Source organism: Cynocephalus volans, chromosome X (assembly GCF_027409185.1).
Source record: "Cynocephalus volans isolate mCynVol1 chromosome X, mCynVol1.pri, whole genome shotgun sequence".
NCBI lineage: Eukaryota > Metazoa > Chordata > Mammalia > Dermoptera > Cynocephalidae > Cynocephalus > Cynocephalus volans.
Window position 1 is genome coordinate 126,403,461 of NC_084478.1, and position 72,089 is coordinate 126,475,549.

The 72,089-nt window shown below is 37.2% G+C and overlaps 1 protein-coding gene and 2 pseudogenes across 1 annotated transcript; all 3 read left to right on the forward strand.

Annotated features, from left to right (window-relative positions):
* Nucleotides 1-37,107: 37,107 nt before the first annotated feature.
* On the forward strand, nt 37,108-42,399 carry LOC134368347 (RING finger protein 145-like; annotated as a pseudogene).
* Nucleotides 42,400-45,233: 2,834 nt separating this feature from the next.
* Nucleotides 45,234-45,818, forward strand: LOC134367570 (RNA polymerase II subunit A C-terminal domain phosphatase SSU72-like). The gene has a single exon (XM_063084315.1). The coding sequence runs from the start codon at nt 45,234-45,236 to the stop codon at nt 45,816-45,818; it is 585 nt and encodes a 194-aa protein (XP_062940385.1).
* Nucleotides 45,819-71,970: 26,152 nt separating this feature from the next.
* LOC134368348 (transcriptional repressor p66-alpha-like) overlaps nt 71,971-72,089 on the forward strand; it is a 1,861-nt pseudogene continuing 1,742 nt past the window's right edge.

Below are 72,089 nucleotides of genomic sequence, written 5' to 3' on the forward strand. Positions count from 1 at the left end.
GACCTTAAAGAGGTGATTAGATTGTGAGGACTGTATGAGAATTAATCTGTTGATGGGCAGTCATCGGTGTAGTTCTGCTGGCTTTAAAAGGAGAGCACATGAGAAGCTCCCTCTCTCTCTGTTCAAGCCATCCACCAGTTCACCGTGTAACACCCTGCATCACTGAAGTCATGACCAAAGAATGCCCTCACCAGAAGTGTTCCCTGCACTTTGCACTTCCCAGCTTCTGAAACTATAAGCAATAAACGTAGTTTCTTTGCAAATTACAGACTAATACAGAGGGAAAACAATTCAAATGACATTGGGTTTTTTCCAACAGAAATCACAAAGTCCAAAAGGAAAAATGCACATCTCTCAAGTACTAAAAGGAAAGAAGAATCAACACACAATCTTATATATAGTAAAAATAACCTTCAGGATGAATGGGAAATCAAGACATTTTCTGATGAAGGAAAAGGAAGTTCCCTGAACAGAAAAATAAAAATTATGAAAGGGTTAATGGGGAATTGTATCATCAAGAAGGAAAAAAGGATATAGTAAGCAAAAATGTGGTGAATACAATAGACTTTCTCACTCCCCTTTACTTTTCTAAGTCATGTTTGACAGTTAAGCAAAAATTATCACATTGATGCGGCTTTAAATGTATAAATAAGAAATATTTAGGACAATGAAGACATAAATTGGGAAGGGTAAAAAGACATGAATGCAGGTAAACTGGTACAATGTCAACAACAGTAGACTGTGATATTTTATATATACATACATGCATACATAGTATGTATATTATATATATATATGTTATATGTATACTTATACCATATATGTAATACATAAAGCAGTCCATAAAACTATACAGTTGTCTACACTCCCATTCTTACAACAAGAATATGCTGGACAAACTGAAAAATTAACTACTTTTCTTACACCCATCAGAGAACTGAGACTTTAGGGCAAACCACCAACCCAAAATGTGGAGAGACAGGTGCATACAAAGAGCCACAGGAAAGATCGGTTTACCTGGAGCAAAGGCTGCTGGAGCCATAAACTGATAAGTATATCTAAGTGGTAACTCTGATGAATTTCTGAAGTTTGAGTGTGAGGTACTATGAGAGTAATAAGCTACCTGGGGCTACAGGCTTTAGAGGAAAGTCCGTGGGCCTTACTTACAGATACCCCAATAGGTTGTCAAAATGAAGATCTGAGAAAGATCTCCTTGTGGATCTGGCCGGGGGAGGCAAAGAGGAACCATTGTGAAATAAACACCCAAGATTTTCCACCTTCACCTTTGACATTGTGTACCCCATTCTGGCTACAAGAGAGGCTAACTGCACCCGAGACACTGATAGCCAAAGCTGAGGAAGAAAGCAACCTCCACAAGAGCTCAGTTGTTCCTGGGCGGAGTAGATGTGCAGATGACCCAAACCTTCAGTGAAATCTCTGACAAAACCACAATTCAACCACTTGTGGAATCTTGAGTTTCCTGAATTCCGTGAGGGCCCTGTCAAGAGTGAGGGCACTACACTTGATCTTAGCCAAAAAAGGGCATAAAGAAATATAACGATTTGTAAGAATGAATATGCTAATAATAAATTTAAAAATTTTAAATAAAATAAAGCAAAATATAATATAATCCAACTCGTAAATGGAAAAAAATAAAAAGAGAGAGAGAGGACAGCTGAGGGGAAGTAGGTGGAGCAGAGGTCGGGGCACACATTGATCTGGGCCAGCAACTATCCATGGGCAGATGTGATAATCAAGATGGCGTTCTTCCTTCCTGCAGTGCCTTCTCAGCCCATCACCTGGAGCTCCAGTTTGGGTGACCCCGTTCTCATTCCGAGACTGACTGCTAACCTGAAGCCTTTCCAGCTAGGAACTCCAAATCCCATTTTAATGGTGAAGGGTCTTCATTAAGACTTCCATGACATATCCTGCCCAGACTGGTGGTAGCTGATGTGCTGGTGAAGAAGCCCATGCACTGCTGTCCCTGGAGGCCCCCTCCCATTGTGGAATTATCTCAGGGTCATCCCATGATACCTATCCTCTCTACCTTTAGAGTACCTCTGACCTCAGGAGAGACCCCTTCCTTTGTTCCGTTAAGTACTCCAAGTCCCAGTAGTGGGGATCCCCAGAGAGGGTTTCCCAGAAAACCGCAGGATCTGCAGGACACCTTGAAATGAGCACAAAATGAAGGAAGCAAAAACCCTGAAACCCTTCCTCCCATCAAGAGCTCACATCCTGGTGAGGACGGAGGTAGGACCCTGCTCCTGTCACATGTGGATAACCTGGCACTGCCTCCAGGTGGGTAAAGTCCTCCTGGGCCTGTTCAGAGTGTCAGCCCAACATCCCTTGTCACGAGTCTCTGAATCGTGCTGTCAGGCCATACTTCTTGAAGCTCCAGGGCTCCAGATTTCAGCAGGATATGCTGTGGGAGGTGGAATGAACAGATCATCAATCCAGGTAGCTTTTTCCCAAGCCACCTCTACATTCCCGATAGTGCTCTTTGAAAAGAAAGGCCCATGAAGGTGGCAAGGCAATCTACGTTGGAGATAAGGGCAGAAGGAGCTGCCACTTCCTCTCTTGTTCCCCCATTCGTGTCATGTGCATGCTTTTTTTTACTGACCTGACCAGCGTCCCCAGCTTCCTTCAGTCCTTTCCCGTCCAGCATTATCAATGCCCTACTTGACCCATGCTGCTAGCTCTCTAGATGACAGAAATATATGAAGGTTCATTTTGCTATTCTACATAATTTCATGTATGGCGGACAATATTTACAACAATTTGAAAACTAGGTTTTTAATTCCTCTGCAATTAGCTTTTGTATAGCGTCAGGAGGGTTCCAGTTGCATTTTCTATCCTATTTAGAGACACAGTTGTTTCACTGTGATTTATTAAAATGAGTGTCTTTTCCCCATTGCTCTGCAGTTGCACCTTTTTTTCATAAATCAAGGGTCCATTCAGTACTCTGTTTAGTTCTTTTGGTCTACTTATCAATCACTGTACCCATACCACAGACTTTATTACTATAACATTTTAATAATTCTTACTCCCCTGCTAGGGAGGCACCTCTTATCTTCTGTTACCTCAAGAGCCGATGCTTTGCCTATTGAATGTCAATTTAGCTGTTAGAATCATTGGGTCACGTTTCACATACACATGAACATAAACACACACACACATTCACCCACAAAGCCATTTGTACTTTTTAGTAAGATTGCAGTCAATCTGTAGATTAATTTAGGGATAGTTAACATGTTTACAATATTAAATCTTTATATCCATGATCATGTTATATTTTATATTCATGTAGGCATTCATTTATTTCTCTAAATGGTATTCTAATATTTTTTCTTCAAAGTTTTTAAACGTACCTTGGCTATATTTAATCTTAGATATTTGATATTTTGTATAATATTTTACAAGTTGCATTTTGCTTACTTCCATTTTTACTTCATAGTGTTTGTTGCTACGGAAAGAAAGTTTACTTTTTGTATATTGATGTTACACTTAGCAACCTTCATAAACACTTTTATTCATTGAATAGTTTAATTTCATTTCTTTCGGATTTTTTTCCCTCATAGTCTAATCATCTGTTAATCATGGACCTTTTTAAAAATTTTATGATCCCTGTCTCTTATTTCTCCTGATGCTTCCTGTTACTGCACTGCATAGTCATTATACCAAAATGTTGAATAGAAATGGTGATGGCAGGAATCCAATGCCCAATTTCAGAGTAAAAGCTTTCAACTTTTCCACATATATGTGTAAGGTTTCCAATAGGTTTTTCGTACATATTCTTCATCCAGTTGGCTCAATTTACTTCTTTTCCGTTTTTAATGAACTTCTTTTAGAGGAATTTTAGATTTACAGAAAAATTACACAGATAGTACAGATTGGGTGCAGGTGTCTCACTCAATCTCCCCTGTTACTATCTTCTTAGTATGGCACTATTGTCACAACTAATAAACCAATACTAATATAATGTTATTATCAAAAACACACACTTTATTCAGATTTCCCTTTATTTTTATCTAATATCCTTTTTCTGTTGCAGGATTCTACCCAGCATTTCACACCACATTTACGCATGATGCCTCCTTAGGCTCCTCTCTTGGCTGTGACAGTTTCTCAGGCATTCCTTGTTTGTGATGATCTTGACAGTTTTGAAGAGTGCCATACTAGTCAGGCATATTGTAGGATGACTCTCTTTTGGAACTTTTCTGATGATTCTGTCGTGATTACACTGGGATTACGAATTTTGGGATGGGAAGACCACAGAGGTAAAGTGCTATTCTCATGGCATGGTATAAAGGACATATGCTACCAACAGTGCCTTACCACTGTTGATGTTAATCTTGACCACCTCCCCCAGGTGGTGCTTTTCAGGCTTCCCTACTGTAAAGTTACCCTTTTCCCCCCATCCACACTGGAAGAACATCACTAATACACAGCCCACACTTGAGGAGTAGAGAATACCTGCATAAATGGTCAGCAATTCTTCTGCACAGGAGATTTGTCTACTCTTCTCCATTTCTTTATTTATTCAGTCATTTGATTATATCCTTATGTATTCATAGCACTACATTTTATACTTTGAGATAACATTTCTTTCACTACTAAAGTATGTTATTTTTATTGAATACATTTAAGATGAATTGAGATATGATTTTTCTCACTCAATATATTAATGTAGTTAGCCAGTCTTAGTACTATTTGCCCACAGACCCATCACTCATTCTTCTGCTCTGCTCTCTACTATGCAGAGATTGACCCCTGCAGGGTACAATTTCTAAGCTCACCAACATTTGGCTGCCATTTTGATTCAGCCAACTGGAGGAATCCGCAGGGCATAAAAGCAGGAGGACAGAGCAACCAGAGTTTTTCTCATTCTTCCTCTGCATCAGGTGGCTTCTCCTTCAATGACTACATATTTTCTTTGGCTCCATCACATATTTCCCTGAGCCACCATCGCGTTGGCCCACCATGACTTCAGATCCTGTCGAACTCAACACATATGCTCCAGTAACATCCTCTCCTCTCAGCCTAGAGGTGGGATTTACTACTGTATGTTGCTAATTACTGGGTTCTCCACTTATCCCATGTTTGACTTCTCCTACACTTGTCTAACCAGTCCCCTGCATTATATTCCCTCTGTATTAAATATTCAGAGGGGTTTCTATTTTACTGACAGTTACACATCGTCAATTATACTGATTGATCTTATAGTGTTAAACTTCTTTGCATTCCTGCATTAAACCCATCTGTGTCAACAGTATTTGAATATGATTAAGTCCCTTCTATAACTGATGACAATAATGAAACAAAACAAAACAAAATGCCCCTGGACCATGAGATCTCCTACAAATGACATTCTATCCCTCTCAACCTTTTCATAATCTTCTCAAAAATAATTTTACACCCCCTTATTTGGGGATATATTTGGAAAAAATTAATAGGATATGTAATAGAGTAATATATTCAACTTGTAAAGAGTTCAAGCAATACACATAAAGCTATTTAACACTGACTGTGTGATACAGCTCAAGTGATACTCAGACGGAAATGTATATCCTTAAATGTATTACAAAGTTAAAAAAGCATTTAAAACACCCAGGCAAGTCAAGAAACTAGGGAATAAATACAACATTAAATCTAAGTAGAAGGTAGGAAAAAATAAAGATAAATGCATAAGTAATAAAACAGTTATCAGAGATAACTAACAAAACCCAGTTCTTTGAAAATATTTATACAATAGACATTTTTTGCATAGATGATCAATTACTAAGAAAAAAAGCACAAACAAAGAATAGAAGTTAAAAAATATACATGAAATATAGATGCCGGAGAGGTGTTTCTAAGGCAACACTATAGATATGACTGTCCACCACTGGTCTTCCCTGCTGCAGCTCCAGACTTGGAGTCATTTTTCACAAGGGCTGCAGTTAGAAAAATTCGCAGATGTGATGGGGAGGACATCTCCCAGAAAGCATTTGGTCATGAAGCCAGTAGCCAAGATGAGGACCCTCATGAGTGACATCGGAGGGGTCCACTCCCCAAACCAAAGCAACCTCAAAGACTCCATCTCGTGCTGTCTGGTTAGCTCAGTTGATTACAGAGTGCTGTGATAACACCGAGATGAAGGGTTTGGTTCCCTTCTCCATCCAGCCACCAACATATATAAAGAATCCATCTCTGCCCGTGCTGTAAACCCTGCAAGGACCCAGACAGAGGTGTCAGGGTGACCAATTCCCCAATTTTCACCTATACAAGGATTAACTTACACAAGTCCAATTCTGCCCCAAGGAATCGGGGAAGTGTGGACCTCGATTTACTTGTATGACTCTTCTATCATCCGGGCTTGATTTGTTGATATTTATTTTTGTATCCCTATTGCATAGTACATTATTTAGTACATAGTAGATGCTTAATTAATATGTTATAAATAAAAAATGCAGGAACAAGTGAATGGAAAGTCAATTAGAGAATAGAAGAGGCAAAAATCCAAGTTGCTATAATTTCTTTTTCACATTAATCTCAAACGTATTTTAATAAGAGGCTTTTGTTTCATTTGTGTACCTATGGGAGGTAATTGAGGATTTATAAGGACTCATACCTCTGTTCATCTTTGTGTTACTTTATTATGAGTAAGTCAGACTGTACTTTAGATAATTGAAGTGCTGCGTGTCTAGATGCTAGTGGGTCCTGTTAGGATAATTAGACTGTGTTATGTCGCCGAGGATTTCTCTTTCATTGGCCAAACCTCTACTGTCTTACAAAGGTTGCCTATGCAAACTGAATCCTGGCTGTGACACCTTCAGGACTCCGTGTTATGCCTCTGGCCCTGCCTGTCTTGTCTCATCTTGCTCATACTTGCTGCTATTTACAACTGCTGCTTTAGTAGAATGAGCCAACCGGGTTCCCCAAGCAAGGCAAGAAAGTTTCTCAGGAGAGCAAAATAATTGTTAAATCACCGGCTTTGCAGATCAAAATGGCTTCTAACCTCACTCAAAGCCTCCTTTTGTGCCTGGGACAAATTTTAATAGTTGTACTTCTGCTGCCTTTGCTATAGGCTCCTACCATACCCCACCTCCAAAATCAACGCCTTCTCGCCAGTGGATAGACTGATTCAGTCCTCTCCTTTCCTTTTCCATGGATGGGTCAGGAGGTACAATCTGTTCCCTTCCTGCCTGTTCCTAGGCTGACATGCCCTGCCCAATTATGCCACAGCCCCTCCCTTCCCCCTGGATGAGAATGTGGTGCATGCCTAGGAAGGGAATTTTACCACTATTATGCAGCCAGTAAGGCCTATAATAAAGGGGCCCTACACCATTCCTCTGAGCTATCCCTTGCAACACAGATGAGCCTCACAGGCCTGCAATAGACACAAGCTACATGTTACACACTGACAAAAACTCAGTCTAGTGACTCAACTCTTTAAAACGTTCCAGCTTACCTTTTCTGCATTACCTTCGGTGTGGCCTACATAGTTATGTGTTCCTAACTGTAACCCACATGATTTTCAGAAGGTGTTTCTCTGTTAAAAAAAAAAAAAAAAAAACTTAGGCATCCTGCTGCCAAAATTATGATATCTACTATTTCCATAAATCCCATAAATGCTTTCGCCAGTACTGTTTAAAACTAGTGTATTCATCACCAGACTCCCCTTCACGATCTTTGGCTAGACCACACTGTGGTGATGTTCTTTTACTCTGGATTATTTAATGTGCTCAAGAGTCCAAGAGGTGCATCTGAGCAAAAATTTCTCATGGACATATCTCATATTAATACTTTAAGTGGTCTTTTTAAACAAATCACATTAATTACTCTAGTGACCATGAAATCTTTCTTTTTGCATTTTCATTTCTTTTCTTCCAAAACTTTTGATTTAATCTCTACTCAGATACTATACATCTCCACAAGTCTTCAAAATTTTCAAATATCACCAGTCTCTACACAAAGCCAATCAATTACATTGAAGACATATGGAAATTTTTTCACAAGTATCTGTAAATATTCTCTTAAGTGTTCCTGAAAATATTTAGATCTAGATAAATCAAACTGAAACATGCAGTCTATTAAGCTCAATACATTTCATGTTCAATTTAGGCCAGGAACAAATGACCAAGCTTGCTAAATGAGATTTTCTGTGGTTTGATCAAGCTAGAGAGTTTATATTTTATTACGAAATAAATTATAGTAGTAGGTCCCTTTTTAACAATCTGATCGACATGATAAATTTAAATCAACAGAAAAATGAGTTCTGAAAATTCCTCCTTTTATTATTTTTTTTTTTTTGGCAGCTGGCTGGTACAGGGATAGAACCCTGCAACTTGGTATTATCAGCACCATGCTCTAACCAACTAAGCCTACCAGCCAGCCACTTAAAAATCCTCTATTTTGTGCTTTCTCATCTAATAAAATCACATCTCCTCTTCAGGCATAAATAACTGAAGTTGTCTCCTATGTCATCTGGCCCCCAAGTTTACCTAAGAAGAGGTATATGCTTTTCAAAATCCCATTTCCTGGAACTTTGTCTGTACATTGCCTAGACTGTGTCAATGGAGGAAAGTCATAGGATAGGAATTGTCCTGAGCTGTTCCACATTAAGTACTGGGTCTTGCTCAGGATCTCATCAGCATCTTGCTGCCATTCTTCCTGGCAAATTAAGATAATGATATCATTACCCTTGGCCAGGTAAGGAAATTAAATTATTTGAAAACAATCAATGAGTAATTTAGTGATTCTTTATAAATGTTGGCCCTCAGGATTCAGTCGCATCATCAGAATCAATCTGGAACAGCATATATTTGCATGGGTCAAAAGAGAATGGCATAAAAATTAACCCTGGGTTCATTTTTGTGGTGCTAAACAACAAGCCTTGAAAAATTGCACAAAGCATTCGTCAAAAGAGAGATTTCTCTCCAGTCAACTGTTAAAACAAGCACTTGCAGAGAAGCACTGAGAGCATGTGCTACCTTCCTAATATCCCAGGAAGGAATCTGGAACTACACTTAGAAGGGTGAAGCCAGAGTAAAGAAAAGCAGGGCTGGGTCCTGAACTCAGCCACCAAATGTAGAAACAGGATATAATAATCCAAGAAAAAGGAAAGGGCATGGTCATCTTAGGAGCTCTGAATCTGGAGCAAATACTACTCTTTCCCTCCTGCACTATCCCACCATGCTCATTCAGGTTAAACTGAACAGATGAACATCACAGCCAATCTGTGGGACAGATGATGTCACCATCTACACCCTACAGAAATATGAAGAAGAACTACAAAACTCTGCTAAAAGAAATTAAAGAGGACCCCAAAAGATGGAAAGACATTCCTTGTTCATGTATTGGAAGAATTAACATTGTGAAAATGTCTGTATTACCCAAAGCAATCTACAGATTCAATGTAATCCCCAGCAAAATACCAATGACATTCTTCACAGAAATAGGAAAAAGCAATCCTAACATTCACATGGAACAATAAAGACCCTGAGTAGCCAAAGCAATACTGAACAAAAAGAAAGAAAAACAAACAAACAAACAAACAAAAAACAAAACAAGAGACGTTACACCACCTGACTTCAGACTATACTACAAAGCTATAGTAAACAAAAGAGCATGATACTGGCATAAAAACAGACACTCTGATCAATGGAACAGAATGGAGAACCCAGAAATCAGCCCAGGTACTTACAGCCAATTGACCTTTGACAGAAGCACCAAGAACAAACATTGGGGAAAGGACTGCCTCTTTGGTAAATGGTGCTGGGAAAACTGGATATCCATGTGTAGAAGAATGAAACTACACCCATATCTCTCATCATATGCCAAAATTAACTCAAAATGGATTAAATGCTTGAGTATAAGACCTGAAAACTATAAACTTTCTAAATGAAAACAAAGGGGAAACACTTTGAGATGTAGGTCTAGGCAAAGAATTTATAAATAAAACCCCCAAAGTAGAAGCAACAAAAGAAAATAAGCAAATGGGATTACGTCAAACTAAAAAGCTTCTGCAGAGCAAAAGAAAAAACAGAGAAAAAAGACAACCTACAGAACGGGAGAGAATATTTGCAATCTATACATCTGACAAGGGATAGATATTCGGAATATACAAGGAACTCAAACAACTTAACAGTAAAAAACCCCAAATAATCCAATTAAAAAATGGGCAAAGGAGCTAAATAGATATTTTTCAAAGAAAGATGTACAAATGGCCAAAAGGTACATGAAGAAATGCTCACCTTCACTAATCATCAGGGAAATGCAAATCAAAACCACACTGAGATATCATCATCTCACCCCAGTTAGACTCGTTATTATCAAAAAGATTGGTTATTATCAAAAATGCTGGTGAGGATGTGGGGAAAAGAGAACTCTTCTACACTGCTGGTGGGACTGTAAATTAGCACAGCCATTATGGAAAATACTATGGAGTTTTCTCAAACAACTACAAATAGAACTACCATACGATCCAGCAATCTCACTTCTGGGTTTGTACCCAAAGGAATGAAAATCATCACGTCAAAGGGATACCTACACTCCTATTTTATTGCAGCTATATTTAAAATAGCCAAGAGGTGGAACCAACCTAAATGCCCATCGATAGGTGACTGGATAAGACAATTGTGGTGTATGTGCATAATGGAATACTGCTCTGCCATAAAAAAAGAATGAAATTTTGCCATTTGCAGCAACACGGATGAGATTGGAGAAAATTATGTTAAGTGAAATAAGGCAGGCAGTAAAAGAGAAATACCATCTGTACTCACTCGTAAGTGGAAGCTAAGAAAGTATGAAAAAGAAAGAGAGAGAGAGAGAGAGAGAGAGAGAGACCCCACAATAAAACGCTCAATTTTCAAAAGGAGAGAACAGACCTATACTAGAGGTGGAAAGGGGGTGGGAGGGGGGGTTAAGGAGTCATTGGGTAAGGGACACAAAGAGTAATTATGATTTGTAATGATGAACATGCTAAGAATATAGATTTGATCATCACATGCTGTACCCAAATACGGACAGTCAACTCTGTAGCCCATAAATAGGTATAATCAAAAATAAATACATTTTAAGAAAAGAAATATGAAGAGGGACACTAATGACTGGTGGCCTCACAGACCTGGGGAGAGGCTTAGGTAACTGCATCTGTCACAGTTACTCCCAGCTGATCCAGACGCATCAGGTCCACAGGCCATGTTAAGTAGTGTTGCCCCAGAGTGTAATAAAACCACCATAATCATAAGAACCCCAGAGCTAGAAGGCCCTCAGAAACTAGCAATTCATTTCCAGCAGTCAGAACCAGACAAAAAATGGTGTGGGCCAACCTTGGAAGGTAGTGAACTGCCTATCGCTGATGGTATGTCAGCAGAAACTCAGTAACTACTTAGCAAGGATATTGTAGTGGGATTTCATATATGACAGAAGAAAAATTGGATGAGGTGATTTCAAGTCCAAGATTATGTTATCTCTATATCTGGAAATGGACAGAAACCTCATTTGATGGTGGCAACATTTCATCTTGAAGAATTTTTTCAATATCTGTTTGTCTTTACAGAAAGAATATCCCAATATCAAGAAAAGTTATCCTTGTTATTAAATCAAAGGTGACCCAGACTATAGTATAGTCTTACTAAGAGAACAGGAAGTTAAAATAATATGGTTCTGTCTCTTCAAAAGTCAAATTTTGTTCATTGAACTTTCAAAAGTACAGAACCACAACTGAGGTTACCAGATGTGGGAAAAGGGGAAGGAGGAGTAAGGGAGGAATCGATAAAGGGCCATGAAAAACAATTACATTGTATAATATTGAGTATACTAATTATTCTCATATGAGCATCACAAATTTCACACAGGCATTGATATGCAACTCTGTACCCCCCAGATATATACAATCAATTGTTTCAGTAAATAAATATATAAAGAAAAAGAAAATTTTTTTGAAGTAAAACTTTGAATCCAGGTCTCTTCAGGTCTGGTGCTTTGATTGTTTTCATCAGTTAAAACAGCTACAGTTTCCTGACTCATGTATAATACATTATCATCATAAAATTCAAATGGAAGTATGAATACAAAAGGAAATGAAAATCATCAGAAATATTTGTTTTATTTTAACCTTTACTTGTCCATATTTGTGGGGTACAGTATGTTGTTTCACCAGAAATTTCACATGGAAGACCAGCATTATTTTTATACTAATCATTTAAATACATTTTTATGTATATGTGCACATACATATGAAATTTTTACTCAAACTATATTATACATGACATTTTCACTTTGGACAACTCTTATAGTTTTGGAGGCTGGGAAATCCAAGGTCCAGGGAACGTATCTGGTGAGGGCCTTCTTCTTGGTGGCGACTCTCTACAATGATGCAGGGTGTCACACGGCGAGCATGGCCTGAGCAGGAGAACTAACCTTCTCACGTGCTCTCCTTATAGAGCCATCAGAACCATGCCCATTACTCCGTGAATGGAGCAACATCCATTCATGAGGGCACAGTCCTCACAGTCCCATCACCTCTCAAAGGCCCCACCTTTCAAATGCCATATTCGGATTTCCCACCCTCTTAACACTGTTACAATGGAGATCAAGTTCCCAATACATGAACTTTTGGAGGACACATTTGACCCATAGCAACAGCTTCTTTTTTCTCTCTCTTTTTAAAAAAATTTTTTAGAGGGAGTATCAATCAAATCATATATACCATCTCCATTCCTAACCACCACCACCAAAAAAAGAGAAAAATAGTTAATGACCTAATGTTCATTTTTTCATAAATTTCCCTCATAGGCAAATGAACATATACACATATACATGTGTATGTGTACAGAATGTTTTACAAAGATGGTATCGTGTTATATTTTATTCTCTGGTTTTTGGTACTCTTGGGACTTTATGTCAGAATTATGGCTAGGATAACTGCTATAGATCTAGAACATTCTTTTTATGGCTGCCTATATCTCATACGTATGAGTGTGCAATACTTTATTCCATAATTCTCCCAGTAAAAGAAATTGAGGTTATTTCCAACATTTCGCCATTACAAGTTACAAAATAGTTGGCATTCTTTTCTATCTACTATTAGTTACTAAAAGTTTTCTCTTTGATGCATTGTCTAAAGTAAGTTTATTAAGTCAAATTACATTTTTTATCAAATTGTTTTACTAAAAGGCTTTTAAAATAATTTTTGTACCAGCAATATATGAAAACACCTCTATCTCTCTCTTCCAGCAGTAAATTTTAACTCAATTTTAATATTTTCCAAACTGTAAGATTATAAGTATTATTCTTTATTTTACATTTCTTGGATAGGTAGGGTAGTTTAGCACCTTTGCATTGATTTATTGACCATTTGGGTTTCCTGTCCCAGTATTTGCTTATCCATATTCTTTTCTCTTTAATCTATTGTGTTTTCTTGTTTTTATCACTTTAAGGACTTACAGTAAATTATAGCTACTAATAATTTTTTCATAAATATCACAATATTTTTTATTTAATCAGTCCTCTAATTTTATTCCTAATATCTCTTCACAAGCAATAATTGTCTATTTTTTCAATTCAAATATTGCTATCCTCCCTATTATAGCTTCTGTATTTTTTGGAGGGAAAAATGTGACTAAGACTACTTTCCTAACAGATACATCTACTCCCAATTCCCAATTTTATCCAAAGATTGAAAACATGGCCTTAGTCACTGACACACACACACACACTCACACACACACACACTCACACACACACTAATTTGGAAATGATTTTCTGTGTTTGTACACCTTGAATGTGAGACAAGTTTCTGAAAGGAATCTTGAACAGAAGCCTGTATAGAAGAGAAGCTGTGGAGAGGAGTACTGAGGTCTCAAGTCCAAAACCGGGCTCCTCGGCCCTCACCAAACATGAACACAGAAGTGGGAAAATCCTGCAGCAGGCCAGAACCAAGGTGGGTAATGGAATTTCATAAGCTCAGAGAAAAGGCCTATCTCCAAACTCTGGGTTTAGATTACTTCCCAGTTTCAACCTCCCCTATCTCTCTCTATGTGACAGATGTGAAGAGGAGATGAAATATTACACAGTAACTTAAATTGTTTCAGTAAACTTTGCTTCCACTGAATCTTCTAGACTTCTTATATGTCTTGTAATAAATCTTGGGCACCACATGAGGCCCATGTTCCTATAGTCAACAAAGAAATATCTTCACTTCAGAAATATTTCCCCTTCTTCCTATCTACTGTGGCTTTATGTTACATTTATATCTTTTACATTCTCCCTCTCCCCAACACACGCACGTGCACGCGCACACACACACACACACACACACACACTCTCTCTCAGAAAATTGCCATTTTTTCCAATCTCCAACTTGTATTTTCATTCAACTTCCTCGAACAGGAAATAACCCAAATGTCACTTAACAATGCAATGAATAAATAAATTGTGACATAGTCAAACAATGGAATACTATACAAGAGTAAAAATGAATGAACTACAGCTGCACATTAAAAAAATGGATGAATGGGCTCACTTGGGAGAGTGTGGTGTTGATAACACCAAGGCCATGCGTTTGGATCCCTATATAGGGATGGCCAATCAGCTCACTTGGGAGAGCGTGGTGCTGACAACACCAAGTCAGAGGTTAAGATCCCCTTACCGGTCATCTTTAAAAAAACAATGGATGAAATTGATAAACTAATAATGACTGAAAGCCAGACATAATAACATGTATAAAATGTAAAGTTTAATTCACAGCACATTCAAAACTAGGCAAAATAAACAAAAACAAACAAACAAGAAAGAAGGAAAGAACGTCCATTTCCAGAAGTAGAAATAATACTAAGATAGGTTCCAACTTACCGGATCATTGAGATGGTGTTTAAAAAACTGATTAAATGCTAATTTAAAAAATGCCCAATGTTGTGAAAAACAAAACTATGTACTGAGAGTCTATGAAGAGAGTCTTGAAAAAAGAGGAAGGCTGACTGGTTAGCTCAGTTGACTAGAGCATGGTACCAAGATCCACAGTTCAATCCTTGTACCAGCCAGCTGCCAAAAAAATATATATATATTATATATACGAGAAGTCCCCAAAGTGGCCATTTGTAGGACAAAGGAAACTATGGAAAGTTAAAGAAAATGAGGGGAGTTAGAGATAGACTTCCAGAAGCCCCAGCTGACCTAACTTGAGGGAGCAAGAAAAGGAAAGCTACTATGAACAAGTACTTCTGACCTATTATTATGGATTGAATTTTGTCCCCCCCGAAGTTTAATGTGTTGGAGGCTTGGTCCCCACTGTGACAGTGTTAAGAGGATGGGAAATCATACTGTGGTAGTGGAAAGATGGGGCCTTAGAGAGGTGATTGGACTGTGAGGACTGAACCCTCATGAATGTATTGATCCATTCCTGGAATAATGGGAGTGTTCTGTTGGCTTTAAAAGGAGAGCACATGAAGAGTCCCTCTCTCTCTCTCTCTCTCTCTGCTCTACCATTTTCTGCCACATGAGATCCTTTCATTGCTGTAAAGCCACCATCGAAGAAGACCCTCACCAGATGTGTTCCCTGGACTCTGGACTTCCTACCCTCTGAAACTGTAAGCAATAAATTTTGTTTTCTTTATAAAATACCCGGTTGTGTGTATTTTGTTATAAGCAACAGATATTGACTAATACACCTAGGTATGACAAATTTAACTACTTGATATTGGTCCTCTCCTGCTTTGATTATGGGAAGGAAGTTAGAAAACAGGATGGCAATCATATACACTGACCAACAGAGTGTATCACTAATCAAGTTACTCCACGTACAATATCTCTTAGGGGAGGGCTGCAGCACAACACCAAAATTTAATAATTCAGGCAATTATGTATGTACAAGAACAGTTCTAACTTAGAGCAGAATTTCTGAAAGACATGGTAGTTTCAGCAGTTATAAACTCTTTCTATTGCCCACAGTGGTGGAAAGGAGGAAAGAGGTTGGAAACTAGCATTTATGGAGAACTTCCTATATTCTGGGCCTTCTACTTTGACATGGTGTTTAATCCTCCCAACAGTCACATAAGATAGGTAGTATTCCTATCACTTTTTTACATGTGAGAAAACTGTCTCAGAGACACAAAAATTAGTAAGTGGCAGAAACATGATTTGGACCCACAACTCTCTGATTCTAAAACCCATGATCCTTCCACCAGCCCAACATCTCTCACATTTAATATGCATATTAAAATCATTTGCAGCCCCACTCTCAGAGATTATAATTCAACTATTTAGGTATAGGGGAAGAGGGAAGGATATTGGCATACATATATTTTCAAAGCATGCAGAGAAACGTTCATGAAACAAATGTACAGTTGTGTGAATGTGTGGTCCATTCCTTTTTTTGCTGCATAGGGTTTTAATTCTATGGATCTGCCACAATATGTTTAACTGTTCACTACTGATGAACATTTGGTTAGTTTCCACTTTGAGGCAAATATAATTAAAGCTGCTAAGAACATTCTTATACATGTCTTTTGATGGACAGAGGCCCCATTTCTCAGCTTTGAATCATACATTATCAAAACAAACAAAAAAAAACCACCCTCAATGGGGATGAAAATTGGTTCTTGGAGAGGCAAAACAAACAAACAAACAAACAAACAAAAACCAAACATATATTGCAATGGTTTGTAGCCCTCCAAAAGGTCATAATACATAAATAGCATAAACACATATACAATATATCTTGAGTATTAAAATTTTATGAAGGAGTGGGCATGATAAGGAAAACAAAAATATCTAAAAGTGTTCCAGGTGCTGGGAGTAAGGAGAGAGGGAAAATTTTAAAAGGTGTTTTTTTACAGAAACATTACTAAAAAAAATTAAAGAAACATTACTGAGAAACACTGCTTTTTACCTAGGAGGGAAAGTGCAGTGTGTGTGTGTGTGTGTGTGTGTGTGTGTTCAACTTTCATTAAACCTGCCAAAGACTTTCAGAATGGTTATATTTTAAAAGCACCAGCTCTGCCCAGTAGCAGGCAATACAGCAATGCCAGGGGTTCTAGGCAGGAGCCAAGGGCAGCCACCTCCATCTGGAAGCAGGCAACTGAGCACACCAAAAACACTACTTCAGCATGGGTGGCCCACAACAGCCACCATAAGAGCCATGGCTGCTACAAAAGTGGCTCAATGCCACAGCAGTTGTGACAGCCACTGTGCAGGCAACCTGCCAGACACTCAACTGCATTGACACAAGGAGAGTCACCAGTGGACACTGGAAAAAGAAGAGGACGTATCTCTTCTCAAAGCCCACTCCAGAGTAAGAGAAGAAGCAACTGCTCTACCAGATGACCAGACACCAATGTAGAGATACTAGAAATATGAAAACCAAGAAAATATGACACCACAAAAAGAATACAGTAATTCTCAAATACTATTCCCTATAGAGTGAGAAACCCTTGAAATGACTGAGAAAGAATTTTGAGCAACAATCTTAATGAAATTCACTGAGAAATGAGAAGACTCAGTTAGAAAACATAATGAAATGAAAAAAAATCCAGGATATGGAGGAGGAAATTTACAAAGAGATTAATATCATAAATAAGAATGTAGGAGAACTCATGGAACTAAAAGATATACTCCATGAAATTAAAAACACAACCAATAGCTTAAGGCTAGAACAAGCAGAAGAAAGATTTGTGATCCTGAAGACATTCTTTTCAAAATAACCCAGGCAGACAAAAAAGAAAAAGAAAAATGAATTTAAAAAAATAAAGAAAATCTAAGAGCTATCAGACAACCTTAAGCACACAAACATTCGAATCATGGATGTTCCAGAAGGGGAGGAGAAAGGAAAAGGCACAAAAACCCTATTCAATGAAATAATAATGGTAAACTTTCCAGATATAGGGAGAGACACAGACCTTCAGTTCCAGGAGGCTCAAAGATCCCCAAACAGATTCAACCAAAAAAGATCCTCTCCAAGACACATTACAGTCAAACTGGCAAAGCTCAAAGACAAAGAGAGAATCTTAAAAGAAGCAAGAGAAAAGTGTCAAGTCACCTATAAGGGAGCCCCTATGAGACTAACAGCAGACTTCTCAACAGAAACTCTACAAGCCAGAGGAAAATGGGATGACATATTCAAAACACTAAAAGAAAATAAAACATGGCAGCCAAGAATACTATTCCCAAAAGGCCATCTTTCAGAAATGAGGAGAAAATAGTCTATTTTTCAGGACAAAAAAACGTGGGCGTTCACCACCACATGACCGGCCCTACAAGAAATCCTCAAAGAAGTCCTGCATCTGGAATCCAAAAAATAATAATCAGCACCACGAATACAAAAGAAAGAACAAAACCCATTGGTAGAACAAAAATGCAAAAGAGAAAAAGAAACTAAATCTTACCACCACAAAAATCCATAATGACAATGTAATAATGACCCCACTTTATTTCTGATTGTAGTAATTTCTGTCTTCACTCTTTTTTCTTAGTCTAGATAAAGGTTTGCAAATTTTGTTGATCTTTTTAAAGAATCAAATTTTGGCTTTGTTGATTTTCTCCAGTATTGTTTAATCCCCTATTTCATATATTTCTGTTGTAATCTTGTTATTTCCTATTTATATGTGCTTTTGGTTGAGTTTGCTCTTCTTTTTCTATTTTCTTAAGGTAGAAGTTAACATTTCTGATAGATTTCTCTTATTTTTAATATAGGTGTTTATAAGCATAAATTTTCCTCTAAGCGCTCCATGAGCCCTGTATCCTACAAATTTTGAAATGTTGTGCTTGGATTTTTATCTCAAAGTACTCTCGTTTCCCTGGGATTTTTCTTTCTAGCCATTGTGTATTTAGGAGAATGTTGTTTAATTTCCACACATTTGTGAATTTTCTAAATTTCCTTCTGTTATTGTGGTCAGAGAACACATTGTCTATTATCTTAGTCTTTTTAAATGTATTAAGACTTGTTTTGTGGGTAAAAAATTTTTTTAAATTGTGCTGAACAAAAAATGTCAGACCAAAAAAAAAAAAAAAAATCACCAAAGGTGATTCTAATGTATACCGGGTTAAGAACTATAGCACTCTACCATGCTGTTCACAGTAAGCAAAATAAGTAGTATTGTCAGTTCACGGGCTGACGATGTCTCCCTGCCTCCCATTTTCCTTGGTCACCACCACAACTCCTCACCAAACAGCCTGTCCTCCAGGCTTCAGAACTAATTTTGTCAAAAAAAAAAAAAAAAAAAACATGTAATGAGCTGTAGTTGATTTCATCAGCAAATTAACATCAGGTCATCCTAACTACAAATTCTAACTCTGACTCTGTGCCCCAGTTATTAACAGCTGCTCCAAGCCTTTTTGCTGTTTTTCACTGTCCACCCTTTGGAACATATATTGCTAAACCCAAGTTTCTTATGTCAACAGCCTGTCTTCAGTACACTTTGTTATCTGTCACTATCTGTTCTGAATATCACATTCCTACAAGTTTAACTAAGGAAAGAATGGGAGAAAACATTCTCCAAAAGTGATGATTTTCAACAATATTTTTAAGATAATATGTTGAAATGATTGTTTTTAAGTCTTGAGACAGAGAAAAGGGGGTCAAAATAGTCAATGAGCATTGCATTTTTTTCTTAACCTGCTCACTCCCCTATCAGCCAATACAATGCCCACTGCCATACAGATATACCCTGTGGTATCCTCTCCCTGATGTTAGAAACAAGGCGGGACTCTGTACTTTCTGCCTTCCGAGCTGGGCTTACTTTTATTAGCCAGAGCTGGGTCTCTTCTCCAGCATCTGCCCCATTCCAGACATCTTTGGTTCTAGCCTCCCCTTACTAATTAAATATTTATGAGTCCCAAGGTGCCTCATCAGTAAAAGGAACAAAGGCTCTCTCTCTACACCTTCCTGTGTCTCAGACTAGATTTTGTGTGGGAAGTGATATCCCCAAACTGAATTCTAATTTATATTCTTAATTTGAAAATTATAAATGTTTCTTTTTGACCTTCCTATGTTCTTTGCTTTCTAGACATGGCTACATTTAAATGACCAAATAATACTGTGTAATAGAGGCAAAATAATTTACAACTGTAAAACCCTTATTTTAAAAAAATTAGTCTTTGCTTTCCTGTTGATTTTTCAGGAGATTAGTAAATTCAGACGGATGTTGAACAGAAACAACATTTTTGGGCAGTAACCAGGAAAACTAAACTTTCTTTCACTGCTGGCTGCCTCCCCAAATCCAGCCTTAACCACCTACAGCAATAAGTGTGTGTGTGTGTGTGTGTGTGTGTGTGTGTGTGTGTGTGTGTGTGTGTGTGTGTGTGTCAGGGTGTGGGGAGGTGAAGGGACCTGTGTACCTTAGGTAGCCAGATAGTATTTCTACTGCTAAAAGCTTAGCAAAACTCTAGCTACAGCATAGTCATTTGGCATTTCTGATGACTAATCAACGTATGAAGGAACGTTAACTTTGTTAGCTTCATTATGTCCTCAGACACAGACTAATCCTCTCAACTGTACCCAGACTTCATACCCTCTGGACCAAGTAGAAGAAAAATAATTCCCTGGAAAGAAAATACTGGTTCAGAATAAGAACGATGGAAAAAAATCAGCCCACTTTAAAAAGTTGCACTCATTTTCAAGAGAGTAAAAGTGAATCATGATCTCCTTCTAGTGCCCAAAAAAGAGTAGCCACCAGACTATCTCGAGTTACTTTTTTTCCTTTTCAGCAGTCTGTCTTTAAATGCAAAAATGTTCATATTTATCGTTAGTAACTAAACACACACACACACACACACACACAGAATATGTATATCTCTCTTTGTCTCTATGACCAGACCATAATTGTGTGCTTGGAGCAGAATCAGAACACAGACAAATTATGGATGCTATAATTTGGATAACAGCTGAATATGCACTAATCATTTTAATATTGAGCATACAGTGCCCCATAAAACATTAAATCCTTGGGACTGGACAACTCCAAGTTTGATAATCTAGTGTTTAAAAGAAGAAGAAATTTGATTTTCTTTCAGTTGGACTAAATCTAATGAATTTACATTGAAGGATGAGCTTTTAGAAAATGCCGGGAATCAGATTATACTACACAGTTTTTGTTTCTCCAGTCTTCATTAAGTGCTTTCCGTTGCACAGTGGTTTCCTCTCTCTATCGTTTTCAAAGTTATAATTTTTTAATGTTCTATAGTGTTTGCCCTTAAGAATCATTCTTATGTTTATTTAACTTTTAAATTTCTTAGCTATTAATACTTATAATTTTTCTCTAATAGAACAAGACGTGCAGTATGTTTCTCAACTTAATTTGGTTTGCTGCCATTTCCATTATGTTAACATTGTCTAGAATTTTAGTTATGGGTTATGAATAATATACTTCCACTTTTTTCTTCTCTATAGTCCTGAAATAATTTTTAATTTTACTTTTAAGGCACCAATAACCTTACCAAAGAAATTTGGTCATCCTAACTTGCTATATTCCTAGCAACGTGTTTGGATTTCTCTTCATGATTGAATAGTTCTTCTGGTTGAGTTGTTCAGTGTTGGTTCTTGTGTAGCAAATCCCCTAAGGACTAATATTCTGTAAATATTTTTATTATTCCTTCACATTCGAGTAACAATTTGGCTAGATAAGAAATCTAGTTTCAAGGTTATTTTTCTTCATGATTTATATAAATATCGCTCTATTGCTTTCTCGTGTCCAGAATGCTATTGAAAAGTCTGATATCATTCTAATGCTGATTCCTTTTTTGTCGATCTTTCTTTCTTGCACATTTCTAGGCTGGTTAATTTTTTTTTTTTTTAATTAATAGACTTTGCATTTTAGAGCAGCTTTAAGATTACCTAAAAATTAACTGAAGAGTATGGAAAGTTCACATACGAGGGATCATCAAAAAATTCATGGAAAGATTTGTATTATCTTTTAATTCCATTTTTCCATGAACTTTTTGAAGTACCCTCATATATCCTGACCCCCGACCCCCAAACATGCACATACACAGGTTCCCCTATGGTTAATATCTTACAATAGTATCGCACATTTGTCACAATTATGGGGCAATCTTGACACATTATTATTAACTAAAGTTCACAACATATTAGGGTTCACTTCTTGTGCTATACATGCCATGGGTTTTGACAAGTGTGTCATGATATTATCCGCCATTACAGTATCATGCAGAGTAGTTGCCCTGCACTAAAAATGCCCTATGCTTCACCTGCTCATTCCTCCCTCCCTCCATTGCCATCATCATCACCATTCCCATGATCATCAGTATCAACACCATCATCATCCTCACCGTCACTGAGTCATCATCATCTTCATTATCCCATCATCCTTACCATGCCATCTTTTTAATCATCATCATTACCATCACCACAATTATCAACATCATCATCATCTTCATAATCAACGGGATCTTTATCATGATCACAATCATCATCTTTACTACCATCAGCAGCAGAAGATCACCATCATCATCCTCATCCTCACGATCATGATTATGATAATCATCATTCTCGTCATCTTCATTATGACCAGCAACAGACTCATCACCATCGCCCTCAGCATCATCTTCATCATCATTGTCAGCATCTGTTATGGAATAAATTGTGCACCTCCAAAACTCGTATGTTGAAGCCCTAACCCCAAAGCAACTGAATTTGGAGACAGGGCCTCTAAGGAGGTAATTAAGGTTAAATGGGGTCACATAAGTGGGGTCCTAAATGAATAGGCCTGGCATCCTTATAAAAAGAAGGGACTTCAGAGTGCACGTGCTCGCTCTCTTCTCTCTCTCTCTCTCTCTCTCTCTCTCTCTCTCTCTGTCTCTCTCTCTCTCAGGACGGGCAAAGAGAAAAGCCTTGTGAGGACACAGCATGAAGGTGCCATCTGCAAGCCAAGGAGAGAGATCTCACCAGAAACAACTTCCCTGGCACCTGGATCTTGAAATTCTAGCCTTCAGAACTGTGAGAAAATAAACTTCTGCTGTGTTAGCCACCCAATCTGTGGTATGTTGTTAAGGCAGGCTGAGCAGATAACTACATTACTGTATCATCTTTATCATCTAAACCGCCACCACTGTCGTTTTCATCATCAGCATCAGCATCATTTTCATTATCAGCAGCATCATAGTCACCACCATCATCACCCTCTGCATCATGTTTATTATAACCATCATTTTCATCATCACCGTTCTTATCACCATCATCTTCATTATCAAATTCATCATCTTCCTCAGCATCACTCTCAACATCGTTATTATGTACGCCATGACATTCATCACCGTCATGAGCTCCATCACCATTTTTATCTTCATCACAATCTTCGTCCCCGACATCATCACCCTTAGCATCATCTTCATATCACTGTCACCAGAATCATTGGAATTATGACCATATTCATTATTTTCATTATCATCATCATCTTTATTCTCACCATTAACACTATAGTCATTATCAGCACAATCACTATCATCTTCATTATCTCCATAATTATCATCATCATCATCATCATCAATATTATCATCATCATGATGATCACTTCGTCATCACCATTCTCTTCACCAGCACTATTTTTACAACTATCATCTTCATCGTCATCACCACCGTCGTTGTCATCATCATCACACCATCATCATCTATATCACCGTCACTATTCTTACCACCATTCTCATCAAGATTATCACCATAATCAACATCTTCATCATCTCACCATTAGCACCACCATCACCATCATCCTCGCTTTCATTTATAATCATTGTCATCACCACCTTTTTCATCATCATCACCATTCTCATCACCTTCATCATCATTTTCATTATCATCTACATGGATTTTGTGATCCCACTCATCATTATCTTCATTATTATCACCAGAATCATCACCAACCTCATCATCTTTATAAACACCCAATTCATCATTATCCTAATAATCTTCATCTTCATCACTATCAACATTATTTTAGCACACTATCCATCTTAATTATTATTACCAGTATCACTAAAATCATCATGTTCACTATCATTAGCTTCATAATAATTATCACCATCTTCATCAATATCAGCGGATTTTTAATTAAAAAAAATCCTCTTAGTCTTTACGACAGTCAGATAACATAAAGAACCTCACTTTCTCGTTACCAGAGGCAGAAAAAGGGACGGGGGGCGGGGGGCCAGGGAAAGGTTGGTAGCCTGGTACACGGTTACAGTTAGACAGGAACAATAAGTTCTGGTGCCCTAGGGGGACAATAGCTAATAATATTGTATATTTCAAGACAGCCAGAAAAGAGGATCTTGAATATTATAAGCACAAAGAAATGATGCTTAAGTGATAGATATGCTAACAGTTCTGATTGCATCATTATATATGCATGTATTGAACCAACGCAGTGTACCCCATAAGCGTGTACAGTGAAAAAAAAGTTTTTTTTAAGAAACTCACTTAAGCATCAAATTCTACTTTAAGTATCAAATTCTGATACTTAAACTTTTAAGCCACAAATACTGCATGTTGTTAAATCTGTACACAATACAAACAGAGTATAAATCTATCTAGGTGTTTTATTCAAAACATACTTTTACCTAATGATCACTCAGACTTCCTCTGAAGTCAATACTGACAGCACTTTATACCTATTAAAGATGTTATGCAACATCATAATTTAATATTTACATAATTATGTTAAGTTACAAGCTGCAACAGAGTTTTGTAAGCAACAATTTATAGCCAAAATTCTATAGATGTGGTAAGTAAACAAATGGCCGTTCCATACAGGAATTTCCATTATGCTTAGTTTACTGGTGCCTTAAAAAAAGGTCCCTTTACAGGCTGGATGTTCTAGAAATATTCAAACATTAAACAATTAAGTCTTGGCAAGTCTTTTTACACAACTGCTTGGTTTGGTTATTTAGTCACTTTAGTGATACAACGTATTTATACTCTAACCAGAAGTGAAATAAACACTACATGAAAAAATGCAACCCTACCAAATTCATCAGTAATACCTATTATGCAATTTTAGCACTAAGGACCATCATTCCTAGATTTCAAACATTTTATTTTCTTTCTGGGCACAGCTTACAGCATTGTACTATAGGAATCAAAAAGCATAACCAAAAAGAAAATTGAGGACCAGTCCATTCGTTATTTGAAATATAATCAAATCCATGAAACTATACAATTTCCACATTAAAAACAAGTTGGTACAAGAATGTGTCCAAGTAGTGCTGCATATATTACATCTCTACCCCAACTATTTTAATCATTTTGATTCAAGAGTTTCCAAGATGCAACAGCACTAGATGGGGCTGTTACTACCTAGGCAAGAAAAATATGCCACTCGCAAACACATGAATTGGGTGTCATAGTGGTAATTTTTAAAAACTCTTCAGATAAACCATATTTGTTAGAGGAAGTAAGTAGAAAAACTAATGTTTGATTTGCACTATCCCTACCAGGAACTGTGTCACATATTCATAGTTCAAATATTCTTGGTAAAATAACACGGAAGGATATATATACTGTAAATTTAACAGAACAGTTTTATGTACAGAAGCCTAAATATCTTAGGAAGTTAGATTACTGACAAAGAAAATCACTAAGTAAATTCTTCAAGGCCAGTATCTTAGGAGTTTTAAAAACCAGCCCTTAGTCTCATATGCATTCCACCTAGAAGAATGTTCAAGAACTCAATAGAATAAGAAATATTAACCACAATTTTACACTCAATTTCTTTTCTTTTCTTTTTTAGTGTTCTATGGGACCTCAGATTTTGAATCTAGAGTTTGCATACCTAGGAAAGAAAATTATAGTAAGAGTGAGATTAGAGAAGACTTACTTTGTTTTGAAGCCATGTGAAGGTTTATTCCTCTGTTTGTTACTTTTCATCACTGAAAAGTTCTTTGGAGACCAATAGAATAAAAGTTTTACAAGCCATATGTCGGTTCTCTTATTTTAAAAAGTTCCATATGATTTTAATGTGGCTAGTGCAGTCTCCCTAGCCCAGCCCTAATTTCATTAGAGTTGATAACTAAAAATTAAATAAGAAAGGGTAAACATAAATTCCCAATAAAAGAAAAAAAAAATGTCCGCATGATAAAATACATCCTTAGCAAAAAGTAAGGGTATAATATACTCTGCAGCATAATATTTTCTTTATTATATTTCTCAGCTATAGCTCTTCCACTCAGAAATTGGAGACCATCTTTTAATGAAGTTGTTATTCCTTCCTCTTTCCCAAGCTTACAGGTAGGTTAACTTGTACAAATTGTTATAAAATTAAATTTTCATTTGTACATAGTTAAGTGTTTATAAAGCACTCAAAATTGTAGATTACATGTACATGAATTCTGAAAATAAAATAACACTTTTAAGATAGTCTTTCTGTTGTAAAAATATTCTTCATACATGCGTATGACCAGAATAATCTTTTCTTGTTTGGGAAATTTCCTATGCAAAGTAAGTTAAGAAAAAAAAGTCAACAATATCAAGATTCATACTTCCCATGTTAAGATAACTGGGCACCACCTAGTGTTCAATTTCTGCAACTACTAACCTTACAAATCTAAAATTGCTATTGAAACTCGGGTTCTAAAAACTACATTTTAGAAATGCTTTGTAAAAAATATGTTTATAATGGCAAAATAAGAGTACAAAAAGAATGTACATGATGTCAAAATTAGTATAAAAATAGCCACATGCTACTTAAATGTGAAAATCAGACCTTTTTTTTTATTCCAAATGCAGATTTCTGCCTCCCTCAAATTGTATCAAATCTGAAGAGAAGATCTAGGTAACTGAAATATACAGAAAGACTGTACAGTCAACAGGCTAGTCAAAACTATGGCTTAATCATACAAGGCAAATGGTTTATTCAAAACATCTATTTACTTATTGGAAGGGATCAAAATAGCAAAGGCAACAATGCATATTTTCCTTTTTCTTTACACAGCCAAAGTGGTCTTCTACCCATAAGCTCCATTACATCAAAAGAACAAAGTGGGATTAATTCTTCATTTAAGATCATTCAGCATTACCAGTTTTTAAAGAAACATGAATATCTTAGAAACGAATCAGTCTGCTTTAACAAACTGCATTCATGCTACAGAAATTTGAACCTTCTTTAAGGGTTAAGGCCAAAATCCAAACTGTAGGACAATGTTCAGAAAAGTTAGAAATGTAAAATGTTGAGCTCAATTTAGATACCATTGATATCTTCATCAACATCTGCAGCGTCATCAAAATTAATTTTGTCATCATCTCCAGGACCAAATGTGTCACTTTCATTGATTTTAGCTTGGTCCAGAGGCTCACCATATGTCTTCAGGAGTGTAGCTTCATCTGCATTGTATTTAAAATTATATCAGCACTGTTATCCTGGCAGTCTCAGACACCAACCAACATAATAATGTTTGTGGTATTTATCCAAACATTTTTTCTCAGTTTCCCTCTGATGTGACATAACCTCTATATACCATAGAAACACATTGCTTCTGGGGGTGAGGTCATCGAGATGGCAGGATATACAGTCCTCAGCATTACTCCTCCCCCTCCTAACAGCTGATCAATTTACAGCTATTAAAAAGGAAACACTGCCATCCTAAGACCGCTGGGGCTCAGCAGAAGAGGAGAAGAGACCTGTAGAGTGTGTGAAGGCATGAGAAGCCATGATGAGAGGGAGTAGGGACTGTTCCAAGCCCTGGCTACTTCTGGGCCAGTGCAATGTGGGGTGGGGAGCAGCTGCAGCACACAAAGTAGCTGGTGGAAGATAGCCAAGCTGCAGCAGCGCCCTCTGCATGAAGCTTCTTGGAGTCTGTAGAGGAGAAGAGGGCTTTGGAACATACCATACGAGCTCCTAGGCCAGCAAGACCACTTGCAGGGTATCCCTGGACCTGTATAGCAGCAAGGGGCGCCACAGCCTACAGAGAAAGGAACCACCCAGAGCTCAGTGCATCATTGCAAGGGACTCATGCACAGTCTGCCCCACAGGAAGAGTCTCGAGTGCGGGGGAAGGCTGGCCTGCTGGGGGAACATTGGAGCACAGTGTTGGCAGCTGATCTACACGGGCACCACTCAGTGAATACCAGTAACGGTGATAAAACTGCAGGGGATGCAGATTGCAAGAAACACTTAGTCCTGGACCACAATTTCCACACACCCAATTATATCTATGGAGACCTCATAAAACCCAGAAGTGATTAAAAGACCACACTGAAAATCCAATCTGCACAATAAGCCTTCCCCATCAAAGAGAATCAGCATCGAAGCAACAATTCAGCTCAAGCACAGAGCTCAAGTTCAGGTCTCCACAGGAAGTGCCCCCAAATTTGGAGTTAGGCACAGGCCCCACCACAAAATGGAAAATACAACAGACCAGAGACAAAGCTCTGATATTAATGACTGAAGGTCTACCACCACCAAAGAACATTTATAAACCCTGGAAGAGGTAGAAGTCTCCTCAAATGCCCAGGTATCAATGTAAAGATGCAAAGATCGAGAAAGAACAGAGAAATATGACACCAACAAAGGAAACAAGCAAAGCACCAGCAAAGAACCCAAAAGAATAGTGGCTTTATAAAATGTCAGACAGAGAATTCAGAATAACCCTCTTAAAGATCTTCAGAGAGTCACAAGAAAATAGAGATAGAAAATTAAATATCTGGAAAACAATCCAGGAGCCGAATGAGAAAACTGACAAAGGAATAGAATGAATTAAAAAAACCCAGAAATTCTAGCAATAAAGAATACATTATCTGAACTGAAAAGTTAGAAAAAAAGATAGAAAGCTCCAACAGCAGACTTGATCAAACAGAAGACAGAATCAGTGAGCTCAAAGACAGAACATATGAAATTATCCAATCAGAGAAGCAAAAAAAGAAGAATAGGAAAAACTGAAATAGAAATACAAAAGTTATGGGACTCCCTCAGGCAAAATAACATCCACATAATTGGGATACCTGAAGGAGAGGAAAAAGGAAGAGACCTAGAAAGTATATTCAAGGAAATAATGACTGACAATTTTCCAAGCGTGGAGAAAGATGACAGCATCCAGGTACAGGAAGCTAAGAGGTCACCATTCAAATTCAAGCCAAAGAGGAAGACCCCAAGGCACATAATAATTAAATTATCAGAAACCAAAGACAAAGAAAGAATATTGAAAGCAACAAGAGAAAAGGAACACATAACATTCAGTGGAGCCTGAATACATCTGTCAGCAGATTTCTCAGTAGAAATTTTATAGGACAGAAAAGAATGGGATGATATATTCAAAGTTCTGAAGGAAAAGACTGTCAGCCAAGAATTCTACATCCAGCAAAACTAACCTTCATATATGAAGGAGAAATAAAGTCTTTCCCAGATAAACAAAAGCTAAGGGAATTCATAAACAAGAGATCTGCTTTACAAGAAATGCTAAAGAGAGTCGTTCAGTCTGAAAGAAGACAACACGAAGGAGCAGCAAGAAAACATTTGAAGGTACATAATTCATTAGTAAAGTAACTACAAGACAACCTCAGAATACTCCAGTGTGATAAGGGTGGTGAATAACCCACTTACATCCTCTGTATGAAGACTAAAGGACAAACCTAACAAGACAATAACAAATACAACAACCATATAAGAGATAGTCAATATTAAAAAATGTAACTTGAGAAAACAATGTCAAAAAGTGGGGAAAGAGTCCAAAGCAGAAAGTTGGCTTTGTTTTTTTTCTTCTTTCTTAGATATCAAAGTTAAGTTATTAGTCTAAAATAATCTGTTATAACTATAACAAGTTTTTGGTAAGCCTCATGACAACTGTAACACAAAAACTTTTGAGACAGACTAAAAATAAATAGCAAGAAATCAAAATATACTGCTAGAGAGAACCACTCAAACACAAGGGGAGACAGTAACACTGGAAAGAAAGAAAAAGAGATCTGCCAAACAACAGAAAGAAAAGTTAACAAAATGGCAGTAACGAGCCCCTATATATCAGTAATAATTCTGAATGTAAATGGATTAAATGCCCCAATTAAAAGACACAGAGTGGCTCGATAGATATAAAACAAGAATCAATAATATGCTGCCTATAAGAAACTTACTTTACCTACAAAGACACACATCAACTGAAAGTGAAGGGATGGAAAATGATATTTCATGTAAACAGAAACCAAAAAGAGCAGGAGTATCTATACTTATATCAGATAAAATAGACATCAAGCCAAGGAAAGTTAAAAAAAGATAAGAAAGGTAGTTATATTATGATAAAGGAATCAATTTAACAAGAGGATATAAGAATTATATATATATATGTATTTTTTTTTTTGACCGGTAAGAGGATCGCAACCCTCTGCACAGTGTGGTCTGCACCACTCTCAGCCAGTGAGCGCACCAGCCACCCCTATATAGGATCCGAACCTGCGGCCTCGGTGCTACCAGCACCACACTCTCCGGAGTGAGCCAAGGGGCCAGCCCAACAATTCTAAATATATATACCCAACTCCAGAGCACCTAGTTATATAAACCAATTACTATTAGACCTAATGGGAGAGATAGACTCCAACACAATAATAGTTGGGGAATTTAACACCCCACTTGTAGTAAAGGACAGAACATCCAGACAGAAAATTAACCAAGAAACAGCAGAACTAATCTCTACTCTAGGCCAATTGGGCCTCACTGACATTTATAAAACATTTCATCCAACAGCTGCAGAATACACATCCTTCTCAGCAGCACATGGAACATTCTCTAGAACAGACCACATGTTAGGTCACAAAACAAGCTTTAACAGATTTTTAAAAATTGAAATCATATCAACTACCTTGACCAACCATAATGAAATAAAACTAGAAATCAACTACAATAGAGACACTAGAAACCTTACAAAGACATGGAAAGTAAACAATACACTCCTAAACAATGAATAAGTCAAAGAAGAAATCTAAAAGGAAGTCTAAAACTTCCAGGAGACAAATGAAAATGAAAACACAACAAACCAGAACATATGGGATAAGTGAAAGCAGTGCTAAGAGGGAAGTTTGTACCAATAAATGACTGCATCAAAAAAGGAGAAGGACTTCAAATAAACAACCTAATGTTACAAATCAAGGAACTAGAAAAACAAGAAGAAGCCAAACATAAATCAGTAGAGAGAGACAAATAACAAAGATCAGAACAGAAATATATGAATTAGAGATTTAAAAAAGAATACAAAAGATGGATGAAACAAAGAGTTGGTTTTTCAAAAAGATAAAATCAATAAACCTTTAACTAGACTACTGAAGAAAAAAAAAGACTCAAATAAAATCATAAACAAAAAAGGAGACATTACAACTGATACCACAGAAATACAAAGGATCATAAGAGACTACTATGAGCAAACTATATGCAAATATATGAAATCCTAGATGAAATGGATAAATTCCTGGACACATACAACTTGACAAATTTGAATCCTAAAGAACTAGAAAACCTAAACAGACCAATAAAAGGTACTGAGATTGAAGCAGTAATAAAAAGTCTTCCAAAAAAGAAAACCCCAGGACCAGATGGCTTCACTGCCAAATTCTACCAAACATTTAAAGAAGAACTAATACCTCTTCTCAAACTCTTCCAAAAAATTGAAAAGGATAAAATACTCCCAAACTCATTTTGTGAGCATTATGGTCATACCAAAACTGGAAGAAGACACAACAAAAAAAGAAAACTACAGACCAATATCTCTAATGAACACAGATGCAAAGATCTTCAACAAAATATTAGCAAACGGAATCCAACCATACACTAAAAAGATCATTCATAATGATTAAATGGGATTAATCCCAGGGATGCAAGGATGGTTGGACATACACAGATCAATAAAAATGATATATCACATTAATAGAATGAAGGGGAGAAAAAACCCATACAATCACTTAAATAGATGCATAAAAAGCATTTGATAAAATCCAACACTCCTTCGTGACAAAAACACTCAGTAAATTAGGGATAGAAGGAATGTACTTCAACATAATAAAGGTCTTATATGACAAACCCACAGCTAATAGACTGAATGGATAAAAATTGGAGGCTTTTCCTCTAAGATCTGAAACAAGAAAAGGATGCCCAATTTCCACTCTTATTCAACATAGTACTGCAAGTTCTAGCCAGTACAATAAGGCAAGAAAAAGCAATAAAGGGCATCCAAATCAGAGGGGAGAAATTCAATCTATCCCTATTTGAAGATAACATGATCATATACTTAGAAAATCCTAAAGACTCCACCAAAAAATTACTAGAACTGATAATTCAATTTAGTATAGTGGCAGTATACAAAAGCAACAGAAAAAATTCAATAGCCTTCCTATACTCCAATAACAAAGTAGCCAAAGGAGAAATCAAGAAAGTAATTCCATTCACAAGAGCTACGAAAAAAATGAAATACCTAGGTATAAGTTTAACCAGAGAGGCGAAAGATCTCTACAATGAAAACTGAAAACATCGGTGAAAACTTTGAAGAGGACACAAATAAATGGAAAGATATCCCATGTTCATGGGTTGAAAGAATTAAAATCATCAAAATGTCCATATTACCCAAAGCAATCTACACATTCAATGCAATTCCTATCACAATACCAATGGCAATCTTCACAGAAATAGAAAAAACAATCCTAAAGGTATGGAACCACAAAAGACCCCATATAGCTAAAGCAATCTTGAGCAAAATAACAAAGTTAGAGGTATCATGTGTCCTGACTTCAAAATATACTATAAAGTTATAGTAACCATAACAGCAGAGTACTGGCATCAAAATAGACAAATTGACCAATGGACAGAATAGAGAGATCAGAAATAAACCCAGTCACTTACAGCCAGCTGATTTTCAACAAAGGTGCCAAGAATATACAGTGGGAAAAGGACAGTCTTTTCAATAAATGGTGCTGGGAAAACTGGATATCCACATGCAGAAGATTGAAATTAGGTCCCTATATCTCACCATACACAAAAATGAACTCAAAATGAATTAAAAGCCTACATTTAAGACCCGAAACTATGAAACTACTAGAAGAAAACATAAGGGAAACGCTACATGAAATGGGAGTAGGCAGCACTCTTTGAGCAAGACTACAAAGGCCCAGGCAACTGAAGCAAAATTACACAAATAGGACTACATCAAACTAAAAAGCTTCTGTACAGCAAGGGACATTATCAACAACGTGAAGAGCCAATGTGCAGAATGGGAGAAAATGTTTGCAAACTACACATCAGCAAAGGACCTGAACAGACAATTCTCAAAAGAAGACATACAAATGGCCAACGGGCATATGAAAAAAATGGTCAAAATCACTAATCATCAGGGAAATACCAATTAAAGCCATAATGGGAAATCATCTCACTCCAGTTAGAATGGCTATTACCAACAAGATGAAAAATTACAAATGCTGGCGAGGATGCAGAGAAAAGGGAACTCTCCTACACTACTGGTGGGAATGTAAATTGGTGCAGCCATTATGGAAAACAGTATGGAAATTCCTCAGGGAACTAAAAATTGATCTACCATACAACCCAGCTATCCCACTATTGGATATATGCCCAAAGGAAATGAAATCAGTATATCAAAAAGACACCTGCACATCCATGTTCTTTGCAACACTATTCATGATGCCAAGAGATGGAATCAACGGAAATGCAATCAAGAAAGGAGTGGATTAAAAAAACGTGGTATACATACACAATGGAATACTATTCAGCTATTTTTTTTAAAAAAAAGATATCCTATTATTTTCAGGAACCTGGATGGAACTGCAGAGAGGTCACCAGGGAACTAGAATGGCAAATAGCAACCAGATGGTGAATAAGGTGGGATGGTCATCCAGGACCAGATTAATGGGGAGGCTTCAGCTCAGGGCATGTTTATAGGGCTCAGCTCACTCTCAGCAGCTCAGAGATGTGACTCAACACTCAGGATGGGGGGGCCACGGTTCATGGTGCGCAACCCACCTTGTTAAATGAAGTAAGTCAGGCACAGAAAGACAAATACCACATTATATCGCTCATGTGGAATCTTTAAAAAAAAAGTGGTTCTCATAGAAGTAGAGAGTAGGATAGTGGTTACCGGAGTCTAGGTGGGGAAGGGGTCGGGTGGAGGGGAAGTGGTGGACTAACAGGTACCAAATTATGCTATCTACCCTAACTGAGTCATTATGCAGTACATGCATGTATCGGAACAATATAATGTACCTCACAAATATGTAAAAGTAAGTGTTAAAATAAAATTTTAAAAAGGAATAATTGTGTGACTAAGTCAAGAGTTTAGTTAATAGTAATGCACCAATATTGATTTCTTAGTTTTGATAAATATTCCATGGTAATTTGGAAGGTTAAAAATAGGGAACACTGGGTAAGAGTATATGAAAACTCTGTATTTGCAATTTTTCTGAAAATCTCAAATTATCACACACACACACAAAAATCTAGTGAACATGGCAGACTGTGACATTAAGGTTGGCACCTTAGGCTTGATTCGTAAAGACCACAGGGTATAGTCTCTGTTCCAACAGACTCTTGTCTACCCAACCCTAGATAAGAAAGTTTTCCTGCAAAAATATTGTTGCAATTGCCCCATATAAAACTATTATTTAAAGTGCACCTAAAGAGTACCTAAAAGGACAGAGGCCTAGGAATTCATTGAGTTTAAAGAACAGGTTGTACATTTGTGTTTTCTAAATTTATTTTTCACTACTATAATAATGAGGACATATATTTGTTTTGTACATTCTTGCTAATAATATTTATGTGCAAAAACAAACAAAAATTTTTTTAAAAAAACATGTTGCATTTAACCGTCCATTTCTCAACATTTTCAGTACCTGAGTATACTCTTGTCCATCTTCTTTGAACACCAGCTCCCTTTTATCAGATTCATTCTCATTCTTACCTCTGCATCTATTTTACTTCCTTTACTTTCTCCTGGGACAGTTTCACATTGCTCTGTGCTATTGTTAGGTGGATTTCTACAACTTCCTGAACCACATAGATTCCTTAGAGTCCAGTATTTGGGCATCGTTAGGACACACGGAAACTAATGTTCTTTATTCTAGGGCATGGCATTCATGGCCATCTCGCTGTGTCTCTGACTTTTTTCTGGGTTATGGCAGTGGCAGCAGTGGCGAAAGCAGCAGCAGTGTCAGTGATTTCTCCAGGGGGTGCGAGGGGTGACACAAGGAAGCACGAGGGATGAAGCAGGCGCTGGGAGCTGGGTAGCATGCACAGGAGAGTCTCACAACCGAGCTTTCTGAGATCTGCCTGCACCCAGTAACATCAGCAGATTCTTATCATTCTCAAAATCATCATCACCAACATCATGATCTTTACCATCATTATCACCATTACTTTCACCATATTGTTCCCCATTATGGCCATCATCATGACCAACAGGAAAGTTACCATCATTATTTCATCATCTTCATTATCACCATTATCTTTATCTTCACCATCCTCATCATCACCAATAAAATTACAATCATGGACAACAGCATCATCATGATCACCATGATTATCACCATGCCCATCACCATTGTCATCCTCAACAGCATCCGCATCATCATTTTCATTGTCTCCATTATCATAACCTTGATCATCAATATGATCAACATCATTCTTCACCTTTATCTCATCAATGAAATGTTCACCGTCATTACCATTACCATCATCATTATCACCATAATTAACAAAAATCACTCTCAGCAGCAGTATCCTCACCATCTTCACAATTATCACCTCCACCAACAATTTCATTGTTATGATAGCATTTTTATAATCTTCATTACCATCATTATCATGACTCTAATCACTGCCAACATCATTTTCATCAATAATACCATCATAATCAATACCTTCATCATCAACAGAATTATCATCAGCATCACCGATTTCACCATTATTATCAGTTATCACTGTTGTCATCATCATTACCATCATCATCATCATCATTTACAATATCTCCATCATTATCACTATCATCACCCTCATCGCCACTATGATAAACACACCCTTCTCATTTCATTATCATTAACATTAAATCATTTTTATCATCACCACTATACTCTTCACATCATCATCACCATTACCTTCCTATTCAGCATTACCATCATTTTTATCGTCTTTCACTCTTCATCTCCATCATCATCAACAGAATCAAAATCATGTCCATCTCATCATCGTTATCACCATCATCATTTTCTTCATTATCACCATCATCGTCTTCATCATCCATACCAGTATCATCTTCATTATCATTTGCATTATCCTCATAACGATTATCATCATCATCACTGGTGCCATCATGTCGATCACAATGATTATCATCATTTTCATTATCACTGTCATCTTCTCCACCATTATCACCATCATGAATATCACCATCATCGTTTTTTCATTATCACCATCTTAATCTTATCATCACCATTGTCTTCACCATTCAAATCACTAGTATCATCTTTACCATGAACTATTCAAATCACCATTGAAATCACTATTATCATCTTTACCATCATCTTCACACACATCATAAGCATCATCTTTTTTATCACCATTATCATCTACATTGTTACCATCATCATCATAATCGTCACTCCCATTATCAACTTCAATATCTCCATCACCATTACCATGACCATCTTCACTGCAGAATCATAACCATTTTTATCTTCATCATTATCATTAGCTTCATCGGACTTGCACTTACCGTGACCATCATGATTTTAAGAGATCATCATCATCACTATTTCACCATATTCATTCTTACCACCATATCATCATCTTCATCATCATCATTCTCAGAATTATCTACATAATCGTCATCGCTGTCATCATCTTTTACATCATCACCACCATGGTTATCACCGTCATATTAATCATTTCTACCATCATCACCATCATTATTATTTTCATCTTCTTTATTACAATTATCATAACCATCATCATCACCTTCATCACCATAATAACCGCCATCATCACTATCACTGTTATTATCACCATCATCATTTCATTACAATTATTACCATCATTATTGCCATTATCATCACTACCATCATCCTCATCATCTTCATTATTATTCAACCATCACTATTATTGCCAGTCACAGAATTGTTATCAATATAATTAAGAAGATGATGATAGCAATGGTGGTGAGGATGACAGTTATGATGATGAGATGATGGTGACCATGGTGGTTGTACAGATGATAATGATAATGATGATGACTGTGGTAAGTGTGATGATGGAATTAAAGAAGATGGCAGTTATTGTATTGGTGGTGATGAATATGCTTATGCTGATAAAGATGGGAAGAATGATGATGATGATGATGATGATGATAAAGTTGTTAAAGATGATATTGGTGCTGTTGATGCTGGTAATGATGGTGATGGTGATGATATGCTTATGCTAGTAATGGTGTAGATGATGGACTTGATGATGGTGATGACAATGAAGGAGTCGATGATGATGATGTGGATGGTAATGATATTCATGATGATGTTTGGTGCTGTTGATGCTAGTAATAATAGTGACATTGCTCTCCAGTAAATGGTGCTGGGAAAACTGGATGGCCACATACAGAAAAATAAATCTATACCCCTATCTGTCACCATATACAAAGATCAACTCAAAATGGATGAAAGACTTAAATATAAGACTCAAAACTATGAAACTGCTAGAAGAAAACATAGGGAAAATGCTCCATGACATTGGTCTGGTCAATGACTTTATGAATATGGTCCCAAAAGCATAGGCGACAAAAGGAAAAATAGACAAATGAGATTACATGGAACTCACAAGCTTCTGCACAGCAAAGGAAACCATCAACAGAGTAAAGCAACAACCTTCAGAACGGGAGAAAATATTTGCAAAATATGCATTTGACAAGGGGTTAATGCCCAGGATACAGAGAGAACTCAAAAAACTCAACAACGAAAAAACAAATAATCCAATTAAAAAGTGGGCAAAAGATCTGAATTGGCATTTCTCAAAAGATGGCATACAAAAGGCCAACAGGTATATGAAAAAATGCTGAATATCACTAATCATCAGGGAAATGCAAATTAAAACCAAAATGAGGTATCATCTCACCCCAGTTAAAATGGCTATTATCAAAAAGACAAAAAAGACCAAATCCTGGGAAGATTTGGAGAAAGGAGAACTCTTATACACTGTTGGTGGAAATGTAAATTAGTACAGCCACTATGGAAAACAGTATGAAGGTTCCTCAAAAAGTTAAAAGTAGAACTACCATATGATGCAGCAATCCCACTACTAGGAACACATCCAAAGAAAACAAATTAGTATGTCAAAGATATATGTGCGCTCCCAAGTTTATTGCAGCACAGTTTACAATAGCCATGATAAGGACTCAGCCTAAGTGTACAACAACAAATTAATGGATTTTTTAAAATGTGGTATCTATACACAATGGAATACTATCCAGCCAAAAAAAAAAAAAGAAAAAAAGAATGAAATCCTGTCATGTGCAGCAACATGGATGGTCCTGGAGGTCATCATGTTAAATGAAGTAAGCCAGGCACAGAAAGCCAAATACCACACGAACTCACTCGTATGTGGAATCAAAAAAAAAAAAAAAAAGTTAAAAAGAGGTCGATATTATATATATATATATTTTGCTTTTCCTTTTTATTTTATTTTATTATTTTTTTTTAATTTTTATTTTTCAAATTTTATTTTGTCGATATACATTGTAGCTGATTATTGCTCCCCATCACCAAAACCTCCCTCCCTTCTCCCCCCCCCCCCCCAACAATGTCCTTTCTGAAAGAGGTCGATATTATAGAAGCAGAGAGTACAACAGTGGTTACGAGAGACCGGGAAGGGGGTGGGGGTGGGGGAGGGAGGAAAAACAGGGAGAAGTTCACCAACATATACAAAATCACAACTAGGATCAGTATGTTCTGGTGTTCTGTTGCACAGTAGAGTGACTATGGTTAACAGTTAACTTTTGCATATCACAGAAGCTTTTGAATGTTTTCACTACAAAGGAATGATAAGTTCAGGAGGACACGGTTACATTAACCACCCTGATCCGATCATTATGCAACCAACGTATGTGTGTATCAAAACATCACATTGTGGCAGAGCGCCGGGGCGGGAGCAGCGAGCGCAGGAGGCCATGGCAGCCGCCGCCACCACCACAGGCTATTGAGGGGCTCGGGCGGTGACCTCATTCATCTGGCCGCTGTCGCCGCCGCTCCCTGCACCACCTCCCAAAACACAACAACCAAGGCCCAGCGCGGAAGAGCCGCCGCTGTGAGCCGCACTGTCCTGGAACCCCGCTGCCGCCGCTGCCGCCGCCGCCATCGCCGCCTGAGGACAACAGTAAGGCTGGTGAGAGAGCCAGGAGTTTCCGAGCCCTCCCGCCGGCAGCGCCGCCCTGCAGGGAGGGAAGCCGCGGCCCGAGGTCTTCTCCAAGGGGGAAAAAAATAAATGAACCCGGCTGGAGAGGAGACAGAAACTGGAGGCAGTGTTCAACGTGAACCTGAGGGTACCAAGCATCATGCTGTTGGATTTTCTGTACGGATGGGATGTCAGCTCCTTTTTCCAGCAAATCCAAAGAAGTAGCCTCAGTAACAACCCTCTTTTCCAATATAAGTATTTGGCTCTTAATATGCATTATGTAGTTTATATCTTAAGTGTTGTGCTACTAACCGTGCCCAGGCAGCATCTGGTTCAGCTTTATTTATATATTATTATTATTATTATTATTTACCATTATTGAATGGAATTGATTTTCGTGGCCCTTTCCCCCTCCCTCTCCCCCTTTATACCCTTGGCAACCTCAGCTCTCTTCTCTTCTCTCAAAAAATTCAATGAATTATTGTGATTGTTGTATCTTTTTTGTTGTTTATTTATTTTTATTAGCTCCCACATATAAGTGAGAGCACGTGGCATTTCTCTTCCTGTGTCTGGCTTGTTTCACTTAACATAATGTTCTCTAAGTTCATCCACGTTGCTGCAAATGGCAGGATTTCATTCTTTTTTATAGGAGAATAATATTGCATGGTATACATATACCACATTTTCCTTATCCACTAGTCCAATGATGGACATTTTGGCTGGTTCCAACTCTTGGCTATTTTAAATAGTGCTGCAATAAACATGGAAGTACAGGTGTCCCTTCAACATGATAATTTCCATTCTTTTGGGTAGATGCCCAGCAGTGGGATAGCTGGGTCATATGGCAGTTCTATCTGTAGTATCTGCAAAAGAAACAATTAACAGAGTGAAAGACAACAGAGTGGGAGAAAATATTTGCAAAATATGGATACGACAAAGGATTAATATCCGGACTATACAAGGAACTCAAACAACTTAACAGTAAAAAAACAAGTAACCCAATTAAAAAATGGGCAAAGGAGCTGAATAGGCATTTCTCAAAGGAATATATAAGAATGGCCAACGGACACATGAAAATGCTCAACATTACTCAGCATCCAAGGAATGCAAATCAAAACCTCACTGAGATATCATCTCGCCACAGTTAGACTGGCTATTCTCACAAAGACTGAGAAGAACAAATGCTAGCGAGGATGCTGAGAAAGGGGAACCCTCCTACACTGTTGGTGGGACTGTAAATTGGTGCAGTCTTTATGGAAAATGGTATGGAGGTTCCTCAAACCACTGCACAAAGAACTTCCATATGACCCAGATTTATCTATATTCTTTGACTGCCCTACTTTATGCTGGACGTCAAATCTCCAGGGACTATGTTAGGAGTGAACTGGAGTCCGCCTATGAAGGACCAATGTATTTAGAACCTCTCTCCATGAATCGGTTCACCATAGCCTTAATAGGTCAGTTGAGGGTGTGTACTTTATTCTCATGTGTCATGAAAACGAAGCAGATCTGGCTCTTTTCAGCTCACATGCTTCCTCGCTAGCATGACTCGGCCTTGTCCCTCTGGAGACTATTGTTATCATAAACAAATTTGCTATCATTTTTACTGGATGGGAAGTTCTCTATTTTCTTGTGTCTAATCTTCTAGTACCTTATAACCTTGCTAAGTCTACATACAGAGAATTGGTTCAGGTTGTGGAGGTAAATGGCCTTCTAGCCTTGAGAATCTCCCTGTGGAATCAACTGGTAGTCCTCGACCTTTTCATGGTTTTCTGGCTCGTCTTATTTGCTCTTTACATTTACTCCTATTTCAGTGTTCGAGATTAGCCTGCATCACATGAGAGGCCTCTTTTCCTTTTTCTGACAAATATTGCTGAACGTTGCCTCACTCCGTATTCTCTTTTGGGTTTGGTCTTCACAGTGTCTTTTGTCGCCTTGGGTGTTCTGACACTCTGCAAGTTTTACATGCAAGGTTATCGAGCTTTTGTAAATGATCCTGCCATGAATTGGGGCATGACGGAAGGAGTAACGCTGTTAATCCCAGCGGTGCAGACTGGGTTGATAGAACTACAGGTTGTTCACCGGGCATTCCTGCTCAGTATTAGTCTCTTCATTGCTGTGGCTCCTATCCTTCAGTCTATGATAGAAATTACAGGTCCTATTGTTTTGGCACTGGTAGCATCTAGAGACAAGAGTTTATGGAAACACTTCCATGCCGTAAGCTTTCATTTATTTTTACTGATTTATACAGCTTATATCATTTGCCAGTTTTCCCCCATGCACTTTTAGCTTCTTATTATTATTTCCAGCAGCAATCTCACCTGTCTTCAAGTTCTAGGAACACTTTTTTAAGTCTTATTTATGGTGGAGGAATTCAGAAAAGAGCCAGTAGAAAATACGGATCATATCATCTGCTACGCGAATGGCACTTACTGCCTGCTGGAGTTTCTTGTGGAGTTTCTGTGTGGTGGCTTATGGCGTCTCGGAGACCATCTTGGGAGAATGGACAGTGATAGGCTAAATGATCATCTTCATTTATTCCTAGTGTAATGTGTGGCTTCAGGCCCAGCTTCAGTGGGAGAGCTTTCTTCTCCACAGGGATGCTGTGAATAGGATTAAATCAGTACCTATTGCTACAAAAGAGCAGCTTGAGAAACACAATATTTGTGCCATCTGTTAGCAGGACATGAAATCTGCTGTGATCATGCCTTGCAGTCATTTCTTCCATGTAGGCTATCTTAAGAAATGGCTGTATGTCCAGAAGACCTGCCCTCTGTGCCATTGCCACCTCAAAAAGTCCTCCCAGCTTCCAGGATTAGGAACTGAATGAGTTCCACAGCCTCCTGCTGCAGCTGAGCAAAATGTCATGCTTCAGGAAGGCACTGAACCCCCCAGAACAAGAGCAGCCTCCAGGGACCAAGATACAGGAAGGTTCTAGGGACAATAATGAGTGCGGTGCCAGAAGATCAGACAGCCAGGAAGGGGCTATTGACCCCAAACAAGATCCTCATAGTGCAAAAGACGAAGCACATCCTGTTGAGTTAGCCAAGGAAAAGAAGCGGGAATGATGCTTTGATTCTTTCTAGAAGAACTCAAAACAGATTCCTGCTCAGATTTGAGGAATGAATGTAAGAATTGATTAGGCAAGAAACTGACATTCCAAGGATCTTAATGGAGGAAGTACTCTCAGTGGAGACAACCTGCTTTCATCCCCTGACATTGTGGGAGAAATTCTGCAATGTGTGCTAATCAAAATGTATTTATATGTTCTGTGTTGATGTTTTGCAGAGGTTTGCCAAGAAAACTCAACCTCAGCAACTTCAGAAACTGCCCCTGATTTGTGAGGGATAAATAAAATTAGATTTGAATGTTTAAGCGGGGCTAAGGAAATGAGGATAAAGAGCATAAAGACAGCATGGGAAGAAGCAAGCAGAAGTGGAACTGATATTTCACTTTCTATGGGGACAGGATCATTCTTGTTATAAAGTATGAGTAGTGATTAGCCCTTTTCTCCATCCCCTTTTCCCTCAGTTGATTGGAACTCAGCCAGGTGATTGAGTTTTGTACAGCACTTAAATGAAATCAAAGATGGAGAAGCATTGATTGTATTCAAAGATTGGAACACGCTCATACTTTATATGTGCTTTAGGGGAGGGGTGCGTGGACACCAGGCCCTTGCGAGTGCATTCATGTAACCTGAGACTCTGGAACTGTATGACAGAATCTTCAATATTTTGCTATATATGGAACTTTTGTTAATATTTTGTATACTTCACTGGCTCTGTGAAGTAAACTAAAACTCTCTAATGAACACTTTGGAGTCCGCTTCAGTGAAGGAGACCTAAGTGGGAAGGGCTTTAGGTCACTGATGAAGGCCCTGAGTGTACTTTTCAATCCTGTGTAATATTTAATTCTTGCAATTGAACCAAAACAATGTTAAGTTATGACTATATTTTCACTTTGGCAGTAAGTACATAACTGTATCATCACACTCTGCAAATGCCACATTTAAAGCTGTTAATAGACTTTGCAACCTTTTTTGACAAGGATGTGTCATATTTAAATTTTTACCTTCATCGTGACTACAGGTAGAACTGGGGAGGGCGAATGTAATTTTTTATGGGAATTTTGATATGAAAAGAAACTAGTCATTTCTTTATACAATAGGCTGGCTCAAAAAGTGTTTTTCAGACTCGGTATTCCTAACGTGGTACGTGACTTAATTTTTTAATTGGATGTAGACTGACGGACATAGCTGAATGTCTTAATAAATTTAAATTTGAAGATTTAAAAAAAACCATCAGATTGTATCCCATAAGCTTGTACAATTGCAATGGGTCAATTAAAATAAGTAAATTAATTTTAGAAAAAGAAAATGGTAATAATAAATATAAGGATAATGGTGGTGGTGTTGGTGATTATAATAAAATGATTCTTGCAAAAGTCATGATAATGATAATGGAAATTTAAAGGGAATCAAAACAGTACATTAACAAAAATCAATTAAGCATGAAAGAAGGCTGTGGTGGAGGGACTGAGTAACCAAAAAGGTATAAGACCTACAGAAAACCAATAGTAAAACAGTAGAAGTAAGTATGCCTTTATCAGTAACTACAGTGCATATAAGTGAACTAAAGCACCTTTAAAGGGTAGAATGGAAAAAATAGGCAGAATGGATTGAAAAATGATCCAACTATATGGTGTCTACAAGATACTCTGTACATTCAAAGACAAAAGGTTGAAAGTGAAAGGATGCAGAAGCATATTCCATGGCTCTACTAATATCAGAAAAAATAAACTTTAAGTTAAGGACTTTCAGAGACGAAGAAGGACATTAAATATTGATAAATGTGTGAACCCATCAGAAACAGACAGGCACATAACAACAGAGCACCAAAATATATGGAGCAAAAAACTGGCAGAACTGAAGGGAGAAATACACAGTTCTACAATAATAGTTTGAGATTTCTTCCTTTATACTTGGTTATTGGCCTATTTTTATATTTTTTCATTATAAAATGAAAATTATATATATTTATGGTATACAATGTAATGTTTTAATATATGTGTACATTGGGGAATGATTAATCAAGATAATTAACATATCCATCACCTCACATACTTACCATTTTTAATGGTGAGAACATTTAAGATGCACTCAGCAATTTTCAGGTATAAAATACAGTATTATTAACTACAGTCACCATACTGCTCAGTAGATCTGCAGAACTTGTTCTTCTTGCCTAACTAAAGTTTTGTACTCTTTAACCATCATCTCCCCATGCCCTGCCCTTTCTTAGTCCCTAGTAACCACCATTGTACCCTCTGCTGTTATGAGTTCATTTTTTCTTGATTCCAAATATAAGTAGATTATGCAGTTATTTCTTTCTGTGCCTGGCTTATCTCACTAAACATAACGCTTTCTAGGTTCATTCATGTCGTCACAAATGAGAAAAGGTGAAAGCAACAAAGGTGTCAAATCAACAAATGCATGGATAAACAAAATGTGATCTATATATACAAGGCAATATTATTCAGCCATAACAGGAATGAGATTCTCAGCGCTGGCGCAGGTCGCTGTGAGATCGGGAGGCTGGCGCAATGCGCCTGACCAGCAGGCAGCACATGAACAGACTGCAGGGAGCTGGCCTGGAGGCCCGAGGGGCGGGGCCTCCTCTCTTACCCAGGCCTGGTGCTCGGGACCCCAGGGAGGACTTCCGGGCGCCTTGCAGACGCCCTGCTGTGCGTCCCCCTGTGTTGCGCGTCCCCATGTGTTGCGTCACAGCTGAAGCTTCCTTCTACCTGACTTCCGGCCGCCACCACCGCCATTTTGCTCACGCTGAAGACCCACAGCCGGGAGGGCATCCTGGAGCTGAGCGGAGCTGACAGAGCTGCTGTCGCCATGCAGTCGTCACCACTGAGGGTGGCTGTGGTGGACTCAAGCAACCAGAATCGGAGCATGGAGGCACACAACGTCCTCAGCAAACGAGGATTCAATGTCCGGTCCTTTGGAACAGCAACTCGCGTGAAGCTTCCAGGATCAACACCCCACAAGCCGAATGTTTATGATTTCAGTACCACATATGATCAGATGTACAATGATCTTCTTAGGAAAGACAAAGAATTCTATACAAGCAATGGCATTTTGTATATGCTGGACAGAAATAGGAGAATCAAGCCCCGGCCAGAAAGGTTCCAGAGCTGCAACGATGTGTTTGATCTGATCCTCACGTGTGAAGAGAGAGTCTACGACGAGGTGGTAGAACATCTGACTTCCAGAGAACAGGAGACCTGCCAGCCAGTGCACGTGGTCAACGTGGACATCCAGGACAACCAAGAAGAGGCCACCCTTGGAGCGTTCCTCATCTGTGAGATCTGCCAGTGTCTTCAGCTCCTGGAGGACATGGACAACAAGATGGAGGAGATGCTGAAGGAGTTGGAGAAGAAGAACGGCAAGACCTTTCTGCACACCGTGTGCTTCTACTGATGCTGCTGGCCACTCGTGGCTCAGCCTCCTGAAGGTATCTTCTTGAACTTCCAATTGTTAGGACTTTTCCTTCCTAGTATTTCTTTTGGCTTTTAGGTATTGCCTCGGTAGACAGCACTGTTACTTGAATAACCTGTACATGTGAAATGGGAAGACATACCTAAATACCAGATTAAAAACAAGTTTTTTCTATTCCCCTTTTACTTATGAATAAAATATAGATAACAGAGTTTTTTGTCTATAACCAAAAAAAAGAAGAAAAAATGGTTTATAGTACATTTCCCCCAACATATGTGCGTCTGTGGTTGTGCCTGCCTTTGCCTTTTCTTCTCCCCTAACTGGCTGGACTGTAGAAATACCCGAATAAAGCCTCGGGCTGCATCTTATTAGGAAAGAGCCTGGAATTGTCCAGTAAGTGGATGCTACTGGTCAAAAAAAAAAAAAAAAAAAAAAGGGAAGTTGATTCTGATTTATGCTACATATTTATGGGGTACAATCTGTTGTTTTGTTACATATATAATGTTGTATAATAATCAGACGGGTACTTAATGTATCAGTCACCTCGTGCATTTATCATTTCTTTGTGGCAAAAACATTCAAGAGCCTCTTGTCTAGCTACTGTGCACTATGCTATCAGGTTCAGAGTTTTGTGTTTAAGAATGAATTTTTTAAAGTTACAAGTATAGATAGTGCTACAGTCCAAATGTTTGTGTTCCTCTAAAATTCAGATGTTTAACACCAAGGTCTGGGGTTCCATCCCCTTACTGGCCAGAAAAAATAAAAGAATCTAAAGTTTATATGTTGAAACCTGACTTCCAAGGTGATGGTATTAAGAGGTGAAACTTTTGGGAGGTGATGAGGTCATGAGGGCTCATCCCTCATGAATGAGATTCGTACCTTTATAAAAGGGCTTGAGGGAGCCGGTTTCCTCCTCCTACCATGTCAGAATACACTGTTTGTCCCTTCGGTCACATGAAAATACATAGAAGGTGCCATCATGAGGAACAACCCTTACCAGACACCAAATCTGCTGGTACCTTCATCTGGAACTTCCAGCTTCCAGAACTGTGAGCAATAAATTTCTGTTGCTATAAATGACCTGGTCTAAAGTATTTTGTTTTAGCAATCCAAACAGACTAAGACACTGATGAGGTTTACACAATAATATGAAGCTATTTAATGCCTCTGAATCACACATTTACATATGGTTAAAATGCTAAAGATTCTACGTGTATTTTACCACAATTTAAAAAAATATTGATATATCAGACCCCTTCCCATCAGACTGGGTGTGTAGACATACACACATGCACGCAAATCTGATAATACCCAATGTGTGTAAGGTCTGTAGTCATGAATCGCCTTTTAAGAAATGCCATGATATTTTGGATGTAGGAAGCAAGGGAGCTGAAGAGAAAAGACGGAAATGTCAAGGGAGGGTGAAATAGGACCCAGTGTGTAATGTTAGTAGGTCAGAACTTGAATTGTAGACAGAACCAGTGAACACTTCCCAGTGGCAGGTCTAGGATCAAACATGACTAACGTTCAACTTTTATTTATTTATTTATTTATTTTATTTTTAATTTTTTTTTTTTGTCGTTTTTTTCGTGACCGGCACTCACCCAGTGAGTGCACCGGTCATTCCTATATAGGATCCGAACCCGCGGCGGGAGCGTCGCCGCGCTCCCAGCGCAGCACTCTACCGAGTGCGCCACGGGCTCGGCCCAAACGTTCAACTTTTAAATTAAGGTGTTTTGTATTTTTTTCTTTTTGCTTTTCATCTCTGAGTTATGTGGAAAAACTAATATTTTTTTCCTTTCATTAGTGAAGAAAAACAGCATTTGTAAACAGCATTTATTTTATTTGAACAACACACAAGTAGAAAAATAACTCAGATTATATGTCTATACATTTTTCTAACAGGCGAGAACATTTATGTTGAAGCAAATGGTAATAAGGCCAGTGAGGTAACGGAAAATGGGTTTGTTATCACGATGTTTTTTAGCAAATGTACTTTCCTATGACAAATTTGAAGTTCTACCGTTTTTAACTTTAGAAATACAAACAAATTTCTATAAGAAATATTTAAAGTATAGTTGCTGCAATAAATGTAAACACTGAGGTTACAGACTATAGCCTTTGTAGTTAAAAATTTCATATTACAGGCTCTCTCAACCATTAAAGACCAAACATACAATGGAAACTGTCGTTATATTTACAAGAGACAGATCATGTATTCATTCAAAGTTAAAGGAAAATCTTTATTCCCCTTGGCTTAAAGTTCTTCTTCCATTGTGTTCTCCACACTACCAAACGTAGCCACTCCATTTAGTCCTCCTTATCCCTTTGAATAATAAATAACCTAGGACTTTAAAGAACGTGTGACCTATACTTTAATTTTAAATTTAACGAAGATGGAACAAAATTATTCTTTAATTTATACACACACACACACACACACACACACACACACACATATGACTTACACAATACATCGTTTAATGCCTTTTTGAAAACATTTAAGTTTTTAATGTATTTTAGGGTTTTTTTGTTTCGGTAGGTATAGTTAGTAGATTTTAATCATCGTTTTTCAGATGTAAGGAGAAAATCATTTTTACTATAGTTTTGTTACCTTGAACAATTTCAGTTCTTATTTTTTTTAACATATTGCCCCAGACTAATTATACCAATATTGGTCTCAAAATATGAAAGCTTCTATATTACTATGACTGGTTATACAAGGGTACTTCAAAATGTTCACGGAAAAGTGCAATTAAATGATAATACATACTTTTCCATGAACTTGTTGAAGACCACTTGTATTATGGATAAGTTCTGAATTATTTTTAATGTATATGTGCCATGATTCATTAATAATGTCACATACTCCTTCTTACTGGATTAATTAATATTGAGATCCATATGACTACATTGTTTTCTTGTCATTTGGTCTGAGGAGTTGTCTGTGTTATTAGTCATCTGTAGTATACATAAGCCCTTTCTTTCCCCACTCAGAAAATTCAGTTAACTCCCATACTTTTACTACAGTTAAGGTAGCTTTTACTCAACATTTTTTGAATGACATGTATTATCACACCAAGTGAAAGTTACTGCATCATAGGAACATTTCTTTAGAACTATGGGGAATATTGGCACAGACACAACATTTAGATAATTAAATCTCTAACATACTGATCGGCCACAAAGACAGTAGCACAGTCTTTAAGTCCTTGAACTTGTGAAACAAAAAGACGTTAGCAGGAAGCAGATGAAAGCTGATCAATTTCATGAAGATTAACGCACTCACTCAGTTGTAGCGAGCCCCTTTCTCTCTGCATTGCCAAATTCTCTTCTCCTTCCCTGTGGAATGGCATTTTTTAAATCTGAGATTCACTGACATAAACCAGCAACCTCTAGGGTGATTGTTATACACAGGTAAATTCATAGCGGTTATTTCATAGGACATTGTTTTCTCCTGACATGAGGGCAATTACACGGACATTCTTTTCTAAAAATGCTAATTTTATTTGCTCATGAGGAGACTGAACCTGAAGCTGGGGCTGAGCCTTTTCAATATAGGAAGGTTCTGGTTCGGTCCTGTGCTGACTGTTGCTCTGTCAGAAATACTCACAAATCTCTCCCTGAGGTGTTAATGCTGAACAATGCACTATGAAATGAGAACTCGGGATCTTACATCCAGTAAAGCACGTTCTTTATTACAGTTTAGGCGGTGAACAGGACTAGGTATGGCCTTTGGCAGGGATATATGACACCATTTTTCACGTGGCTCTAATCTTCAGACAGTAGAACATGGCACGGTTCATATAGGTCGATTGGTTAGTTTTTCATACCTGTATACGGAATGCCTCAACAAACTGTGTTCAGTCAGTCTGGAATCTTCTCCTCATAAAATCAGCTGAGTATAGTACTAGTCATTTGAAAAGGAAGAAATAATAATTTTCCCCTTTGAGTACATTATAGACTCTTGGCATTTCATAGACTTGTCTGGTTTTAACTAAAGATAATAATTCTCTCTTTGATGATCATACTGTCACAGCTTGGCAATTGGTAGCTCATTTGAACTGGCTCCTGTGTCTCGTACCCCTAGACTATTTAAAGACAACAAGATATATAGGTCCAGCTTGCACATTCCCATTTGCATCACAAAAATCAACTACTCCCCAAGGGACCCTGGTTTACTAGAGGATAGTATTACAACAATTCAATAGATCTACACAATTTTATAATTTTTTTGAAAGTAATTTAATATTAGTTATTTAGATTTTAATGCATCCCTGTTGTGAACCTTTATTTGCTCAGACATTACTATCAACTTAAGTAATGTTACCTGAGAATTATAAAGAAAGGTAAAAGTAACAGCTTTGACAGAATAATTTTAGCTTTGATCCAGAAATCTGAATTTTTGCATCAACGTGTATTCGAACTCTCTATCCCAATTTTTGGATAAATGGGTTATCATCACAAAGACAAAGGAGACAATTATATTTAAAGTAAAATCAGACATTTAAAAAAAAATAGTTATTTTATTACATATATATTTATACTAAATATACATATGTAGATAATAGTGCATTTCTGTTATAATTAAAAAATGCTATTTGAGTTTTTAAAAACATAGTTTCACCATTTTCAAATAAAGTATTACACAAAGGGAATTACACACACACATATATATATATTCTTTTAATCATACATACATGTGGAGTAAAAGGTTGATTTCGAATAATTTTCTACAATGTGTGGTGCTTAGATCAGTATAGTTAGCTTAGTCATCATTACAATACACAATCATTCTTTGTGTCCTTTGACCAGTTCCTCATAAGTCCCCCCCCTTTTCTACCTCTATTTAACATCTGTAAGCCAATGGCAAATGAACAGACTAATTTAATTTTTCATATCCGAAAATTTCAATATTTCGTTTGTTTCATTGGTAGTTCTCAGTGAATGGTCACACATTGCTTTATTTATTGCAATAATATTGTATAATTAACTACATGGTTGTTTATCTTATGCTAAGGGTCATACGATGTTTATGGTAATAATATGGTTCTTGAACTTGAAGCAAACCAACAACTATAAAGGGGTTCATCAAGAATTTTCAATGTGAACAATACAATGCTAAATATTCTAAATTATACAACGGAATACAAAATTTTTCTATCTTTGGAAAAGTTATAATCCAACAAGAAAAATAAGGCACTTAAAGAGGTTTTGTACATGTATAAGCATATATACAACATATTAAAATAAAGACCAAGTGGAAGATGTTGGTCTCACAACTATACCATCTGATCTTTTTTTTCATTATTGGCTATGAATATTCATCAGATAAAAAGCCGATTGTCACCCCTCATGCACATGATGTAGGGGCCAGATTCATACTGACTCCATACCCATTACACAAATTGAATTTGTACCCTGTTTCCCCCACCCAATTGTCCCCAACTTCTCTTCCCTACCCCCCTTCCCCTCCATTCCACTTTGTAGCCCATAGAATGTTCGCTCCCTGTGCAAGTACAAAGCACTACTGTGGTCTTCCTTCCCTTCCTTCTTTCTCTCTTAGCTCCCACATATGACGTGAGTACTTGTGGTATTTATCCTTCTGTGCTTTGCTTATTTCACTCAACATAAGTTTCTCCAGGCTCATGCATGTTGTTGCAAATGGGAGTATTTCATTCTTCTTTATGGCAGAGTAGTATTCCATGGTGTATGTAAACCACAGTTTCCTTATCCAATCATCCATTGATGGACATTTAGGTTGGATGCATGTCATGGCTCTTGTAAACAGAGCTGTGAGGAACATAGGAGTGCAGGTATCCCTTCGACATGATGATTTCCATTCCTCTGGGCATACACCCAGAAGTGTGATTGCTGGATCACATGGAAGATCTACTGGTAGTTGTTTAAGAAACCAGAAGCCTAACACTACCTAACTTCAAATTATACTACAAAGGTATTGTAACCCAAACAGCATGGTACTGGTATAAAAATAGACATTCAGGCCAGTGGTCTAGAATTGAGAACACAGAAATCACCCCTCAGGCTTATAGCCATCTGATATTGGACAAAGGCAACAAAAATCTACATTGGGGAGAAGAATGCCTCTTCAACAAGTGGTGCTGGGAAAACTGGCTATAGCAGTTTTCATATGCAGAAGAATGAAACTAGATATGAACCTCTCACCGTACACTAAAATCAACTCAAAGTGGATTAAAGACTTAAGTACAAGAACTGAAACTGTAACATGACTAGAGGAAAATATAGGTGAAACACTTCAACAACTAGATCTGGGTGCAAACTTTATGAACATGAGCCCAAAAGCACAAGCACCAAAGTAAAAAGTAAAGAAATGGTATTATATCAAACTAAAAGGCTTCTACACAGCAAAGGAAACAATCAACAGAGTGAAACATCAGCCTACAGAGTGGGAGAAAATTTTTGCTAACTATACATCCATCCAACAATAGACTAATGTCCATAATATACAAGGAACACAAGCAAAAATGCAGTAAAAAACACAAATAACCCAAGTAAAAAATGGGCAAAGAGCTGAATAGACATTTTTCAAAGGAAGACATACACATGGCCAACAGGTACATGAAAAAATGCTCAACATCACTAGTCATCAGGGAAATGCAAATTAAAACTACATCGAGATGCCACCTCACCCACGTTAGACTGGCTGTGATCCAAAAGAAGGTGAATAACAAATGCTGGTGAGGGTCTGGAGAGAAGGGAATGTACAATCACTACAGAAAACAGTATGGAGGTTTTTCGAACAACTGCAGATAGGTCTTCCATATGATCCAGTAATCCCATTTCTGGGTATATACCCAGAGGAATGGAAATCATCATGTCAAAGGGATACCTGTACTCCCATGTTCATCTCAGCTTTGTTTACAAGAGCCAAAACATGGAACCAACCTAAATTTCCATTGATGGATGAGTGGATAAGGAAACTGTGGTATATATACACCATGGAATACCACTATGCCATGAAAAAAATGAAATACTCCCATTTGCAGCAACATGTTTGAGTCCGGAGATAGTTATTTTGAGTGAAATACACAAAGCACAGAGGGATAAATACCATATGTACTCACTCATGTGTGGGAGCTAAGAGAGAAAGAAGGAAGGAAAGAAAGACCACAGTAATGCATTGGACTTGCACAGGGAGAGAAGATTCTATGGGTTGGAAAGTGGAATGGGGGGAAAGGAGGAGGGAGAGGGACATTGGGGATAATTGGGAGGGGGACACGGGATGCAAATGCAGTTTCTGGTAATGGCCATGCTGCCAGTATGAATCTTGCCCTCACATCATGGGCACGAGTGGTGAAAATCAGCTTTGTTTCTCATGAATATTCATAACCAGTAAAAATTAATAGCATTATTTGAAAAAATATGAACTCTCTAATAAGAAATGTTTTTAAAATAGCATTTACGATAGGTAACAAAAGTATTAAATACTTAGGAATACATTTAACCAAGCAAGTGAAAAACTCAAAGTTAAAACTACAAAATATTGATGAAAGAAATTAAAGAAGACAAAAATAAATGGAAAGATGCCCTGTGTTTTAGGGTTGAAAAAATTAATATTGCTAAAATTCCATACTGCTGAAACTCATCTACAGATTACATGCAATCCCTATCAAAATTCCAGTGAAAAAATTCACAGAAATAGAAAAATCTTAAAATTCCTATAGTACAAAAAAAAAAAAAAAAGACTACCAATGCAATCTTGAGCAAAAAAAATCTAGAGGCATCACACTGCCTGACTTCACAATATATACTACAAAGCTATAGTATCCAAAACAGCTGGTACTCACATTAAAAGAAAAACATGGACCAATGAAACCGAATACACAGTCTGGGAATAAATTCACACTCCTACAGCCAACTGATGTATGTGCCAAGACACACACTGGGCAAAAGACAGTGTCTTCAATAAACCAGGCTGGGAACATTGGATATCCACATGCAGAAGAAAGATAATAGACCCCTACCTCATAACATACAAAAATCAACTCAAAATGAGTTTAAGACTTCAATGTAAAATCCAAAATGATAAAACTGATAAAGGAAAACAGGGGAAATGCTTTACAACACGGGGCCAGGCAAGGAATTTTGAAATAAGTCCTCAAAAGCACAGGCAACGGAGCAAAAATAGACAAATGGGATTACATCCAACTAAAAAGTTTTTTTTTTTAATTTCTTTTTTTTTAATTTCTTTTTTTCTTTTTTAAATTTTACTTTGTCGATATACATTGTAGCTGATTATTGCTCCCCATCACCAAAACCTCCCTCCCTTCTCCCTCCCCCCCCCCCAACAATGTCCTTTCTGTTTGCTTGTCGTATCAACTTCAAATAATTGTGGTTGTTATATCTTCTTCCCCCACCTTGCAGAACAAAGAAAATAATAAACAGAGTGAAAAGACAACCTACATAGTCAGAGCAAATATTTGCTAACTATACATCTGACAAGGTATTAATATCCAGAATATACAAGGAACTTAAAAGCAAAAAATCAAGAAACCTGATTATAAAAATGGTCAACAACTTTTAATTGACGTTTCTCAAAAGAAGACATTCAAATGGCTAGCAGGTAGATGAAAATTAGCTCACAGAAATGCAAATTAAAACCAAAATGAGATACCACCTCACTCCAGTTAGAACTGCTATTATCGAAAGGACAAAAGACAACAAGTACTGATAAGGATGTGGAGAAAAGGAAACGCACACTGTTGGTGGCTTTGTAAATTAGTGTCACCACTATAAACAAAAAAAACCGGTATGAAGTTTCCTCAAAAAATTAAAAATAGAACTATTGTATGTTCCTGCAATCCCACTCTTGTTTATGTATCCAAAGGCAATGAAATCAGTATGCGATGGAGTTTGGATGTATTGTTTTCCCAGAACTCACGGAAATCTGATCTCCAATGTGGCAGTTTGGGTAATGGGGGTAGATCTCTCATGAACTGATTAATGCTCTCCCTTGTTGGGGGGATTAATGCGTGAGTTCTCACTCTACTAGTTCCCAGGAGAGCTGGTTGTTTAAAAGAGCCTGGCATCTTCTCTCCCTCGCTTGCTTCCTCTTGCCATGTGATCTGCTTGTACCCACTTGCTGCCTGCCACTTTCTGCTACAAGTAGAAGAAGCCTGAGGCCCGTGCCAGATGTAGCTGTCCCAGAATTGTAATTGAAATAAACCTCTTCTTTATAGAATACCCAGTCCCAGATATTTCTGTTATAGCAACACAAAGTGGACTAATAAAGTATTTCAAAGAGATATCTGCACTCTATGTTTATTGCAGCACTATTCGCAATAGCCAAAATACGGAATCAACACAAGTGTCCAACAATGGATGAATGGATAAATATAATGTGTTGTATATACACAATGGAATACTATTAAGCCATTTCTAAAATGTCATTTTAAAAGACTGGTCATGTGCCACAACACTGATGAATGTGGAGGACATGATATTAAGTAGAATAAGCCAGACACAGAAAGAAAAATACTGCATGATCTCACTCACATGTAGAATCTAAAAAATAGAAGAAGAAAAGGAAAAGGAAGAATTGATATCTTAGAAGCCGAGAGTAGAACAGTGGTTACCAGAGACTGCAGATGGGAGGAGTGAGAGGAGGATGGAGAGAGGTTGTTCAATAGGTAAAAAGTTACAACTAAATAGGAGGAATAAGTTCTGGTGTTCTAATGTACAGTAGGGTGACCATGGTTAATAGCCACCTATCGTATATTACAAAATAGCTAGAAGAAAGGCCTTCAAATGTTTTTGTTATAAGGAAATAATAAGTGCATGAAGTGGGGTATACATTATATACCATGATATGATAGTTATACAACATACATATGTATCAAAACATCAAGCTGTATCCCATAAATATGTACAATTACAAAGTTTCAATTTGAAAAGCATTAAAAATTATGCACAGTAAGAGATGAACAATAACTAATAATAAAATAGAACTATTATAACAATAAAATAAAAAATGATGGTGGAAGCATCACACTACCTGATTCCAAAATATATTGCAAAGCTATAGTAATCAAAACAGCATGGTACTGGCATAAAAACAGATACAGAGACCAATGGAACAGAACAGAAATCCCAGAAATAAATGTACATGTTTACAATCAATTCATTTTTCAACAAAGATGCCAAGAGCATATAATGGGGAAAGGACAGTCTTTTCAATAACTGATGTTAGAAAAATCTGATATCCACATACAGAAGTATAAAATCAGACCATTATCTCACACCATATACAAAATCTACTCAACATGGATTAAAGAGTTAAATGTGGGACCTGAAATAGTAAAAACTACTAGAACAAATCGTAGGGGGAAACCACCATGATATTGGTCTGGGCAATGACTTTTTGGATATGACCCCCAAAGCACAAGTAACAAAAGCAAAAACAGACAAATGGAATCACATCAAACTAAAAAGCTTTTGCAAGGCAAAGGAAACAATTCACAGAGTGAAGAAACAACCGACAGATTGGGGAGAACGTACAAGAGTACTTCAAAAAGTTCATAGAAAGATTCTTATTATCATTAAATTCTACTTTTCCACGAAATTTTTGAAGTACCCTGATATTTGCAAACCATACATCTGGCATGGGGTCAATATCTATAATATATAAGGCACTCAAACAACTCCATAGTAAGAAAACAACCCAATTAAAAACTGAACAAAGAACCTGAATAGACATCTCAAAAGACAGACGAATGGCCAACAGACTTATGAAAAAATGCTCACTATCAGTAATCAAGGAAATACAAATTAATACCACAATTTGAAACCACCTCACACCTGTTATAAATGGCTACTATTAAAAAGACAAAGAAAAGTGTTGTGGAGAACAGGGAACCCTTTGCACACTACTGGTAGTAATGTAAATTAGTACAGCCACTATGGAAAACAGTATAGAAGTTTTTCAAAAAACTAAAAATAGAACTATCATATGAATTAGCAATCCCACTGTGGGGTATATATGCAAAGGAAATGATATCAATATGTCAAAGATATCTGCACTTCCATGTTCATTGCAGCATTATTCACAATAGCCAAGATATGGAATCAACCCAAGTGTCTAACAATAGATGAAAGGGTACAAAAAATGTAGTGTATATATACATAATGGAATACTGTTCAGCCTTTTAAAAAGAAGGAAATTCTGTCATTTGCAACAATGTGGATGAAACTCGAGAACATTATGTTAAGTAAAATAAACCAGACACAGAAAGACACAGTATGCAGAGAGTGGAATGGTGGTTACCAGGGGCCAGGGTGATTGCGAGGGAGAGGTGGGGGATTGGAAAGATGTTGGCCAAAGAATATAAACTTCCAGTTTGAGAGGAGGAATGAGTTCAAGAGGTCGATTGAACGTTATGCTGACGATAGTTAAAAACAATATATTGTGTATCTGAAAATCACAGAGTACATTTGAAGTGTTCTCACTGCCGGAAAAGAAGGATATGAGGTAACAAATATGTTAATTACCATGACTTAGCTATTCCACAATGTCTACATACATCAAAACGTCATGTTGTATAGCATGAACATGTATGAAAATAAATGAAAAAAATTAAATGCTTTAAAAAGACAGTCAATTAAAATTTTACATGTGTACCTGAATTTAAAAAAGCAAAAAGCCAAACTCCTAGCCTGGAATGCAAGTATACTTACATAATATTATAAAATAATCTCTAGTCATAAAGCTACACAACTACGCCACTTGTCAGGGCTGAGGCAATAGCTACGCTAATTGTATGGCTATGTATTTCATAACTAAAGCCAAAAAGTTTCATTATTTTAGTTATAATAAGTTTCCATTTGTATTGTCAGGGCTAGGGCTCAGACCCTTTAAACCCATTGTACAGACTGGGTCACCAGACCCCTCACATGCCAGGCTGGCTCACAAGACCCCTCACACGCAGGTCCACGCTAGGTAATTGGGAAAGATCCTGGGAGCCATTGGCAAATGACATGAGCTCAGTCCTCGGCTGCAGCAGTGGTGGCGGAAGCAGCGGTAGCTGCAGCGGCTTATGGCAGACTCCAGCAGCAGCAGAGGCTTATGGCAGCCTCCAGTAGCAGCAGGAGTGGCCCCCGGAGGGTCCCAGGGGCCCTGGCGGCAACAGCCTCCAGCAGCAGTAGCGGCCTCCCTGTACCCCTCCTCCAGGGCATCCCAGGGGTGGGGGGCATCTTGGATCAAAGACACTGATCGTTTATACTTAAGTCCATAACCCAGTACACCTGAGTGCACATGGGCAATTACATTAGACAATAACCAAGAAACACCTGGGCGCACGTGCGTATTTGCATCAAATGCTTGGCAAGATTCTGAACATCGGAGGGGCCCTGCACATTTTTCTTCACTTTCCCTACACTAGGCAATACCTAACTTTGATTTAGCCTCTCCACAATGTATATATATTTCAAAACATCGTGTTGTACGTAATAAATATGTACACGTTTTGTCAATTTAAAATAATAAGCACGCATTTTATGCTTGTTAGCTTCTGTTTGCCATTCTGGGTGACATTTAACCCTTCTACATCCTACTATACACCCCATGAGATGCCTTTTTAACATGTCAACTTGATTACACTACCTACACTCCCCAGAATTTCTGCTGTGGGCTACGAAAGGGATTCCCTCATAAGAATTGGAGAGAAGGAACCTCCAAATTGTTTTCCAAAATGGTTGTACTAATTTACATTCCCACCAACAGTGCAGTAGTGTTCCCTTCTCTCCATACCCTCGCCAGCATTTGTTATTCACCATCTTTTTGATCATAGCCAGTCTAACTGGGGTGAGGTGGTATCTCAATGTGGTTTTAATTTGCATTTCCCTGATGACTAGTGATGTTGAGCAATTTTTCATGTATCTGGTGGCCATTTGTATGCCTTCCTTTGAAAAATGTCTATTCAGCTCCTTTGCCCACTTTTTAATTGTGTCATTTATTTTTTTACTGTGTAATTGCTTGAGTTCTATGTATATTCTCGATATTAGTCCCCTGTCAGATGCATAGTTGGCAAAAATTTTTTCCCACTCTGTAGGTTGTCTTTTCACTCTGTTGATTGTTTCTTTTGCTGTGCAGAAACTTTTTAGTTTAATATAGTCCCATTTGTTTATTTTTTCTTTTACTGCTTGTGCTTTCAGGCTCATGATCGTAAAGTCTGTGCCCGGAAATAAACGCTGAAGTGTTTCACCTATATTTTCCCTTTGTAATTTTACAGTTTTGGGTCTTATACGTAGGTTTTAATCCATTTTGAGTTGATTTTAGTGTATGGTTAGAGATGCATATCTAGTTTCATTCTTCTGCATATGGATATCCAGTTTTCCCAGCACCACTTGCTGAAGAGGCAGTCTTTTCCCCAATGTAGATTTTTGTTGCCTTTGTCTAATATCAGATGGCTATAAGCCTGAGGAGTGATTTCTGGGATCTCTATTCTACTCCACTGGTCTGAATGTCTATTTTTATACCAGCACCATGCTGTTTTGGTTACAACATCTTCATAGTATAATTGGAAGTCAGGCAGAGTTATGCCTCCAACTACAGAAAGATCTTGCATATGATCCAGCAATCCCTCTTCTCGGTGTACATCCAGAGGAATGGAAATCATCATGTCAAAGGGATACCTGCACTCCCATGTTTATTGCAGCTCTGTTTACAATAGCCAAGATATGGAATCAACCTAAATGCCCGTCAATGGATGATTGGATAAGGAAACTGTGGTATATATACACCATGGAATACTACTCTGCCATAAAAAAGAATGAAATACTCCCATTTGCAACAATATGGATGAACCTGGAGAAACTTATGTTGAGTGAAACAAGCAAAGCACAGAGGGATAAATTCCGCATGTGCTCACTCATATGAGGGAACTAAGAGAGAAAGGAAGGCAGGAAAGAAAGACCACAGTAGTGCCGTGATCCAACAGAGGGACGGAACATTCCTAGGGCTCCAAATTCGAGTTGAGGGGAGAGGGGAACGAGTGGGGAGAGGGGGGATAATTGGGAGGGGACAAAGGGTACAAAAGTAATTTCTGGTAATGGATATGCCCCCAGTATGAATCTGGCCACCACATCATGCTCAGAAGGGGGAACAATCAGCTTTGCATCTCATCAATATTCATAATAAATAAATAAATAAATAAATAAATAAGAATTGGAGAGAAGGGAGGCCGTAGCCATTTTGTAGCATACGCACACCTTCTCCCAATTATTCAAACAAACACTAATCTAGGTGCTTTCGTGATGGGGTTTTGCAGTAGTAATTAAAGTTTCTAACCAGTTTCTGTTGAGTTAATCAAAAGGAAGAGTATCCTAAGTGGGCATGTGCTAATCCGATGGAAGCCCTTTAAATGATGTTGTAAGCCTTCCCTGAGAGCAGAAACTCCAAGCAGCAGAAAGGAAGAAAAATTGTAGATATTTCTTCACACTCACTTTGTCATTGTGGCTTTGCTGGCCCGCAAGGTTGGCACGCAGTAATTCCTGGTCCTGCAATTGCTATGCCTTTTCCCTGGACCTCCTTCAATTTTTTTCACCTAACATTTGAGGAGTTCCACCTTCTTAGGATCTTCCCTTCCTGACCTCATGCTTTGTGGACTTAGGGCTTTCTAGACACCTCCCACAACTGATCAGGTAAGAAAATTCCTTGTAATTAACCCCATGAGCACCTTGCTTGGGAGGCTAGTTTATACTGATTAATTCAGTGACCTCCCTTGCTCTCTGGTTTCTGGCAGGAGATTAGGGGAGGGAAGAGTATGATTGACATGAGATTTATCCCTATTTATTTATTTATTTACTTATTTATTTTGTTTTGCCTTGCACCTTCTCCGAAGGTTGCCACGGACTGGCAGTGTCCCTTGCCCAAGTCAAACGCCCCTCAGCTTGCCTTATCTACCCAGCTTTCTCTGCTTTTCATCGCTTTAGCATAGAAGTGGTAACAGAGCCTCGCTGCAATGAATGGTGTTAGCCCCGAGGTAAGGCATTGTTCTGTCATTTCTCTACACCCTGCCCTCAGGTTTGTCAATATTACCTTTATTAAACATTCCCAGAGCTATTCTAATTTTAGTGTGCCACCTATTTCTTGCCAAAACCTTGAAAGTTAATTTTTAGTTAGAATATTAGTAGATAAAAATAATAGAAAACTTTGTAGGACACTATCTTTACAAAGCTTGGTGCTGGGAAAATTTTTCAAGGTAGCATTTAAAATCCAGAAGACATTATGGGGAAAAATGGAAGGTTTCATCACAACTATTAAAAATATCGCATGGCAAAAGATACAAAACAAAGGCAGAAAAGCATATAACAAACTGAGAGAAGGCAATTGCATCATATAAATGAAAAAGGTTAATTTCTATAACACAAAGATGCCAATAAATCTTTAAGGAAAAGAACAATTAGAGAAAATGAGGAAAGGATACAAACAGTTTGTAAAATAATAAAGTTAAACATGTTATAATTAATGAATGTAAATCCCATGTTACTTGTTACCAAGGAGATGACAAATAAAATGAGAATAAATTCCCCCCGTTTTACTGGAAAATTTTTAAGTTGATAACATCCTCATTTTATGAGGGTATAGAAATAGGCACTAATATATACTGTTCATGAGTATACAAATTGGTGAAGCCATTTTGATGAAAATTTGGCGATATTTATTAAAATAAAAAAGTTCAGACCTTCTGATCCAGCAATTTAAAAAAGAAAGCATCAAGAAGAGCTTCCCCCACAAGTAAGCAGTGATATATGTGCAATAAAATCAATAGTATCATTGCTTCTAATAACAAAAATCAGTAACAACCTATACTTCTAAAACTGTAAAAATTTTGGATAAATTGTGATGCATTCATACAATGCAATACCCATCAAAAGGGAAGTCCTACGTTGTGGATTGCTGTATAATAATGGTAGCTGCCTCAATCTCAATCTTTTTAAATATCCTCAAAGAAAAAATTACCGCAGATGAGTAAGGAAAACAAAGAAAATTATGTTAACTCATCCTGTAACATAACTAGATATAACTAGTGATGATACAATGTTAACAACACTTGGAAATTTGACGGCTAAAAGATGTGACAGATTTAGCAGACCTGACAAAGGTGAGTGAGTCCTACCCTAGCAGTGAGAAGTGAAACACGGCCCTCCGTAAGTGCTCAGGCATTTCTGCTTCCTGGTACCTCTGGGAGTATAGGTGAAACTAAAGCTAGAAACAAAAACATTATGTCAAAAACATGTGTAAGAATAAGACCCCCAGGTCCTCTACCAAATGCCAATCAGCCAGGCAATTTACCCTCTCAAATATAAAACCAAACGACCACACTGGGGAAGGATAGGCAGGGGAGTCCCAAGCACACTTGAGGGCAGAGGTGTATTACTGAAAACACAAAAGTTAAATAAAAGATCCTCTACAAAATGAATGTTAAGACCATTTTTGCAAATCGATTTCCCCACTCTATTTCCAGAATGCTAGCAAGAGGATAATAATCTCGAAATAATAATTTGAAAAATTATCATGGCAATAGCACAAGAAATAACATAATAGATTACTGTCACTAGGATTAAACTAAAGAAACTTTATTTGTGCTTAAATATGAGCAAATAGCCAAAGATCATATTTATCTACTTTTAAATATAAGTAAATAGCCAAGGATCACCACATATGTAGGAAAGCCTCTAACATCAATGACAAAGGCCAAAATAAACAGTAAAAAACCCACTTTCGGGATAGTGACATATTCTGGTAGAAGAAAACCTAAGAGATATTATGATTCATCTTGTTAGAGAGATGAGAGAGGGTACTTGTTTCCATGAAACAAGGACATAATGGAGAACAAAAAAGATTTCAGAATTTTTTTTTTCAGGTTTCTTTTTCTTTTTCTTTTTCTTTTTTTATTTTTTATTTATTTTTTTTTAAATTTTATTTTGTCGATATACATTGTGGCTGATTATTGCTCCCCATCACCAAAACCTCCCTCCCTTAAAAACGCAACAGTGGAAATGAAAATGTCAATAGAAGAGTTGAAAATAAAGTTGAAGCAGTATCCCAGAAAGTAGTTCCAAAAGAAAATGGACAGCCTGTTTTAAAATTAGTGGCTTGATGCTATTACTAATTGTTTTCTTAAGTTCATTTTTGGGTTGTTTATTGATATGGTGTTTAATTACTATTGATTTTTGTATATTGACCTATCCTGTAACCTTGCTGAACTTGTCTTTTGGTTGATTCCTAGTTTTTCTGTATGAAAAAATCATGGCATCTGCAAATAGAGATAGATTTACTTCTAGCTTTCCAGTATGGGTGTCTTTTATTTCTTATTCTTCCCTGGTTGTCCTAATGAAAACCTCCAGGACAAGACTGAATAGAAGAGACAAGAATGGACATCCTTGTCTTCTCTTAATCTTAGGGTGATAGCTTTCAGCATTCACCAATAACTGTGATAACTGTGGGTTTACTGTAGTGTCTGTTATCAAATCGAAATAGTTGCCTTCTATTCATAGTGTTGAGTGTTTATCATGAAGAGATTTTGAATTTGTAAAATGTTTTTTCTTCATTTAGTAAGGTGATCATGTGGGTTTTGTTCTTTATTCTATTGATATGGTATATCACATTAATTATCACATGGCGTATCACATTAATTGATTATCAGATGCTATACCAATCTTGCGTTCCTGGAATAAATTCCTATTGGTCACGGTGTATAATCCATTCTGTATATTGCTGGATGCAGTCTGCTGATATGTTTTGAAAAGTTTTGCCTCTAAATTCATAAGAGATATCAGTCTGCAGTTTTCTTTTATTGTAGTAACATTATTTCTTTTTGGTATCAGAGTAATACCGGCTTTATAAGATGAATTGGGAACTGTTTCCTCCTCTTCTGTCTTCTTAAGGAAATAGGATAGAATTGGCATTAGTATTTTTTTAAATGTTTGGAAGAATTCACAAGTAAAGCCCTCTGATTCTGGTCTTTGCATTATAGGATGATTTTGATTACTAATTCAATTCCTTTACTTGTTACAGAACTATTCAACAGGACACAAAATCTTTGCTTCACATCCCCTTCCTTTATGTGGTTGTTAACACAAACATTACATCTTTATGCACTGTATGCCCATCGACACAGATTAATAATTATTGCATTACAAAGTTCTCCTTTAAATCAAATAGAAAAAGACATAAACAAAAATGTATTTATATATATATATTTATATATATTTATATTTTTATGTTTATCCATATACTTACCTTAACTGATGACCTTTACTTCTTCGTGTGGATTTGAGTAATACCTACTGTCCTTTCATTTCAGCCTGGAGAGCTTCCTGTACTATTTCTTCTAAGACAGGTCTGATAGCAATAACTTTTCTCAGTTTCTGTTTATATGAGAATATATTAATTTCTCCTTTATAATTTTGTGCTAAAATTTTGATTTATGAAATATTTTAGTAATAACTATAACTGAATATGCCTTGTTTTTATGAAGATAAACAACATAAATGTCACCCTCTAAAACTATGTAATTTAGTGGTTTTTAGTATATGCACAAAGTTGTGAAATCATCACCGTGTAATTTGAGGACCGCTTTATGAATTTAAAAACAAACTCAGTGCCCATTAGAACCCATTCCACACTCCCTCCACCCCCAGCCACTGGCAACCATCCATTGACTTTATTTCTCTATGGATTTTTTAATCTGAACATTCATATAAATGGGAGCATGCAATATGTGGCTTCTGATATCTGGATTTTTTCACTTAGTATAATGTTTTAAAAGTTAACCCATGTTGTAGCATTTATCAGTACTTCATATTTTATAACCAAATAATAGTTCATTGAATGGATACAATACATCTTATTTATTCATTCAGTTGATAGGCCTTTGGGTTGTTTGCACTTTTTGGTTTTTGGCTGTTATGAATAACGTTGCTATAAACATTCTTGTACAAATCTGTATGTGGACATTTGTTTTCAAATCTCTTGGGAATATACAGAGGAGTCAAGTTGGTAGGCCGTAAGGAAACCCTATGTTAAATTTGAGGAACTGCCAAACTCTTTCTCCAAACTGCATGCACTACTTACCTTCCTACCAGCAACATATGAGGGCTCCAATTTCTCCACTTCCTTGCCAACGCTTGTTATTGCCTGTCTTTCTTTATTATTATAGTCATACAGGTGAGTGTGAAGTGCTATCTCATTTTGGATTGGATTTGTATTTCACTGATAATTAGTGATGCTGAGTGTCTTTTCATGTGCCTATTGGCCATTTTCATATCTTTTTTGGAAAAATGTCTATTCAAATATTTTTACTTTAATTTGGGTTATTGGCCTTATTATTATGGACTTATAGATGTTCTTATATATTCTACATACAATTCCCTTATCAGATACAAGATTAGCAAAATTTTTCTCCCATTTTGTGGCTTGTCTTCCTCTTTTATACGTTATAACCTGGGAAGCACAAAAGTATTTAATATTGATGAAGTCATATTTCCCTATTATTTTGTTGCTTGTGTTGTTTGTGTTATATCTAAGGAGCCATTGACTACTCCATCATCACGAAGACTTAGAACTCTGTTTTCTTTCTTTCTTTTTTTTATTGAATCATTGATTATACGCATTTTGGGGATTCAATGTTGACATATGTTGATCAAATCAATATTACTAGTATGTATATTGTTACAAATTGTACTTATTCTTTATACCCCTTGTCCAATCCCTCCCCATCCCCCTCTCGACCCCCCCACCACTGATAACCCTAGATGTCTTCTCTCCCTCGGAAAGAGTAATGGTTACTCTGTTGATTTGTTGCCTAGATGATCTGTCCAATGCTGAAAGGTGTGTTCAGGCCCCCCAATATTATAGAGCATATGCTTCTTCTGTCACTCTGGAATGGGTTTTTTGGAGAAAGACATCTTATTCTTTTCTGTGGACTCTGCTGGTGACTCTCCTTGTGTCAATGCACTCCAGTCTCTGGCAGACCATCTGCATGGTGGTTGTGACGTCTAGACACTTTTGTGGCAGCTGTGGTTACTGTGGTGGCTATAGTGGGTCACCTACATGGAGGTGATGCTCCTTGGCACTGGCGGAGTGCCTGGTTGTGAGCAGGGGGTCTGGTCCCAGGCTTGATGACCTAGGCCCTCAGGCGGGGCCCAAAGAACTATGTTTTCTTCTAAGAATTTTAGAATTTTCACTTTTACATTAAGATCTCTAATCTCCTTTGAGTTAATCTTTTTATAATATCAATTATATGTATTTAAGGTGTACAACATGATGTTTTGATATATACATATATAGTGAAATGATTACTCTAGTCAAGCAAATTAACACATCATTCTCCTTGCATAGTTACCGTGTGTGCGTGAACGTGTCGGTATATGTGTTCATGTGTGTATTGATAATGCCTGAAAACTATACTTCTAGCAAATTTCCAACACACAATACAGTATTATTAGCTATAGTCATTCTATTCTACATTAATTCTCTAGACTTACTCATCCTACATAACTACGACATTGTACACTTTGGCCAACATCTCCTCATTGGCCCCACATTCCTGCCCCTGGTAACCTCTATTCCATTCTCTGCTCCTTGTATTTGAATTTTTTAGATTCCACACATAAGTGAGATTTTGCAGTATTTGTCTTTCTGTGTATGGCTTATGTCACTTAACCTAATGTCCTCTAGGTTCATCCATGTTGTTGCAAATGGCAAGATTACCTTCTCTTTTAAAGGTAAATAATATCCCTGTGTGTGTGTGTCACATTTTCTTTACCTACATATCCGTCAATGGACATTTATGTTGTTTCCATACCTTGGCTACTGTGAATAATACTGCAGTGAGCACAGGAGCACAGAGATCTCTTTGAGGTACTGAATTCATTTCCTTCGGATAAATACCCAAGGAAGGAGTTTCTGGATCATATGGTAGTTCTATTTTAAATGTTTTGAGGAACCTTCATAATGTTGCCCGCAATGGCTGTACTAATTTACATTCCTACCAACAACCTGCAAGGGTTCCCTTTACTCCACACCCTAATGCTTATCTTTTGTCATTTGGATAATAGCCATTTCAACAGGTGTGAGGTAATCTCATTTTGGTTTTGATTTCAATTTCCATGATAATTAGTGATGTTGAGCATTTTATCATATACCTACTGGCCATCTGTATGCCTTCTTTAGAAAAATGTCTATTCAGATGCTTTGAACATATTAAAATCAGGGCTGTTTTGTTTTTGCTATCAAGTAATGTGAGTTCTATATATATTTTCCATATTAACCCCTAATCAGATATATGATTTGCAAATAATTTCTCCCAATCTGTAGACTGCCTATTCATGTTGTTGATTGTTTCCTCTGCTGTACAGAAGATTTCAGTTTGATATAATCCCATTTGTCTATTTTTGCTTCTGTAACTTGAGCTTTTGATGTCGTATCCAAAAATTCATTGCTAAGGTGAATGTCATGGAGATGTTTTCCCTATGTTGTCTTCAAAAACTTGTATGGTTTCTGGTGTTACATTTAAGTCTTTAATCCATTTTAACTTAATTTTTGTGAATGGTGTAAGATAATGGTTCAACTTCATTGTCTTGCATGTGCATACCCAATTTTCCCAGAACCATTTATTGAAGAGACTACCTATTCCCATTGTGTATTCTTGGCACCCTTCTCAAAAATTAGTGGACCATATTATGCTTGGGTTTATTTCTGGGTTCTCTATCCTGTTCCATTGGTCTGTGTGTCTAATTTTATGCCAGTACCATACTGTTTTGATTACTATAGCTTTGTAATATAATTTAAAGTCAGGAAGTTTGATGCTCTAACATTTTTGTTCCTTCTCAAGATTTCTAAGGCTATTTGAGATCTTTTGTGATTTCTTACACACTTGAAAATTTTTTCTATTTCTGTGAATAATGCCACTGGAATTTGGGTAGAGATTACCTTTATGAACTGTGGTATTTTAGTAATATTTATTCTCCAATCCATGAACATTTACTTGTGTCTTCTCCAATATTTATCATCAATGTTTTAGAGTTTTTAGTGTACAGATCTTTTACCTCCTTGGTTAAATTTATTCGTAAGTATATTCATCTCTGATGCTATCATATATAGGATTGTTTTCTTTTCATATAGATCATTCTTAGTATAAGGAATTCAACTAATTTTTACATAGTGATTTTTTATTTTTCTGAGCATATATCTTACATTATTTCTGCACTGGGGTTCACAAAATATTGGTTGCTAGAATTCAAGTTTAGACACAGGGGCTTATTTACCCTTTTAATGAAGGAAAAAGGGTTTGGACTTAAGTAAGCAGAGTTTATGGGAGTCCATTATTTAGACTAAGTAAACAAGAATGGAGTTACTTGAGCTAAATGTCGTGAAGCCAAATTGGCAGTGGGGCAGTTTCCAAAAACTCAGAAGATTCACAGCAACAACACATGAGCCATCATAAGGAAGTTCCGTGTATATTAACCCTGTAAGGAATTTAACTTTAAAATGATTCTAGAATGCCAGTTAAATCTCTAAAGTTTTTGTCAAGTTGTTTTCTAACAGGCTTCAAGTGACTAGGATGTATGGAAATACATGGGTGAAGTAATGAAAGATATGAGTTACTTTATTGACATCTGTTTATGCTTACTCACCTTGGTGTTGGCTCTCGGCCTTCAGTGAGAATGGTAGCTCTTCTCTCCCTGGTATAAAGGGGGCACCTTCCTCAAAGGGCAATCCATGTCTTGCCTTTTAGGCAGATCAAGCCTAAAAGAGGATAGAACTCTTGCGGCATCTGTTGAGTCTCAATTGCCTTTAGTTCAAATTAATCCTTATGGCATATTTAGGTGTAGTGTGTTCCGATCCCCTTTGGAGCAAGCTCAGGTAGGTAATAGAAATAATAAACCTGAAGCAAACAGCCAACCATTTTACTAATATGGAAATTTGAATATTGTAAATATAGTCAGTGGAAATTTATTGTCAATATCAGCAGGGACTTAAAGGTTGGATGTTGATTTTGTATCCTGCAACATTACTGAATTTGTCAGTTCTAACATTTTTTTCATGGACTATTTGGGGTTTTGTACATGTGAAATCATGTCATCTGGAAAGAGACCATTTAACTTTTTCTTGTCCAATTTGGATGCCTTTTTGTTGCTGCTGTTGTCGTTGTTGTGTGCTCTGGCAAGTACTTCCGGTACTATGTTGACTAGTAGTGGTGAGAGTGAGCATCCTTGCCTTGTACCAAGTCTTAGAGGAAAAGCTTACAGTTATTCCCCATTGATTATGGTATTAGCTGTGGGCTTTTCATAAATGGACTAAATGTGGAGGAAATTTCCTTCTATAGCTATTTTGTTGAGAGTTGTTATCATGAATGGAAGTTGAACTTTTTCAAATATATTTTCTGCATTAATTGAGATAATCAAGTGGTTTTTATCTTTCATTCTGTTAATGTGGTGTATGACATTGATAGAATTCCATATGCTAAAACAGCATTGCATCCCAGGGATAAATCCCATTTGGTCACGTTCTATAATCTTTTTGATGTGTTGTTGAATTAGGTTTTCTAGTATTTCATTGAGAATTTTTGCATCTATGTTCATGAGAGATTGTAACCTGTAGTTTTCTTTGCCTGTGGCGTCTTTCTCTGGCTTTGGTAACAGGGTAATGCCAGCCTTCTGCAAATATTCCTTCTACTTCTATTGTTTTTAATAGTTTAAGAAGGATTAGTATTAATTTTTCTTTAAATGTGTGGTAGAATTCAGCCATAAATCCATCTGGTCCTGGCCTTTTCTTTGCTGGAAAGGTTTTGGTTACTGTTTCAGTCTTTTTATTTGTTATTGGTTTGTTCAGGCTTTCTATTTCTTCTTGACTCAATCTTGGTAAGTTTTATGTTCCTGGGAATTTGGTCATTTCTTCTAAGTTATCCAATTTCTTGTTGCAAAATTGTTAATAATAGTCCCTTGTGAACCTTTTGATTTCTGAGATATCTATTGTAAAGTATCTCCTTTCATCTCTGATTTTGAGGGGACATTTTTCTTGGTTGCTCTAGCTAAGGCTTTGTTGATTTTGTGTATTAAAAATAAAACTAAATTCAGGTGATATTTTTATTTATATATAGTTTTCCTGTCTTCTACTTGATTTATTTCTACTCTGATCTTTATGACTTTCTTCCTTCTGCTAATTTTGTGTTTAATTTGTTCTTTTTCTAGTTCTTTGAGACATAAAGTTAGATTACGTGAGATTTTTCTTCTGTTTTAATGTAGGCTTTTAGTGCTAAAAGCTTTCCTCTTAGGACTATTTTTTCCGCATCCTATAAGTTTTAATAAGTTCTGCATTCATTTACTTATGTCTCAAGATATTTTTCAAACTTCCTCTGATTTTATGTTTGACCCAGTTGTTGTTCAAGAGTGTGTTTTTTATTTTCTACATATTTATGAATTTTTCCATTTTCTTGCTATTATTGACTTGTAGTTGTATTCCATTATAGTCATAAAAGATATGTGGCATGATTTGACTTCTAAAGTTCATTAAGACTTGTTTTTTGTCTTAAATGTGATGTATCCTAGGGAATGTTCCATGTGTGCTTAAGAAGAATTAAGTAACCATGCTGCTCTTGGGTGAAAAGTTCTGTATATGTCTGTTAGGTACATTTGTTCTATAGTGTTGTTCAAATTTGCTGTTTCTTTACTAATTTTTCTGACTGGGCATTTTATCCATGATTGTAAACGTGGTATTGAAGAGTCGTGCTATTATTGTATTGTTTAATTTGTCCATTCCGATTTGTCAATTTTTTTATATATTTAGGTTCTCTGACGTTTGGTGCCTATGTAGTTACAATGTTTATGTATTCCTGTTGAATTGACCTTTTCTATCATTATATAATAATCTTCTTTGTATCTAGAGAAAGTGTTTGACTTAAAGTCTACTCTGTCTAATACTAGTACAGCCACTCCTGCTTTCTTCTGATTGCTATTTGCATGAAATATTTTTTGCCTTCACTTCACTTTCACCCTTTGTATGTATGTGAATCTAAAGTGAGTTCTTGAGAACAACATACAGATGAATCTTGGCTTTTGTTTTCTATTCGTTCAGCCACTCTGTAATCTTTTTACTGGGAACATTAGTCCATTTACATTTAAAGTAATTACTGATAGGCTAGGATTTACTATTGCCATTTTGTTATCTGTTTTCTGTTTTTCTTATAGTTCTTTTGCTCCTCTGTTTCTCTCTTCCTGTCTTCCTTAGCGTGTGGGGGGGGATTTGTATTTTTTTTCTTTTATGTAACTTCTATAAACATTTTATTTGTGATTACCAAAGGGCTTGTGTGAAATATATTATAGTAATAACAGTCTATTTTAACCTGATAACAAACCTGATACAAAATAGCAGATATGTAGGATGAGAACGTCTAGAGATCTAATGTACAACATGAGAGCTATACTTAATATTGTACTGTACTTGGAAATTTTGCTAAAAGAGTAGATTTTTAGGTGCTCTTGCCACATACACACACACACACACACAATGGAGTGTGAGATATGTTCATTTGCTTTACTATAGTAATCTTTACACTCTTTCTATGTATATCAAAGCATCATGTTGTAGACCTTAAACATATATAATAAGTTATATTTAAGTCTTACAGCAAGGGCCCTGATGAGCTAGTGTGGACAGGCAACCTTGCCTTTCAGAGCCCTCTAGTGTTTTGGGGGCCCCAGGCCAGGCACATCAACCTGCTGTGCATGTCCCAGGTTGTAACACCAATGCTGGTTTCCAGTTGTGCGGCCGAGGGTTGCATTACGTGGCTAGTGGCACTGGCCAGCAGGCTGCTGGACAAGCAACGGCAGTCCCGCAGGCAGAGCCAGAGCACCCCAGCCTCGCATCGCCTGCATCTTGCTGCCCAGCCTGTGGGAGACTATAGCCCCACAAACTCATGCTGCCATAAGGCCCTTCCTACCTGTGGCCTGGTTGGTTAGCATGTTGATGCAAACTGCCTTTTGCCACAGCTGCAGCCATGGCCTACAGGTAGGACCAGCATCCTGATCCCTGAGGCCAGTTCAGAATGGCCACAGAAGCGTTCTAAATACTAGTGCTTGCGCAGACCCGGAGGACGATGTGGACGGCAAGAAAATAAAATGAAGAGAGGATTTCTGGCTTCAAATTTAAATGCTGACAGATATATGAGGGTGATGCCTGAGCCGGTAGCAAACCTGGCCCAAGTATTG

What these genes read in the sequence shown, in the direction of transcription:
- LOC134367570 (XM_063084315.1), top strand. Translation starts at nt 45,234, where the DNA reads ATGCAGTCGTCACCACTGAGGGTGGCTGTGGTGGACTCAAGCAACCAG.